Source organism: Ascaphus truei, chromosome 14 (assembly GCF_040206685.1).
Source record: "Ascaphus truei isolate aAscTru1 chromosome 14, aAscTru1.hap1, whole genome shotgun sequence".
NCBI lineage: Eukaryota > Metazoa > Chordata > Amphibia > Anura > Ascaphidae > Ascaphus > Ascaphus truei.
Window position 1 is genome coordinate 31,846,568 of NC_134496.1, and position 72,089 is coordinate 31,918,656.

The window sequence follows — 72,089 nt, forward strand, 5'->3', positions numbered from 1 at the left end:
AAAAAAAAGGAAATGCATTAAAAGTCTGGTCTGTGAATCCGCAGGCCTAAAATCTGGGTATCACGTCAGGAAGATGAACAGAAAGGTTAGACTTGCACAGTTCCCGCTTCTAAAGTTTGGAAACTCGTGTGCATGTGAAGGAAGGTGAGCTTAACACGAAGACGTTTCTCAAAGTACATTTAGTTTAATAGCACAGCACGCTGTTAGGATAATAGGATAGTGTTGCCTCAGTGTGAGGAGAGCAAACACCGGTCTAGACAAACAATCTCTCCTAAAGCACAAGTACAGGACTGCCAACTCACCCCTCAAGGACCACCAACAGGTCAGGCTTTTTGGGATATCTCTGCTCAAGCACAGGTGGCTAAATCAGTGGCTCAGTCAACGACCGAGCCACTGATTGAGCCACCTGTGCTGAAGCAGGGATATTCTTAAAACCTGTCCTGTTGGTGGCTCTTAAAGATTGGAGTTGTTCACTGATATATATACTTGAAGAACACAGCATCCCTATTTCATTCTCTCATCATTCTTAATCATGCATATTCAATTTGTTCAACGTCCTAGCTCAGGGGTGCGCATTTAAATTAAATACCGGGGGGAGGGGGGGGGAGGAGGGGGAGCGACAGGCCTCTGTAACTCCATTACTTGCTCTCTAGCGATGCGTCTCCATGGGAACGTGACGTGACATCACATGACCCGCGGCATCATTTGACGCTGGGTCCTAGGAGAGGGGGGGGGACGCGAGCGCTGGGGCTGCCAAGCAGGGGGGCACAGCTCAGGAACTTTGCGCACTCCTGCCCTGTATCTTCTTGTCATCGTTTTTCTGATATTTCATTTCCGTGGCTTAGTGTAGGGGCTGAGTTAGCAGACTTGGGTCAGTCAAGGTCCTCGTGTTGCAAAAGTCTTATCTTCAGGGAAGGTCAATTGTCCATAGACCTTATGCAATTCTTGGAAGCTGCCTGCAACTCCACTTGCATGTATCTTGATATTTTGCTGACCTACTTCAAAGTAACCCTGTTCTGCATTGAAACCTTGCTGATTCATGCTTGCACAGTTTCATTATTTTACTCTGTCTCTATTTTGGGGGTTTTAAAGTTCAAAGTCCAACTGCATGTATTTATCATTACATAATTAGATTGTAAGCTCTTCTGAACAGTGACACCTCTTTCAAAATGTTACTTCTACAGTATGTCTGAAGCACTTATTCCCATGACCTTTTATTTGTATTATTTGTTATTTATATTATTATGTCACGTGTATTACTGCTGTGAAGCGCTATGTACATTAATGGCGCTATATAAATAAAGACATACATACATACATCATTGGCACAGCAAAAATACCGTGCCAAACCAGCTCAAATCCAGACGTATAACTTTGCATTTCTGCTGTTAACCCTTTCCTATTTATACATTCACCATTAAAGCCCCAGTTTCTCCTGCTTGTTCCTTTTTTAGTAGTTTCTTTATGGCCTCTAGAATCTCCCCCCCGTTTTTAATTGTGGTATTTTCCTGGAAAAAAATGAACCCCAAACTATAGTGTATGAATATCTTTATATAGCGCAAGCAGTGTATTGTCGCATTACAAAAGAGACCATACAATACAGGGAATTATATTACAATAAGTGCAACAAACACAATCCGACAATAGGAAAGGGAATCCCTGACCCGCTGAGCTTGCAATCTATAATGGTTGCTTAACCCCTCACACTTTGTTTAATCAGTGGACTTCAAAGGTCCTTATCGGAGACGCTCAGAATAAGAGATTGAGACATTTGACGGTTAATTTTGTTTGCTATAGGAAGAAGTTGCTATAGCAAGTGAGCATAATACACATAAAATAGAAGTGGTGATATCTTCCCTATAACCCACTGATCATTTGCCAAAGAATTGATCTTCTCGATGCTGTAATTAGCTGGAGGTTCCGTGCTTCCTAGTGTACTAATGCAGTGGCATTTTGGGGGGTAATTGCTGCCCTTTTTAAATCCCCTTTTAAAAGTTATTTTTGTACACACGGTGAGCTGAGACTTGGGGGGGTGGGGGTGGTTGATTTCCTCTGACTGCTCACTTTTGTCTGATTGTAAAAGGGGTTAAGGCTGCACTCCACAAAAAAGAAAATGCATACAATTTACCGGTGCTGCTGGTTCAAGGAAGTACCTGCCATAAACTCCAAAGTACACTGAGGAAAAGAAGGGATCCAGCGCTCCACGGATTTCTGAATAAGAAAGATTTATTGTGCCACACAACGTTTCGACCTTATGGTCTTTATCAAGTGACTATGCATACATAAGTCAGGATCTACCCAGTATATATATCCATGACCATTACCCATATACAGGTGAATAACAAGTGAATAACAAGTGAAAAAAAACAAGTGAACATTACCCCCTTTTGTCTGATGGCACTCTGTGTTCAACAAGAGTTTACGCAGGCAGCCCCCTGCTCCATCCCAATTGCCTTTATTGGCTCTCTGTTAACAACAGGGTGGGCTAAGGGTAAAGAAACACTTGATTGACAAACACTTCCCCGTTCAGAGGCCCATTAAAAATGCAATTGGTATGGAATTTACAGAAGAAATGTTTGCTTTTAACACAGTTCGATTAGTTTAAGGAAGACAATTCAATGTATTACGTTTGTTACAAAAGGTTGCTTTTTTTTGTCAGCACTTGTAACCGATACAGATTTAATGCCGTGTTTCACCAAAGTTCATGGGTAGGTTTCGCTTGTCTGCCTCATTTCCTCTTGGTGTTTCAGTTCTCACCCCGCCAAGTCACAATTCTTAGTAACTGGCCCAATTACTGCACCACAAAGCTAATTAAATAATTCCCCTTCGCTTAGTGCAGGGGCCTGCAATGCATTGATGTGTGTCTATATTTGTATATTCTGTGCCTGCCTAACAGCAAATATATAAGGCCCTTATTCTATATCCACAAAAGCTGCTGTTTTCAGCCAAAAATCTCTATTGACTTTAGTGGATACAGAATTGCACCTTAAGGCTCTGACTGTCTTAACCCTGTATGCAAATGAGTCACTTAATGCACAGTTAGGGTTGCCACATTTAAGTTTTTATAATACGGGAAAACGAAACCCAGTATGATAGTGTGATATCATAATGAGCGATGAATGATTTGCAGATGCTTCCAGCTGAATGGAATCTCCCGCTTGGCCGCTATATTCTTTGATTAAAAGGTTTTTTAATGTATCAACCATATCACTCTCACTAGCCTTTCTGAGTGCATTCAAGGAGGGATCTTTCGCTTGTTTTTTCACTATTATCCTTATTCTCTTTTGCACCAGTATTTGGCTTTACTCATCTACTTATAATTCAGTACTTTTGCTGATGCGGGAGCTCCCCCTTACCTTTTCCCTTCCCCTCTTCCCCATTCCTGGATTTGTCCGCTATATTCTTTGGTATTTACCATCTCTGCCCTTGACCGGACGGGGAAAGACGCACTGAGCTAACAAGTAGCGGTGGGAGAAAATGTAACGCCAGTATGGGCGGGTGTCAGGGTGTTATGAGATGACCAGGCATTGTCCTAACTTTATTATTTTAATAATTTAGTAAGGTGACATCTATCGGAAAAGGTAACTGTTACACTCAAGTAGAAATCTATTAAGTTTTTATGACTGATTTCATTACAGTAATTTAAGTTCAGGAATTTCACGTCAAGGCGCTAATAGACAGGACAATTATGCGTCCAGACAGACATTTCCGGAACAGGACAAGTTAATGAAATAAGGGACAATCCCAAATTTACAGGATGTCTGGCAACCCAATACATAGTGCATGTATTATTACTGGTGAATACTGTGTAAAATCATAAAAATATTCCAGGTTATCTTTTTACTGAAAATCTCCAGCTGACAAGCAGGAAACATCGGAGAACAGCTCTATCTTACCAAGAAATCAGTGCTGGATAACGATCTTGGTTACAAATCTGTTTAATGGAACAGCTGACAAGTGCATTTTGCGCACACCAGCGCTTGGTCAAAGAGTATCCGTTTATATCGAACACAGGATCTGTCTCCGCCAAAATCCGCAGGCGCGATGTCGGGCAACTACCTGCCCCCAGGTAATTTTTTTTTAAGGGGATAGGGTGTCTGGCAATCGGAACAGCGGCCTCTCCGGAGGAGCACTGCAATACAAATACAAAAAATATATATTACATATACATCTATAGCTCCATGGGGAACTGCTGCTTTAAACTGGTCTCCTAATATTTTCCACCACGGAAACTACCGATAGTTTAACCAATGCTTCATATGTCTTCACCATCACCCCTTTAATGCATGCTGCGGTTCTTCTGTATTTTTGAAGCATACAAGTGGTCAGACAGATTTTCACTGAAGGGAAAGTACATTTACAACTACAACCTCCAACTTCTCTTTAAAAATCTGATAAGTAGATGACACCGTCATCTTCAGACTCCCCATCAGCTACTGTATCCTGGGGCCTAGATCTGAAGTCTTGCAGATGGATTGTTGAGTAGGTGGAGGCGGGATTCGGCCTGGCCCAGCTTCCAGGACTGGGCGTCCTCACCGTGCTCTCCCCTCTGGTGGCAGACCCACTTATCCTTCGCTCAATTGCACCCTACTCTCTAAAGATGGGCAAGTTCTGGGTGGGTTAGGCAAACTCCGGATAAAACCGACCCGTGGCCCAGCCAGTTGTGCCTGCATCTGAGGGAAGACCGAAGCAAAATCTTGTTTCTACTTCGACTCAGAGGGAAATTGTTCCCACTGTTTTAACCTCCTTAAGTGTGCACACTCCTGATCGCATCGTCACTTGGTGGTAGGAAGGGAAAAGGGCGGGGTGCTGACTGGGTTAGCCAGAATGGAGGAATGCTGTGTTTTTAATAGTTACATTTAAAGTAATTTTAATAAGTAATTAAAATAATTTATGACATATATTTTATAAAATATATATATGAAAAACATAACAAGCGTGTGCCACATAGCATGAAACTGTATTAACTCTTTGTAACTCCCCCCATAAAGGGTTACTTGCATGGTTAGTGTATGCTAGAGCCCACCCTGGGTTGCTATGGGAATCCAGACGTCACACAGGGGTATTTAAGGAAAAGGGACTGTTCTAGGAGGTCAGGTTCCAGGAGGACAAGAAGAAAGGAGCCTCGGGGAGAGTAGACGCCCATGTTCTTACAGTAATAGTGTAGACTAGGCCCCATACTTTATTATGTTATAGACAGGGATAGTAACTTTGTTAGTTAGTGTCCCTAGAGAAGACTGATGGAGTCCAGTATACGTTTCTAAGTATGAAAGGACATGTGACAGAGGGCCTCAGTAATGAGGATTCCCAGATGCCAGTGGATCGGCTCTACCACGGATCTGCATGGACATTCCTCTCAGACTGAAGTGTAAGTTGCAGTTACCATAAAAGCCAAAGGTATTGGATTTACATATACACGACATGCTAGTATCCCCAATGGGCCTAGTATTACGAGATAATGAGGAGAGATGTCCAAAATCAATGAGAAAAGGGGGGTTCAGAGGGCGGAGGGGAGGCACCGGGTCCTACATCTACGTAGAGCAACTCAATTAATGTACCTCCGTTCAAGTGTTAAGAGTGGGCACTAATGGAAGGACGATATTCATGTATGTCGGATATAAAATACAGTGCAACATTGCCAAATGTGAATGAGTTGTGCTTGGGACACGAATAAATGACAGTTGTACTATAATAAAAGTTCCTGGTGCCCATTATTCTATAACCTTGCTACCTCATCACCCAGCGGCTGAGTCCAGCCCCCTGAGTCAATGTACCCCATGTGGAGTAGCCATACAACACACACTGATGTAATCTCCCTAAAAGCTGGGCAGGGAGGGTTACGTCTTTAATGAAAAAGGTGTAACCTTGAGTTGATATGCACTCACAAGGATAAGTGTCAAAATCATTTTTGAGAAAACATCTCACAGAAACATGAGCCAGCATGCTCCAATCATGGGATAAATAGATCCAGTTTTAAGAAGTACCAGATCGAAGAGTCCCGCTGATATCCTATTCTGCGTTCTCAGCCTTAATATCTAAGTTGGCATCCATGCAAGTCTCCTTACCAGCGTGTGCTGTAGTCTCTCTGCCTACTGATAGACCTCGCTGTCTCCCACTGGTGTAACGACATCAAAGAACATAACTCTTTTTATGATTGCTGTTCACATGTCTGTATGTCTGTATGTCTGTATGTCTGTATGTCTGTATGTCTGTATGTCTGTATGTCTGTATGTCTGTATGTCTGTATGTCTGTATGTCTGTATGTCTCTATGTCTGTATGTCTCTATGTCTGTATGTCTTTATTTATATAGCTCCATCAATGCACATAGCGCTTCACAGTAGTAATACACGTGACAATCATATAAATACCAAGTAATACAAATAACAGATCATGTGAATAAGCGCTTCAGATATAAAAGTAACGTTTAGGAATAGCAGTCCCTGCTCTGAAGAGCTTACTATCTAATTGGTTGGAGGAACATACAGATACAGTAAACAACTGTTTGCTTACACGTCTTTGAAATGAACATCCATCTGGATCAAAGTCTATGCTTGTTGAGACGTATTTGCAGTATTATTATTTGCCACTGTTGCATGGTCCCCTTCTACCCATCACTGATGCGTTTCGCCACTATACAAAGTAGCTTTATTACCTGGAAATAATGGCAGTGTTTGTAAGTCAAATCTTTCTTTTTAACGTAAGAATAAATGGGGTAGATCCATATCAATGGGAACCTCATGCTAGAGGACCTAGTGGATTAAACCATGTGAGATTCATCAGCTATTAACAATCCAGGAAAAAAATATAATATATATACTGTACATAACAAAATATAATTATTATAGGAGCATGCACATCTATAATTTAAATGTTTGCAATACTTTTGTCAGACCAGAGCTAAACCAGCTGCTGCTGGATAGCTTTTAAGCTCTACTGCTCACTGCTCACACCCGTATCCGATCCGCCTTGTGGACAATGAACCTGGTTTCCTTTATAAGCTGATCACTTCCACTTCCTTGTTGAAAGATCAATGTGCTTCTGCCCTTCACCCAACACCTCTGCCCACAATAAACCAGGTAGTCTTGCTTAACCCCTTAATTGCCTTAGTAGTTAGCCGTTAAGGTAGTGAAGCTGCTTTTATTTTATTTTAATAATACAGTGTTGTAGCAGGGGGTCTACGGAGCTGACTCGCATTGATTTCAGGTCCGGGGACCCCCTGCTTCCCTAGTTACAGGCCCCGTTATGGGGTGCCGGTATCCCTCTGGTTTGTTTAAATCCCCAGGTCACATGGGCCGTGACGTGGGCGAATTTAAACATGGCCGCCGGGATACCGGCACCCCATAACGAGGCCTGTAACTCGGGAAGCAGGGGGTCCCCGGACCTGAAATCAATGCGGTTCAGCTCCGGAGACCCTTTGCTACAATACTGTAATATTAAAATAAAAACTGATTCAGTCTCTCTCTTACTGCGTGTCTCTCTTACAGACAGGTGAAGCCCGGTAGGATTCACACAGCAGGGACCCCCGCTGTGTTAATCCGATGGGCCATTAGTCTGGCCGCTGGAATCTCGCAGCATTCTAGAGGTTGACGTGCAAAACACGCACGGCAAGCGGTAGAGAACAGGTATCTACATCTGTATTTGTCTGACATGCTTGCTGCCTGATCTTCTGCCTGACTACGATGTGACCTCTTCCTGCCCTGACCCCGGCCTGTCCGACTACATTGTTGCCTTCAGTCTGCCCTGATCCTGGCCTGCCTGACCCCTTCTGCCTTGTCCATCGCACTTCATTTGTTTGTTCCTCCTTCCCTGCAACAACCCTGGTGCGTAGCTGGTCTCTATGACCAAGCTCCATCGCGTTCCGCTCCCCGCCGCTGAGCCAACCTTCATCTGGGCCTTACAACTTTGACATCTTTGGACTTTATTAAAAATAAAACTCCAAACAACACATTTGATAGCATTTGACCTGGTGAGAGTGGATAATTGGTATACTAGGATGGAGATTGAAGTAAATGTGCAGGATCTCTTGACTGGACACTAGATTTATTTGTGTAGGGTGCATGTTTTTTGATGAATTTATTTATTTTTGTATGTCACTGGTAGTCTGGTACCAGGTTCTTTACGACATTGTTGTAATGGTTTTTCTTATATATAAGATGAAATAAAATATTGTGAGTCCTGTAGTAAAGAGCTTATGGTTTATTAACAAAACTGTAAGTGCTCCTCCGGGGTGATTCTATGTTTGTGTTTCATCTTTTGTGTATGTGTATGTGTATATATATATATCCACACAGGAAAAAGGTACTGTGCTACTCTACAGCACCTCTATATTACAGTCCCAATAACCAGTATGACACAGTGTGGTGAGTGGTGTTACTGGCGGTGATCAGGGGTTAAGTATGGATGAGAAAAAAAACAGGTTTTCTTATATATATATACAGTAGCGACATCTTTTATTGAACTAAATGCCGGCGGCATGCCGGGATCTATCCCAGCTGCCGCCAGTAATAACCGCGCGCCGCCGCGTTTCCCCCACGCACCCCCCCTCCACTTCGCGCGCAATTTACTCCCCTTCCCGACCCCGAACCCGGCTCCTGCTCTGCCCCTCTGCTTCCCCGCACCCCCGCTTACCTTAATTTGATCTCCAGGGGTGTCGGGGAAGCCTGGGGAAGCCGGGGAAGACGGGGAAGCCGGGCGCGCATGTGACTGTGACGTCACAGTGCGCCGCCACGCGCCGCGGCTACCCGCTTCCCAGACGCATGCAGCCGGCGTCTTTTACTCGAATAAAAGCTACCGCTGCTGTATATATCTATATACAGTGTTCGACAAACCTATACATTTGCTCGCCCCGGGCGAGTGGATTTAACATCGTGGCGAGCTCCTATTGGCCCAAGCAGCACACGTTTGGTACTAGGTGGCGAGTAGATTTTTTGGTGATTTGTCGACCACTGTCTATATATATATATAGATATATATATATATATCTGTAGCAAGGGAACCATCTCATTAACCCGCAGAGAGTCTAGTTCAACCTATTAAATATATGTATATATTTTTTTTTTATGTGCGCACAAAAATAAATGTTGAGGTTTAAATCCAGTTTGGTCCAATCTTGGTTATTAACTTCTAGACACAACACAAAAATATACTCACTCAACCCCAGATGAGGTTGCAGATAAGGTGCACAATTATTTATTTATTTATTTATTTATAAAATATTTTACCAGGAAGTAATACATTGAGAGTTACCTCTCGTTTTCAAGTATGTCCTGGGCACAGAGTAAAACAAAATAATACATGGTTACAAATACAGTTACATAAATGAACAAGGTATACATTATATACAAGACATTGCATGCACAGTTAAAGAAAATATATATTATGAGCGTATGAAACAGTTACAGACCTGATTAAAGTGTGAGACAGCCTTAGATTTGAAAGAACTTAAGCTGGTGGTGGATATGAGAGTCTCTGGTAGGTTGTTCCAGTTTTGGGGTGCACGGAAGGAGAAGGAGGAACGTCCGGATACTTTGTTGAGTCTTGGGACCATGAATAGTCTTTTGGAGTCTGATCTCAGGTGATAGGTACTGCATGTGGTAGGGGTGAGGAGCTTGTTCAGGTAGCTGGGTAGCTTGCCCAGAAAGTATTTGAGGGTGAGACAGGAAAGGTGAACTTTGCGCCTAGACTCTAGTGATGACCAATCTAGTTCTTTGAGCATTTCGCAGTGATGTGTGTTGTAGTTGCATTGGAGAACAAAACGACAAATTGAATTGTAGAGGGTGTCAAGTTTGCTAAGGTGGGTTTGAGGAGCCGAGCCATATACTATGTCTCCATAGTCAATAATTGGCATTAGCATCTGCTGTGCAATACGCTTTCTGACCAGGAGACTTAGGGAGGATTTGTTCCTGTAAAGTACCCCTAGTTTGGCATAGGTCTTGGTTGTCAGGGTATCAATGTGCATCCCGAATGATAAGTGGGAGTCAAACCATAAGCCCAGGTATTTAAAACTAGTGACAGGTGTTAGGGTGGTGGTAGCGTTGGTTCTAATCAGGAGCTCAGTCACTGGAAGCTTTACAAATTTAGTCTTGGTCCCAAATACCATTGTTACAGTCTTGTCAGTGTTTAAAAACAGTTTGTTTTGGGAAATCCAGTTTTCGAGTCTCAAAAAGTCAGACTGAAGTATGTGTTGAAGGTCAGAGAGGCTATGGCTGTGTGCATACAGGATTGTGTCATCTGCATACATGTGTATTGAGGCTTCCTTACAATCTGTGGGAAGATCATTAATGAACACTGAGAAGAGCAGGGGCCCCAGAACAGAGCCTTGCGGTACACCACAGGTGATATCCATTGGGTTGGAGTTAGAGCCTGAGATGGACACATGTTGGGATCTTCCTGATAGGTAGGACTGAAACCAGTTTAAAGCATGTTTCCCTATTCCAAAGCTCTGGAGTTTGTTAAGCAGGATAACATGATCAACTGTGTCAAAAGCCTTTGCAAAATCTAGGAATACTGCACCAGTGAGTTGTCCCCGTTCCATTCCACACTGGATTTCATTGCAAACTTTTAGCAGGGCAGTTACGGTAGAATGTTTGGGGCGAAAGCCAGATTGGAATTGGCTAGGGAAATTTGTCTTGGTGTAGAAATCGCTTAATTGGGAGTGAACACATTTTCCCATGACTTTGGATACTATTGGGAGAAGAGAGATTGGCCTGTAGTTTGAGACAGTGTTTTTGTCCCCACTTTTGAAGACTGGGACAACTCTGGCAGTTTTCCAGGTCTTAGGGATATGGCCTGCAGACAGGATAGAGTTGACTATGGACGCAATTGGTTTGGCAATGGCTGGGGCACCAAGTCGTAGGAACCTAGATTGTAGTAAGTCGGGTCCACATTGGCTGCTTAGTTTTAGTTTGAGGAGCGCTTGTGTAATCTCCTCTTCAGATACTGGGCTAAATTGAAAATTGTGGGCAGTGTTGGGAGGGGGTGGGACTGTAGGGATACTCCCAGGATGAGATTCATGTTTGGGGTTTGTGCTGCGTTTCGCTAATAAGTTAGTGGCACACCCCACAAAGTAATCATTGAATGCATTTGCAATTACAATTACAATGGAAGAACTCGTGTATACAGGTACATAAACGTATTGGGAGAGAGAGAAAAGCCCCTAATTACATACACTCTGAATCTGTAATATCATAATAGGATATAATATAAAACTCAACGTTACTTCATATATAATAAAAACCAAACACAAAGTTAAAAAGAAACTCCTGAAGGTAATAATAGAAACCGTTCTATATTGGGAGTATATCGGGATTGGGATTGGGGTGGGATAGAGGGGGAGAAAGAGATGTCCCTACTGTATGTCAGCATTATCCAAACTCATTGTGAGGACCACTTAAAGGTGCTCAATGTAACCCTTACAGTATCAGCGATACAGAGGTGTAGGTGTAACAAAAGTATAGATCTGTTTAATAAGTCAGATTCTGGACTCAGTAGCATTTTTGTTACTTAACTTCTATCTTATTTTGTTAAATAATATATGAAGTAAAGGTTACTTTTAATATTATGTCCTATTATAACATTACAGATTGCATGATTAGGAGCATTTCTGGCTCTCCCATTACATTTATTAACTTCTACCCTCAAGGATTCTGGAATGTCTGGTGCTGCTTTTTCTAATTAGGAAGAATACTACAACTCTCCCAAAAATCTTAGATTTTTCTGACAACATGAAGAAGAGGTATGTGAAGCTTGTGACTCTCTGTGTATGTGAAGAAGTGACCTGTGAAGGTTTCTTAAGCTTGCTACACATGACGAGAACTTTGAAGGTTTGCTAAGCTCTGTGCACTATAATTTAATGTATGAAAAACGCTCATGTTGGCGGGGGTCTAGGAGGCTAAAGCATCCCCCTGGGAACTAAATGGATCTATGGACAAGTGGTAGCCAGTTAGAAGGACAGACCGATTATGAAGAGGTCAGTAGTTCTGTTAGATGGTCCCTTACTAGGACAGGATCTGATTTCCCTGGTGGGCCGGTAGTAAACTATGTGACTTGGAAGTGGGCTCAATGAATTATGCTTTTAATCTGTTACTGTATATCACCGCTGCCAATCACTGCAAGAAGTGGCATATTAGAGACTCCAAACCATAGCACACACATTCTTGTAGGGAAAAAGTAAGATAAACGTGACCTTCCCCATCAGCAGACGCCCTGACTTTAATTTCGTTTATCTTTTAGCTGACCCCTTTCCTGCTGGAGGCGTTAGATGGTGTATTTTTATTTAGAGCAGTTATGGCCGCATTCAATATTAGAAAGACTTTAGCTGCTTCAGCATTTCATGAACTGTTAAAAATGATCAGTGTTTCCCACTCTTTCGTTTCTGCCTCTTCCTTTTCATTTCCATCTCTCTCTCTCTCTCTCTCTCTTCTCTCTCTCTCCCACCTCTCTCTCTCTCTCCCTCTCCCTCTCCCTTCTCTCCCTTCGCCGCTCCCTCTCCCTCTCCCTCTCTCCCTCTCCTCTCCTCTCTCTCTCCTCTCTCTCTCCTCTCTCCTCTCTCTCTCTCTCTCTCTCTCTCTCTCTCTCTCTCTCTCTCTCTCTCTCTCTCTCTCTCTCTCTCTCTCTCTCTCTCTCCCCCCTCTAACTTCTTGTTCTTTCTCTTCTGTCTCTCATTCCCTTCTCTCTCTCTCGTCTAACTTCTTACTTTCTCTCCCTTCTCTCCTCTAGCTTCTCTTCCTTTCTCTCCCTTCTCTTTCCCTCCTCTTCCTTTTGCGCTCTCTCTCCCGTCTCTCTTTTCCTTCGAACTTCTCTTTCGTTCTCTCCCCTTCTCTCCGTTCTCTCCTCTCCCTTTCTATCTCATCTATCGCCCCAAACACTAAAAATACTAACCCACTACGATCTAGAGAATATGCAAAATCTACACACTGGGGAGTAAACGAGTGTAAAAATGAGCAAAAACATGCACACATCTTAAACAATTTACAAATATTGTTGTGAGTTGAGTTGCAAAAAAAATCTATTCTATAAAATTCTATTCTATTTAATATGCTGTGAGTGAGTATTATCTACCGGTCACCTTTTATACTTCAGTTATTATACACTTTACTGTACAATTCTGTGTTATTGAACAACAAACACTGCTCTCTAGTGCATGTTTAAAGATGCAACAAGTTCTAGTTTATTTATTTATTTTATTTATAAAATAATTTTACCAGGAAGTAATACATTGAGAGTTACCTCTCGTTTTCAAGTATGTCCTGGGCACAGAGTAAAACAAAATAATACATTGTTACAAATACAGTTACATAAATGAACAAGGTATACATTATATACAAGACATTGCATGCACAGTTAAAGAAAATATATATATGAGCGTATGAAACAGTATCAGACCTGATTAAAGTGTGAGACAGCCTAGATTTGAAAGAACTTAAGCTGGTCGGTGGATATGAGAGTCTCTGGTAGGTTGTTCCAGTTTTGGGGTGCACGGAAGGAGAAGGAGGAACGTCCGGATACTTTGTTGTTGAGTCTTGGGACCATGAATAGTCTTTTGGAGTCTGATCTCAGGTGATAGGTACTGCATGTGGTAGGGGTGAGGAGCTTGTTCAGGTAGCTGGGTAGCTTGCCCAGAAAGTATTTGAGGGTGAGACAGGAAAGGTGAACTTTGCGCCTAGACTCTAGTGATGACAAATCTAGTTCTTTGAGCATTTCGCAGTGATGTGTGTTGTAGTTGCATTGGAGAACAAAAACGACAAATTGAATTGTAGAGGGTGTCAAGTTTGCTAAGGTGGGTTTGAGGAGCCGAGCCATATACTATGTCTCCATAGTCAATAATTGGCATAGTAGCTACCCGTCGTCTTGGGGAATCGAGTTGTGTGACATTTTCACAAACACAGTGGACATTATCCAGGGTTTTTTTTTCAAACTATTTGGGGGGGGGGGGGGGGGGGAATGGCAAGGTTAGACCCCCCCCAAAAATGTGTTAGGTCACATGATGTACAGGTGACCCGCAATCTTACTGCACAATTAGGACAAAATTGGCAAGATGTTAGTCGTTTTCTGAGAATTTCATAGACATGATGGGGAAAAATGTTTACAAACATCTGCCAAACCAAAACAGGACAAGTTTGCAAATCTCTACTGAGTAAATGTCATAGGTTGTGATCCGTTTTAGGGTATTAATAGAGTCAATTAAATGAAATTATTGGGTACCCTGCTTCTTCAAGTATTTGAAAGCACAAAAAAGAATCTGTGTTCATAACTCGTAATACATAGTATCAATATGTGTAGAATGGATGCTTTCACAATGGACTTTTCCAAACTAGATGTCTTCCTCGTTTCAAGTATAAGTAAAGGAAGCTTTGACTGTGACTTTTACTACAGTAGAGTCACATTTATTGCAAACATTATCCAATGATGTTCAGATGGCTGAAAGTTCTCAGTTTAGGCATAAGATAATGTAAGGCCTCGTTCAGGGTGCCAGAGGCAGGAGTTGGAGGGAGGGCGTTCGGGAGGGAGGGCGGCAGAGTCTGCTGGGGCGATGTGTGTTCATCCTCCCAACGAGAACGAGGCCTAATGCTATGTGTTAAGCTTAACTAAATTTAGTGGATATGCGCTTTTCACGGGAATGTCCATTTGCATCTCATCAGGGCCGGCCTTACTTTTGGCGGGGCCCAAGGCGGCATTCTGGTAGCAGGGCCCATCCTCCTGCAGCATCATGAGGTCAAGGCGAAACGTGATGTCGCCCATGACAATGCGACGCTGCAGAAGGAAGACCGCTCCGCAGAGGGTAAGGCCTCGTCCAGGGTGGGTAGAGGCGTGCTGATGCTCCAGTGCTCGCGCCCTGCTTGGCCGTGCTTTTCCTGGTCGGCTAGGTGTGCGCGGCGTCTGGGGGCGCAGCCAGCCTCTACGTCACGGAGCTGGTTCGCCCCTCATTGGACGAAAGCCGCTCGTGATGCGCTTGCGAGCGGCAAATTCAAATTGCTCGCTCTCGGCAAGTGGCGTGAGCGCCGAGCAGGTGTGCCCCGCCCACTCACGCAGGACACGTGGATTGTCAAAACGTGTTCTGCGTGAGCGTGCACGCCCCGCTCAGTGCCACCCTGGAAAAGCCCCTAAGGCCTCGTTCAGGGTGCTGGCTTCGGAGGGAGGGCGTGCTGCCGTGCGAGCTGCCATGGGAACACAATGTATTCAAATTGAATACTGGTTGTCAGGGTAGCAGCTGCTCTGTCTCCGAAGTCCGGAGTTGACGCTAGCTACAGTTTCAATAAACAAACCAAGTCGTTTTTTGAAGCTGCAGCAGCATCACTGGGACCTCGGCAGCCAATGAAAATCATTCTTGAGAATGATTTCAAGACTGCAACCTCGATACCTAAACCGCACGTCTGTAGCCCTGCCCCCTCCCCGCCTCCTCAACTCCTGAAAAAGTCTGCTGGGGAGGATGAACACACATCGCCCAGCAGACTGCCGCCCGCCGGCCCTCGCGAACGCCCCGCCCTCCAACTCCTGCCTCTGGCACCCTGGCGTTAACTCAGGTTATCGTTCGTAACTTAATGGAGCTTTATGAATCTGCCATGTGAGTCTCACTGATAATAATCTTAATCAGTCTCATAGACATAGATCAGTCTCATAGACATAGACAGTCTCATAGACATCAGTGGAGTCTCACTGACGGAAGGGAGCACTTTTCCATTATATTGCTTGTTTTTGGGAGACCAAATCCCCAAATGTCACTGATTTTGATCCCTGGAGGTTGACTTTTCTATAGTTTTGAAAATGTTGAATCTGATCTACAAGCTTTAGTACTGGGAGTATATTTACTTAAGACACAATGATGTTAATATGTCTGGATTTCAAAACAAATTAAAAGCATAATGCAATTTACTATCCTTCAATGTGTAATGCGTTATTATTTATTAGATGCAAAAAAATAGGTTTCATATTTATTTCATAGAGCACATGTCCCTCTAGTGGCTATTTCAGAGAATGTAGCTTAATTATGGATTCTACAGAAGTCAACAGTGATTGTTGTGAATCTGACTAATCCTAATACATTTTAAGGTTGGATCTACAATCTACTCATGTAATCATATATTTTCCATTGATTTAAGGCTGTGTTTTTTTAACTTTTTTAACCCTCTGGACCCCTAGATTCTTAAGTATTTATCTACTATCTACCCACACTATTAAATAATATATTCATACAAATCCATTAAAAATGAGCGAAAGAAAAATGAACTCAGGAGTGACAGAAATATGAATCCTTTTGTGGTTCCCTAATAGTGGTTTGCAGAACTTAAATATCGTTGGAGTTTTTATTTTGTTAATTTTTTTAGGCAGTTCTAAAATTTATTATTTTTTTCCCACACAGACTCCCCTTGACCAGTTCCATGGACCCCAGGGGGTCATGGACCAAGTGTAAGAACCCCTGATTTAAGGAGTTAAGTAATTTCTTGGCAATAATTTACACGAACATGGAAAGAAGATGTCACCATTGTTTGGCTGATAAGAAAGGACCTCTTATTAACTCAGAGATGCCATCCTGCAAGAACCAAAGCACAAAAATGTGGGGGTTCTGGGTCAAATAAGTGGTATTTTATAACTTATTTTTTATAGATGGAAAAAGATGAAGTCAGAGTTACATAGTTACACATAGGAGTAAACTTCACATAATAGTATAGAATACATTAATACAACAGGGAACAAGGTTCAGTTCCGCAAATACATTGTGTGGATGCTCAGTATGACTGGGCAGTTATGTATAACCTTTCCATCATTGCGGATATTTCAGCTCCCAGAGTTTCCCATAGTTTTGGATAGGTAGGGGAGGAGAAGAAGACACGGGGGGGAGGGATAGGACCAGAACAGAACACTGGTTACCAGTCACGATGAGCATTTATACCACCTTTATCACATAAATTACATCTTTCAGTATACGCTGAAGCAATTTCGATACAAAATGGTGATTGATTGGCCATTTGGATAGAACCTGAGTATTGAAGGCAGGGGCCCCAAGTTCTCTAATATTTAGGGAGTGAGCCCCACAGAATAGGCCGTCATTTTTTTTTAATCAAAGCTATGTGCCAAATCGTATTGATAATATTAGAGAGAGATGGGGCTGCAATTTTCTATTGTGCAATGGCGCACTTGGTTGCAATGTGGAAAAGACAGAATGGCATCAGTCTTTATGGACAAATTAAGAAATGTATTACAGAGTCAACCTTCCTGATGAAGGTGTAAGTTTGCACCAAAATGTCCTATAAAGTACACCCAGTTTGGCATAGGTTTTGATTGTAAGGGAATCAACATACCACTCAGAAATGTATTTGACACAGCACAGATGTTTAATAATAATAACTTTATTTATTTTTGCACGTTTCCTCCCAAAGTCACAAAGTACTTCACACAACTAAAGCTAACAGTTCCAAAAATATAAAGGGAACTTATTTACAGCTATAAAAGAAACACAATATACAAATATAGGCTGCACAGAATATACATATATGTGTAGAATGGAATTATACTGTTAGTATTGGGTTTGTGGTTCATTCCCTTAAATGCCTGGGTAAAGAGGTAAGTCTTGGGTCTGTTTTAAAAAGATTTCCAGGGAAGATATATATGTTTCATTGTATAGGCTAACAAAATAAATTATTTGTACAATATGGCATACAACAAAATGGCACTAATAGTTATATTTACGATCACTAGTTATAAATGAAAAAAAAAATACACCTAATGCTGTTTTAATTTAAATTGTATCAATCAGGTATAAAACATGATGCAATGTATCAAACAATAAATGATGCGTCATTTGTATGAAGTCTTTACACTTAGGATGCATATTTTATGAAGGTTTGAATGCACACAATAATATTAAATATGATCTTATTACACAGTCCCCAAACTAAGTCCACTGAGTGCAACTTTGTTAAATGAAATAATTAAGCATCTGCTAACTATCTTTATTATGTTGGCATTTAGAACAGCAACACTACAAATTCCAGAATGGGTAAAAGTTAAAGGGTCAGATCCACTCAGGAGACAAAAACTATATGAAGTTAACAATTTACTAATGTAATTGGTCACAAAATAGGATCTAGAGCACTGAATTCCAGGAGTTCTCAATTCAAGTCCTCAAAACTCCCCCGATAGGTCAGATTATCAGTATCCTGATATCCTGACCTGTTGGGAGGGTCTTGAAGACTGGAGTTGAGAACCCCTGCTGTATTCTGAACGCTGGCACACAGAACGTTATAGGCATTCAGTATTTTTCCATCAGAAATGTCTCTGCAACGCTGCCGAAGCTGCAGTATGGGTCACGTCCTCACGTACTGTGGCTGTGTGAGCAGTCCCTGTTTGTGATGACGGAAACCACGAGATAGTCACAACCTAGAGAGAGAAAAAAAGTGTCAAACCATAACAGATGCATTTCCTCCTGACATGAGCAGACTGTAGGGTCTTACGGTTGCAAAACCCAGGCCTTCAAAAAACAACCCTTGATTTATCAGAGAGAAGTAATACTGTAGGATTTTTTCCATTGATAAACCGGCTGCAGTTCTGCGCTACTTTTACCGCGGTGTGGCATCCTGGTCACTTAAATCAGGGGCGCGCAAACTGTCTGCCTTACCTCCTCTGTTGGCCACCCCCTTCCTTACCTCGCGACGGCATCAAATGACGCCGCAGGGTTGTGTGACGACACGTTATCAGGGCATCTGTGATGTCACATGACCCAGTGTCTGAATCCCGGCAAGTAGAGGTTGCTGTTGTTTCAACAGTATGTATGGGTGAACAACAGTTAACCCCTCAGGCGCTCAGAAGCAATGAACACTGTTGAGCCTTCTCGCAGTATGACTGGGGATGGGGGTCAGGCAAACTACACACTAGTGATAAATCTTTTCCAGCAGTTGGCTCAGAGTGAGCTCCAGATAGACTAAAGATAAAAAGAAACTCACGTAGACATGTGTAGTGCCACGTACTCCACGATCCTCTCGCCGCTCCTTCCTCCAGTACTCCTCCGGTCACAGCTCGGCTGATATCAGCTGGGATCTCCGTTTGAAGGCGGCCCTTTGATCCACTCTTCTGCCGCCTACCCTGCTGTGTACGATCCTTCACAGCGGGTGGTCACGTGACCGGCGGGGGTTACGTCACGTGACCACCCGCTGTGAAGGATCGTACACAGCAGGGTAGGCGGCAGAAGAGTGGATCAAAGGGCCGCCTTCAAACGGAGATCCCAGCTGATATCAGCCGAGCTGTGACCGGAGGAGTACTGGAGGAAGGAGCGGCGAGAGGATCGTGGAGTACACGGCACTACACATGTCTACGTGAGTTTCTTTTTATCTTTAGTCTATCTGGAGCTCACTCTGAGCCAACTGCTGGAAAAGATTTATCACTAGTGTGTAGTTTGCCTGACCCCCATCCCCAGTCATACTGCGAGAAGGCTCAACAGTGTTCATTGCTTCTGAGCGCCTGAGGGGTTAACTGTTGTTCACCCATACATACTGTGGTATGATTATACAGGCTGCTTGAAGTTTTCTGATTGAAGGATACTTTGAAGAAAATATTGACATTCAAATATTATGGAATGATCCTCCTTCTATTAGGGGACTGATGATAATTACTATTTTAAATCATTGACACTATACCCATTTTTATATTGACTACATATATACATTTTCCAATTAAAATTATTTTTATTAAAAAATCATCATGGATGGTGAACAGGAACCTGAGACCGAGATTGAACAATCTACTACTTTTGTCCAGAAATGTGGTAACAATACAGAGCGAGCTAAAAGAGCATTGCATATTTTTGATGAAACTCCTGACAATGTGACTTGTGACAATCCTACAGATCTTATTGATCATTTTGTCAAATTGGAACGACTACTTACCCATGACATACGCATATTCTGGGACATTATAACTCTTGAAAATTACCAAAGAGTAAAGCGAATTCCAAGGGGGTTGAGATTAAAAAAGATGCCATCATTTGGTTTCCCCAACAAAGAATTTCAATCTAACTGGAGGAAAATACTTGATGAATGCTCAATGCATCTTATGGAACTTATTGTTCAGGCGAAAGTGAATGAGAAAAAGACTTTGTCTGTGGAGATTGAAGCACTGAAAAAGGGACTGTTTAAATATAAAGATATGGAGCGGTTTCCTCATAATGATAAAATCTTGTTGCAAAACATTGAGAAAATGGAGAAAGGGGTGGTTGCAAAAAAACAGGACAAGTTTTCAAGAGATAAGATAGATTATGATAAAAACCAGGTCTATTTCTGGGAAAGGCCTGGGCACTCTCGAGATTACAGTAGAGCAAGACCCCTGTCTCATTCAACACCCCGCCGATGGTCTTCAGAGGAAGACAATACAACCCAAAGGGTTAATACTAGGTCTATCTTAAAGTCGCCACACTCAGATCGCAGATCCAGTTTTGACACTGATTCCTCAGATAACAATGAGAGACCATCAGTGTCATTTTATGCACATGATAAACAAACTAACAAAGATTCTGAGGGTGGCTACTTTGATAGAACCTATTTGAACAGTTCTAAAGATGATCGATCCAGATCAACTTCTAACCTAGACAACACTCATGCAAAAAACCCAAAAGGTGCAGAAGGGGGAAGAAAAGTAGAAAATCCTCATGGCTCAGGGAACAAGAGGAAAAAGTACTCTTAGACCCCACAATTAATAATGTGATCAACATTTCTGATATTGTCTTGACATCTCAACAAATGTTATTACTCAACAAGGGACTGAATTTTGCTCCTCATGAGAATTTTGACTTATTTAACACAATAATAGACCTCCAAAAATACACGAGGAAATTAGCATTAAAGAAAATGTTTACTAGAAGAGATAACACTATACAGGGGTTAAACAATATTTCAGGTGCTTCTGATGTTTCTGCTACAAAGATTGTTACAAATGTATGTTCATTCAAAGAGGATGGTTTCAACTTAGATATGGAATCACTATACCTTGAGGGTTGTACTGATGCCATCACTGACCCCCCTTTCTTTGGTCAGATTGACTCAGGTTTAAAGAAACGTTCTCTGTTCGTCCCTAACAATTCCAAGGGACCTTGCGTCTCAACTTTTGAAAAATTAGTGGACAGAGACTTGAGACTACTGGCCAAGGGTTACTCATTTAATGATTCATATTACATTTCTGATAATCTTGATAGACAAGAAAGGATAGATCTGGAATCATTGAAAAAGGACAAATCCATAACAATTAAAAATGCGGACAAAGGGGGCGCAATCGTAGTACAGTCATCAATCAGGTATAGAGAGGAAGCTTTAAGATTACTTAGTGACACTGAGTTCTACATCAGGTTGAAAAGTGACCCCACTAAAAGGTTCTTGAGAGAGCTGAATGAATTGCTCGAATTGGGTGATGTTCTTTACGTTTTGAACAAAAATGAGAGACGGTTCCTGGCGTGTGAGTTCCCAGTCATACCAGTGTTTCACCATCTCCCAAAGATCCACAAATCACTGGAGAACCCTCCGGGGCGTCCCATCGTCTCCAGCATTGGGTCTTTGGGAGATGGTGTATCAAGATATGTTGATAAATTTCTTCAGCCGATTGTGCGTGCACTGCCCTCATTTATTGAAGACACAACGGCTTTACTAATGGCCTTGGAAAATGTAACATGGAAAGATGGATATAGATGGGTCACCATGGATGTAACCTCTCTTTACACCATTATTCAACACCATCACGGCCTTCGGGCCATTTATCACTACTTACAATTATCTTCACTGTCCACAGCACAAATCACTTTTATTAATGATTCTATTTTATTTTTATTAACACACAATTATTTTCTTTTTGATTCACAGTTTTTTCTTCAACAACAGGGCACAGCTATGGGGACCTCCTTTGCGCCCTCATATGCCAATCTCTTCATGGGTCTTTGGGAATTTGAGCACATTTATGATAGCACTAATCATTATCGTTCAAATATTGTGTTTATCGATGATTTGATTTTCATTTGGGATGGTGATTTAGAGAGTTTGCACGATTTTGTTCACACTAGTAACACTAATGACATTAATCTTAAATTTACTTTTCAAACCAACACTATGAAAATTGATTACCTTGATGTGACTATCCATGGTGATCCAACAAAGGGCATTCAAACTGATATTGTCATGAAGGCGCATGCCAGGAACTCATATCTACATGCAAGTAGTAGCCACCCTAAATCTTTGATCCGTGGGATCCCCAAGGGGCAATTTTTAAGATAAAAACGTTTATGTTCAAACCAAGATACATTTCTAAAACATTCCGAGACTTTAAGTTCAAAGTTTCTAGCTAGAGGGTATTCCAAAACAGATATAGACTCAGCTTTCATGAATGCGGATTCCAAAAACAGAGCCAGTTCATTAAACATAAAGACAAGCAAAATAAAAAACAGAAACAGTTTTCAGAAAGTCCTTTGTTTATTACAAGGTATAGCAAACAGGCACTACAAATAAGACGGATCATATCCAAACATTGGAACGTACTTGGATTAGATCCTGATTTGGAATCTGTTTTGAAGTCCGGACCTAGATTTTCATTTAGAAAAGCAAAAACGTTAGCAGCCTCAGTTTCTAAAAGTCTTTTTTCATCGACACGTGAATCCTCCATTAAAAACATACCAAAGGGATTCCACAAATGTGGTTTCTGTAAGTATTGCAAATATGCACTCCCAAAGAAACGGGTGCACACATTTTGTCCAAATACCAAGCATAGGATTAATACATTTATCAATTGCAAAACTAGCCACGTGGTCTATGTTATAGTTTGTGGCTGCAACCAGAAATATGTAGGCAGAACAATCAGACCTTTGTATATAAGAATCTCTGAACATATCAGGCTAATTAATAAACAGGACCTGTTTCACCCAGTGTCCAAGCACTTTATGCGTTGTCCACATGGAGGACTGAATAATTTCAAATTCTTTGCTGTTGAGCATATTCCTATATCTATTAGAAGAGGAGATAGACTAAATCGATTAAATCAAAAAGAGATGTCATGGATATTCTCCCTCAACACCTTGCAGCCCCATGGTCTAAATGTTGAATGGGAGCTGCAGCATTTTCTTCATGATTAATATTGTTTTCTCATTTCTTTCTTTCCAGTTCCCTTCTTCCCCATTCCACCCTCTTTCCTTCCATCCCCCCTCCTTTCCTTCCCCCACCTTCCCCATCCCCCTCCCCCTTCCCCTTTCCCCCCCCCCTCCGCCTCCCCTCCTCCCCCCCCTCTTTCCTCCCCACCCCCCTTCCCTCTTCCCTCCGGTTTATATTGACATTCACTTTTGACATTATATACTTTTCATATATTTTTCTTCATTTTTATTTCTTTATCATGGTTAAACAATATTATATTAGTAAGTGATTAATGCTATTACATATGTATGATAAGGTTTCATTTCCTGGTACATCCAATTTTGTATATGGGTATAGTCAGTGTTTATATTTATTTATATATTCATTATTATTTTTGAGCATAGTGTATATATTAGCATATGCTGTATAGTTGTTTTTAATCATGGACCACTCATATGTACTGAAATCTACTGTTATATCTACTTTGTACCCATGCCTTCATGAAAGGAATTTCTGACATTCATTACCTGTCTGGTTCATGTTTTAATCTTGTCAATTATGTGATTGTGTAATCACACACACTTGTTGTCCATCATTGATTGGCAAATTGTTCAGGTGTTGTGTGTTACCACATACTATTTTATGTGTGTTTTTCTACTGACGGATCACTCTTTGATAAAGGCCAGTAGGCTGAAACGCGTTAGAGGATCCGTCAGTATACTGTGCCAATAAAGATGTTCTAGCTTACATCAGTCCCCCGGCATTTCTTTCTCCGGCTGTGCTTTGCCTTGCCTCCCACCGGAGGAGTTTCTACATTGCTGTTGTTTCAACACAGCTAATTATTATATTTTGAAGCTGTAGCTAAGTGGTAAGAACACTGCCTTTCAGTAGTAAATGTGTTCGTGTTCTCTCTCTCCCCCCTGCAGAGAAGTGACCGCGGAGGCCCAGCACCGGAGGATTACCGCGGAAGACACTGTATCTGCTCTGGAGACAGTCCGTCTTACTACATCATTATATATACATTATATAAATTGCTGTCACTTTCCGTTAGAGCTGCTCATATCTACAGTGCTGATAAACTAATATGTCCATAATCAGCTGTAAAGGGTTCGTTACAAAACTGTCTGTTAAGACCTGGAGCATCATGTGCTCCTTTTATTAATAGACAAGATACTTCTGAATGTAGAAATCCCACGTGATCAATAAGGGACTTTCCAGTCGCCCAGTACAGAAAATTTCTACTTTACATTTGGTCAGCATGGGGATTTCCCACTTGACATTCAAATAATGGGCTGCACTTGTCAACCACGAGTTTTCTCACCCTCTTTCCCATTCCCACCCTGTCCCTATTAGAGTCAATACAAATAAGGAGAAAGGGTTTTTTGCCTGTACAAACTCATGTCCAGCACACAGTGATATCACACACAAGGGAGCAGCCGGAGGAAATCTAACCCCTCCCAAATCTCAGATCACCGTGTTTGCAAATGTAAAAGATTATTTAAAATACCTATAGGTGTCACATTTGGGTTAAAATGCATCACTTGTACATCAATGTGATCCTTAAATATGTCCCTGTCTTTTGTTCATTTTGGTCCCTTCAAGGGATTGTCATTTTAAGTGTGGTATGTCTTAGCACTTTTTAGAAAATCTAACACAGAATGTGCATTTAGGCTGCGACCCCGCTGGCGCTGACCGCGCTCATGCTTGAGAGCGGTGACGTCACTAGCTCTCCAAGCATGAGTGCCGGGTGTCCTGTCTATTTTGCAAGCAGCGTGGTATTAACGGATCATTGAGCGTGCTCGAGTTGAGGCAGCAGCTAAGTGAATACCGCCGACTGCAGCTGGACGCCTCAGTATTCAGGCGTACGTCCCAGCACCTTGGTAGTGACGGTTCGTGGAGGAGTGAATTAACAGGAGTAGCAATGCAGCGGGTACTGCTGCAGCAGTCAACACCGCAGTGTGTAGGCGTGCGTCCCCTGCACACTGAAGCGTTCAGTGGGCTAAGGGTAAAGAAAACACTTGCTTTACACACTTTCCCATTCAGAAGCCGCATAGAAATAATTTTGTATTAATTTCCAAAGAAACAAAAGAAGCCAGATCTTTGCTTTTAGCAGTTTTTTTTAGTTTAAGGAAGGCAATGCAACTATTAAATGATTTGAAAACTGTATGGATTGGATCTTTAAAAGCAACTGCAACCTGGGGACTTTGATAACTAATAGTCACTCTATCCGTGTCATCGACTGGCTTTCATTATGATGTCACATGAACTCATCAGCAGAATTCCACTATGCAATACAGTTATATGTGTGTGATACTCAGCGACCCCTCTCTCTAGAGCATGAACATGCACATTTCTGTTCAGAACGTTGGCTGCCAATGAATTGGGCGATTGGAAAAGGTACAGTGAGTACTCTTGCTTTGGTTTGTGGTCAAGAAACCCTATTTAACTTGGCATGAAGCCTTCTTCTCCTTGTTAGGGGAACTTTTACACCCATATGGATTCCGGAGCAATATTAGAGCAAACGGGTATTTCCATTCCGTGCCTCTTAGCGTCAATGTATCAAATGGATTTTCTATTCTGCTTGGAATTTGAGGAGTGTCAATAAGGGACATTACATATCAGAATTATTTATTTATTTATTTATAAAATATTTTACCAGGAAGTAATACATTGAGTTACCTCTCGTTTTCAAGTATGTCCTGGGCACAGAGTAAAACAAATAATACATGGTTACAAGTACAGTTACATAAATGAACAGGATGTACATTATATACAAGACATTGCATGCACAGTTAAAGAAAATATATATTATGAGCGTATGAAACAGTTACAGACCAGGTTAAAATGTGAGACAGCCTTAGATTTGAAAGAACTTAAACTGGTGGTGGATGTGAGAGTCTCTGGTAGGTTGTTCCAGTTTTGGGGTGCACGGAAGGAGAAGGAGGAACGTCCGGATGCAATGTACGTATTAAACTTTCTATTTATAGAATATTTTTACCAGGAAAAAAGTACATCGAGAGTTACCTCTCATTACCAAATATGTCCTGGGTACAAAATTAAAAGTTAACAGACGGTCTTGAAATAACTTACACAGGTGGCGGTTTTGAGAGACCCCGGTAAATTGTCCCAGTCATGGGGTGATCGGTACGAGAAGGAGCGACCGGATTCTTTATTGAATCTTGGAACCATAAGCAGGTTGCTGGAGGTGGATCTAAGGAGATAAGTACTCTGTACGGTGGGTGTGAGAAGCCGGCTCAGATAATTGGGTAACTTGTCCAGAAAGTATTTGAAGGTGAGGCAGGAAAGATTTACATTGCATCTGGACCCAATGGATAGCTATAACACTGCTCATGTCTAGTAGGATGCCGACCCGCAGAGCTAAGGTAGGGGGTATATGATCACAGACCAGAGCCAGGAGACAGAGTCCTGTTAGAATTAAATCATAGTCAGGATGCAGGTAGAGGAGCAAGGTCAGGATCACAGGCTGGGGTCGACAACAGGGAACCGGGCACAGGAAATCACGGGGTCCAGGAACACATGGGATAGAATACCATGCTCAGGGCGGGGCTAGGAGTATTTAGCTGCTATTTAAAGTCCTGGAACAGGTGCAACCAATTACCAAGTCCAGGAAGAGGTTTGCCAGGAACCAAGATGACAGCAACAACCTCGTAAGGGCACGTTCCAGCAAAACACGGGAGTGGGACCCTTACAGTGCACTTCAAGAGAGACCTCCGGACGATCCGATCCTGGCTTGATTGGAGATCTTGGCAACCTAGATTAATTCCCGAAACGTCTCTGATGCTTGGATTTGGAATGAGAGCGCTTAGGACGGGTAGCAGACTTGAGGCAAGACCCTTTCTTTGCGAGTACCACCTCTGAGACAGAAAGAACAGATACTGCAAGTCTTGATATGCACAGTGCTTCATAGGAAGACTCAGGTAACATCACAGGCATCGGCAACCCAAAGGTCAAGACTTGGTGCGTAGCCGATTGCGCATACATAGATACCAGTTCACGATGAGAGTCTGAATACTTGGACATGTAGAGTGGTAGCAAAGCTGGGGGCTCAATGAAAGGCTCAGATACAATCCTCTTGTCAAGGTCTTGTCCAGTTACACAGCCACTTATCTGTGACAGTTGAAGTGATTAAGTAGTTCTCTGCCATTGGATTGGCCATCAGTAGGATACCAGCTCCCTTGGGCATCAGTATAGATGCCAGGGAAACCATGGGTAGTACACTTCTCTTTGACGTGGGAGCCTTAGAATCTGCCATGGATACATCAGGCTCTGCAAGAGAATCAGCGTGCAGAAAACTGGTCTTTGCAATGGGGGTCATAGAATCAGTAGAGAATGCATGAGATACTGCTGGGAATCAGAAAGAAATGCACTTGTCTTCAAACTGGGAGCATAGGAATCGGCAATGAATCAGGGAGCGGTAAATCAGTCTTTAAAGCGGGAGCCTTAAAGTCAGTAATGGGCACCTCGAACACTGCAGAAGAATCAGCGAGACAAACATGTCGGTGGAGTGGAAGTCCCAGAATCCTCAAGGGTTAAATAAGGTACTGTAGGGAAATCAATGAGAGGAACACTTGTCTTTGAAGAGAGAGACTGAAAAGCAGCATTGATTATACTAGGTACTGTAGAGAAGTCAAAGAAAGGAAAGTATGTCTCTACATACAGGAGCCTTTAAATCAACACAGGTTAACAGGTGCTGCAGAGTAAACAGATAAAGGGGAACTTGACTTTGAAACTGGATCCTTAGATTCAGTAATAGGGACATCAGAGACTGCAGGGGATCGTAGAAATGGAAATTAGACATTAAAGCAAGAGTTTCACAATTGGTAAATGGGTATATCAAACACCTTAGAGGAGTCAAAGAAAGGGGAACTTGCCTTTAGATCCCAAGCTTTAGAACAAGCAACGGTTACAGCACTTACTGCCGAGGAAACAGTGAGAGGTGTACTTGACTTTCAAACCGGAGCCATGAAAAATTAATCTTTTGGTTCTTGGAAAGCAATGTTAGCTTGGGGGCTCCAAGTAAAAGAAAGGAGTGCCCCAAGGGGGTTAGGAGCAGGACTTTATGCACAGAATTCACGCAGAAGGTCTGAAGGGTAGTGGTGATGGAGTCCAGCATCCATTGAAATGTAGCTAGGTGGTTGGAGTGAGTCACAAGGATTTGGCCCGGAGGGGCACAACCCTCTCTACCTCAATGGGGTCCACACATTATATAACGATGCTCGTCTCCGGCAGGCAGCAGACCCGCAGAACTAAGGTAGGGGTATATGATAACTGATCAGTGCCGGGGGACAGAGTCCTGCTGGAGTAAATCGTAGTCGGGATGCAGGCAGCGTTCACAGGCTGGGGTTGGCAACAGGGAACTGGAAATCACAGGGTCCAGAAACACATGGGATATAATACCATGTCTGTGCCGAGGCTAGAAGTAGCTGGCTGCTGTTTAAAGCCCTACAACAGGTGCAGCTAATTACCGCCCAGGAAGAGGTTTGCCAGGAACCAAGATGGCCGCAACAGCCACGTAATGGCAAATTTCAGCAAAACCCAGGACTGGAACAGTTACAAAAGGCAAACTAGCTCAGTTAACATATTACAATTGTGGGTGTTATAGTTCATAATAGGACAAAACAGCATATTCAGTTGTACAAAATGCCAGGTTTGATGAGATTAATTAGGGCTGCTGTACCATACACTATAGTCCATACTTTTTGGGGTACGTAATAAAATCTCCCAGATGAAAAAGCTGGGGCAAAACCGTAGCAAAAACATTGCACCAGAATAAGGTCCCCTAAGGATACAATATGATATTTGGCAATGCCCCATTTGTGCAGCCTTGAGACCTCGACACATATTGGTTATTTCACCCCGCCCCCTGTCACATTGCTTAAACAAACTCCATCTGGTCCGCATGCTGTCAACCTCTCGTGTTAAAGATCTTCATCAAATACAAGAAACCTCATTCATATTTGAGGAAGTGGTAGAGATAAGGCAGTAACCGCAAAGCAAACTTTTCTAGATTAGAAAAAATGTAGGAGTAAAAGGGCACAAGTTTATTATAATGTCATTTTAGAAACATTAAAAGGCTTTAAAAATGATATGTAAACATTTTACAAGTATATATATATATATATATATATATATGTATTATATATGTTTATATTACCTTAAGTTACCCGCGCGTTTCATAGAGCCCTTGGAGGTCTTCCCTTTTCATTTCAAGTGGCAGTTCCCTCTGCATGTTTGTTTTTGAATGATTTATTCACAATACTGTACATTGGGGTGTCTGTTTTCACCTCTCTGTTTGTAACTCTGCGCACTGATTTTATCAACAGTGTATTTTATTCCTAAACAATGAGCCCAAGACCTAAATTATTATGGCTGCTAATCCCCTCTCATTTAGTGACAAATTGTTGGCCTCCAAGAGCCTAATCTGAGATTAAGATAAGACATTTTCTTTCTTAAAATTCTTTGTAGTCTGCATGCAGGGCCAGCCTTTGATATTCTCAGGCCCCAAACTATGTCAAGTTTAAGAGGCCCCAAAAATTAGAAAGAGATGTACAGTATTATTCTGACTGAAGGGACCATTGAAAATATAGGCATGAAACGAAAATGAATTAAAGCATTGTTATTATACAAAGAGGACGGTGTAAAGCTAAAATGAACAGCGTTCCCACTAGAGTTGCCAGGTGGCTTCTCCGAAAATACTGGACTCAATAGTGAAAGGTGCGTCAGGTCACTATGTCCAGGTAGGAAAATACCGGACACATACTGTACATGCCCAGTATTACAGTACCTCTCATGTATTACTGGACAGAGTATCCAAATACAGGACAGTCCAGTTCAATACCAGACACCTGGCAACCCTAGTCCCACATCACATTAATTTTAATATTAAAACATTTTCTTTCGTGATTTTTGGAGAGCAAAGTCATTGATGATGTCTTCAAATGATAAACTTCGAAGTTTGTCACTTTCGATGCAAATGATGCTTAGGGTCATATTTAAAAGAAAAGGACTATATTTATATAAGCTACTTTTTCGCATATTTTTTTTATTTATCATCCGATTTTAAAACTTGAAATGCATGATTTTTTTTCTATGTTTGAGGCCCCTCATATTGTGAGGCCCTAAACTGTAGCTTAGTCAGTTTATGCGTAAGTCCGGTATTGTCTGCATGTAAACCAGCTCTGTGCTGCCTGGTGAAGCGGAGAACGTGAGAATAAACAGCAGCAGTTGCCATGTGGACACTACCGCAGGCTCTGGGCCTTTTAATAGAATAATTGAATGAAACTAGAAACAGTATTCTCGCTGCTTGCTATTTTTGAATTTTTTATTTTTACATTAAGAAATCTATTTTTTGCCCTTTCTAACACAGTTTCAATTTTTTTTATTTTATTTGATGCTCTGTTCTTGAGATATAAGCATTAGAATATTAAATGCCCGGGAGGATAAAATGAAGTTCTCCCCAGAGCCCAGTGCAAGGCTAAAGGTTACCATGGTAACTCCAGATACTAAAGATTAAGAAAATCATGCTTTGTAACATGAATGTTTTTGTTTGTTTTTGTTTTAAAGCACCGGACATACTCAGGCTTACATTATATTAGTTACACTATATAGGATTCTGGGAGGGAATTGCTGCTTTAGGGTTAAGTAGATATGTCCCCAGTAAAAATGTTCTGACCACATTCATTTTGAATGTAACACCTTAAACATAGCAAACTGTTGCTATGAGCAAACATGCCGAACTTGTTTCCTGTAAGTTATAAGAAATGAAGACGTGTGAATAACATGTTTAGCCACAGTGACTGCTGCTTCTCATCCTTCGTCCCACTACAGTATACTGTATACTGTATACAATATAAAGCCAGAATGCTGTCGGGATATGTGTCTTGATTATGCTGTTTGTTCTTTGACGCAGTGCAAAAAGTTTGTACATTAAAAAAAATGCCTGGAACGTGTTATTTGAGTATTTTCCATCAGCAGTGGAAGTCATGAGCTCAGACGTTAATACCACCTTAGAACTAGCAAGGCGGTTTATTTGAATCAAAGGAAATGGAAAAGTGTGGCTATTACTGGCACACATATGCATCCTTCCAATATAATAATGCTCTCAAGCAACTGCTATGATAAACTACCATGTAACTTCCCCTATACCTACTCCCTATCTCCTCCCCTAACTGCTCCTATAACTGTTCCCTATAACTCCTCTCTTAACAGCTCCTATAACCTGCCTATAACTCTTCCCCCTAACGGCTCCTTTGTTTCAAACAACAAAATATGCGTCATATCGTTACATATTACATATTGCTACATTTCCCTACCAGGAAAAGCCTGAAAAGTAGACCAACTTGAAGGTGTTGCCAAAGTGGGCCTGCTGGAAGGTGTCCTTGGTGGTGCCTGTCGAGGCAGCATGCTGTTTGCCAGCGGTGCGCAAACTAGGGGACGCAGGATTTTTCTGGGGGGGGGAGGGGGTGCGGGCGGTTGCAAAGGCCCTGTGCTCTTCCCCGAGACATTTAAATGAAATGCCGGGGGGCCGCGTGAGGTCTCTGCAACCTCAACTTACCTGATTCAGTCGGCTTCTGGTCACGTCGTCATGACAACGCCACGGGTCATGTGACGTGACGCGGCGGTATGGAGATGCGCGTCAAATGACACAACGGGGTCACGTGACATCCCGTCCCGTGACCCTCTGCGTCATTTGACAGCAGGTCACTGGGGAGGGAGGGGGGCGCGAACTACTGAGCCGGCACACAGGGTATGCGCAATAGAAAAACTTTGCACACCCCTGCTGTAGGCCAATGATAGGGAGTCTCCCCTGACAGGCATCTCTGTGGGCACCCTTCAACAGGCAGCTCTGCAGGCCCCCTCCACATGCCTCTAACAGGCCCCCTCCATCCTCCAGCGCAGCAGGTAGGCAGTGAGTACACTCGCCTCCTCTCTTTCTATCTCCTTTTCTCCCTCCTCCCCCTCTCTCCCCCATCTCCCACTCTCTTCTCTGTCCCACCCCTTTCTCCCCCCGCCTCTCTCTCCCCTCCCCCCTCTCTTCTTCCACCACTCTCTCCTTTCCCCCTCTCTCCTCTCCAAAGCCATAACCACCCATCCCCAGGCCCTTATCACCTATCCTCCTAGCCCATATCTCATTCAGGTTGTCCTGGGCCCCAAGATTTCTGTTGCCAGCCCTATCTATGAAGTCACATAACGATCTTCATACATACGACAAACTACTTTTTACCACTAAAATTTTGCTGCACAATATAAAAATCTAATATGATCTTAGTAGATTCTCCCCTTTGAGTTTGTACATTTGTTGAACTATTTCCTTCAGGGAGATGGAAACTCCGGAGAACTTATTGTTGCAGCTGGAATATAGTAACAAACACCTGAAAGAGCGTTATTCCAGTCTGCAGAGAGAGGTGGAGAACGTGGAAGGAGATAATGGCGCTTTATTGAAGGATATAAGCAACCTCAGAAGGGAAACCAAGAGGTAAAGAAGGAATGATACTGTGATACTTTAATGTGTCATTCCGACCCAAGAGCAAATGACAATGATACGTTTAATGGGTTAAAAGACCCATATTTACTAAGCAGTGCAATTCCATTCCAGCTTCCTTCCTCTTTTCTAATGTGTCCCTTTCTCAATTTCCCCAGCAAAAAGGGAAGACATGACTTGTCTAAAGTTCCTTTTTCACTGATAGATACATGCTATGTTTGGCTTATTGATGCCTATTTGTCATATCCCTCCCCCAAAGTCATGCTTTGTAGGCCTCTGTGACAGGGATATATGAGTGAAAAGTGAAGGAGATTGGGTCTTATCTCCTGCTCATTCCTTTGTCTCTATGTACCGGGGCAGGGAATTCCAGACACATTCGAAACAGATTATGCAGATTTAGCCAATCTGGGGTTTCTTGGTGATAACACAACATAGCCTGTTATAAAATATTGATGGTAAAAATGGTGATAAATCTAAGACTGGTGCCGCAATCTGAAAATTCCCAGTTTGGAAGGAGGTCTAATCTCTAGAAAGAAGAAGTTCATCCTTCCATCTCTGCATGGATATTAGTTGCAACCTGAAGCTCATCTGATAGTCCTGGGGCAGGGATGAAGCTGCCAGCAACATGTCTAACCACCCAACAACTAAAAACCCCAACTAAATGGTCCCAGCTCAGCCTCTCTATTTATACAGTATCCTCTTCAAAAGATGCCAGCAACCAGCAGCTCTTTCTGGGAAACTCCAAGTTCACCAAGACAATAAACAATTGTTACAGTGTTACAGAAACTTCAGTTCTGGACCACGTTCCCATAACCACCTGAAAAAGCAACTTAACAATAAACCCCAAGAGTTAACAATATTACATACTTTATCTAATAATAATGGAGCAATATTTCCATTACCATACATTGAAATGAGGTGAAATCTCCGGTGGGCCCTGGTTTCTGGTGGTCCAGACCGGCTAAGTCTTCCAGAATGACTGGAAGGCTCTTGAAATCTTGGGGGTCTAGCCAGATCTCCCATGTTAGAGTGCAGCTGCAGGGCTGAATGGGATGTTTGGCCGTGGCCAATTGGCCATGGCCAAACCGGCACCGCCACACATGTCGCCACTGAGACAACTCACTGGCAGGACATCTGGCCACAGGGCACATTGCACAAGATCGCGTCGGAGTGGGTCAGCGAAAAGCATGCTTGGCGAGGTGCCTGTGGCCAGGTGTAGCGCTGTTGAGTTGTCTCGGCTGCAGGTGTGGCGGCGCAGCACCGGAAGAGTTTTGGTCGCAGCCAATTATCATAGAGTGCTGCAGTGAGAGTCAGTCTGCTTTGCGTATTGGTGTGTGTATCAGTGTTTGTGTGTGAGTGAGTCTGCTCTGTGTATCGGTGTGTGCGTTTGTGTGTGAGTGAGTTAGTCTGCTCTGTCTGTATCACTGTGCGTGTGTGTGAGTAAGTCTGCTCTGTGTGTATCGGTATTTGTGTGTGTGTACATCAGTATGTGTGTGAGAGTGAGACTGCTCTGCATATCGGTGTGTGTGTGTGAGTGAGTCTGCTCTGTGTATCTGTGTGTGTGAGTGTGAGTCAGTCTGCCCTGTCTGTACCACTGGGAGTGTGAGTCAGTCTGCTGTGTGTATCAGTATGTGTGTGAGAGTGAGTTAGTCTGCTCTGTGTGTACCGGTGTGTGTGTGTTTGTGCAGTGTCTGATTAAAAAAAAAAAAAAACGCCCATAGGTACTTACCTGATGCCGCTCTCCTCTTACAGCGCTGTGCCGTCCTGTGGCCATGGCAAGGTGACAGCGTGTAATGGCGCGTTGCTGGCTGCGCATGCGCAATTGGCGCTTGCTGGCTGCGCGCACACGATCAGCGCTTCACGGCCACACATGCGTGAGCAACAAGCACCGGTCCTGCATGCTGCCTTCAAATTCTGCCGCCCAAAAATGTTGGCGCCTTTGGCTCTGGCCTATCGGACCTAATGGGAAAATCCGCTACTGTGTGTGTGTCTGTGTGTGTGTGTGTGTATGTGTATGTATCAGTGTCTGTGTGTGTGTGTGTGTGTATGTATCAGTGTCTGTGTGTGTGTGTATGTATCAGTGTCTGTGTGTGTGTGTAAAAGAGTGTCAGTCTGCTGTGTGTGTGTGTGTGTGTCAGTCTGCTCTGTCTCAGTGTATGTGTTTGTGTGAGTCAGTCTCTGTGTGTGTCAGTGTATGTATTTATACACAAGTGATTGCAGGTTTGTATAATAATAACTTTATAATGTGTATGTATAATAATAACAACTTTACTTTATACAGTATAGCACTTGAGCAATACCCCATTACAACCCTAAAACATAACCTCTGCAGAGATCACAGTTGCTAACGTTTGGAGTACAATTGGAGTACGTTGTTCAACTACATGGAAACAGAATTGCCTGACTACCCTCTCCCTGCCAGCCTGCCCTTAATCAGATATTTGGCCCCCATGGGATCTCACACTGGTCCCTGTAATTCATTAAGACCACCAAAGGTGTAACACCCAGCTAGCTAAATTAGATTTATTTACATTAGAAAAGAGGCGTCTAAGAGGGGATATGATAACTCTATACATATATTCAGGGACAATACAAGGAGCTTTCAAAAGAACTATTCATCCCACGGGCAGTACAAAGGACTCGGGGCCATCACTTAAGGTTGAAGGAAAGGAAATTTCACCAGCAACAAAGGAAAGGGTTCTTTACAGTAAGGGTAGTTAAAATGTGGAATTCACTACCCATGGAGACTGTGATGGCAGATACAATAGATTTGTTCAAAAAAAGGTTGGACATCTTTTTAGTTGGGAAAGGTATACAGGGATATACCAAATAAGTATACATGGGAATGATGTTGATCCAGGGATTAATCCGATTGCCAATTCTTGGAGTTAGGAAGGAATTAATTTTTCCCCTTAATGGGGTTTTTTGTTTGCCTTCCTCTGGATCAATAAGTATAGATATAGGATAAAGTATCTGTTGTCTAAATTTAGCATAGGTTGAACTTGATGGACGGAAGTCTTTTTTCAACCTCATCTACTATGTAACTACTATGTAACTATGTAACTATGTAACCCAGTAGACATGCCGTCATTCACTCTCAGACCAAGTCCCAGGTCAAACAGTAACATCACCCAGCTGGCAGGAATCTACACCCGAACATTCTCCAAAGTAAATAAAACATAACCAAATACCAAAGGCCTCCACTTCTTTATTAAATCTTTTATTTCCATGTTGTTATTATTAAACATATAAAATAATTAACAGGAGATATTAATAATTCTGTCTGCTTGAAGGTTTATAATGCTGCCTTAAACCCAACAAGGAGCTAATCTTCAATGCTCCTTTCCCCAGACGGATGGAGGCTGAATCAAAAAGAAGAATCCTACTAGAGGAGATGGCGGAAGTGAGGGAGAACTTGGCGAGCGAGAACTTAGTTGCTCTGAATTTGAAAGAGTCCGTCAAGGAACTGGTGAGTTTTTCAATATTATCATATTACTGTATATTGTTTACATTTAAATGACAATAAATAATTCAGATTTAAATTGGGCAATGTGGTAGTAAAACCATTTGTCTTCATTTGTGGCGCTGCGCTGCGCTGCGCTGGGTCCTCTCTGCAGTGTGCTACTGGTAATGATAAGTGTGTATGTACAGTATGATGCAAGATATGTATTTATATGATACATAGATGATGTATGTGTATATATGATGCATACTGCACCGACACACTTTATTCGAGCAAATGCCCAGTTTGTACCTGGCAGATACCTGGAATGCGCCGCTCCTCACCTCTGACAAGCCCCGTTGCGTTTGCCTTCCCAGCCTGGGTTCATGCCTGGCTGATGGGCAGCTGATCTGTTAAATGATAATGATTAGGATTTAATAGGCTGCAATGCTTCGCGTGTCTACCAGATGGCATAAATTCATGAATTGTAATGCAGTATATATATATATACTGTGCAGTATTGCAGCCAGCGGGAATAAAATGCTTCAATCCCTGCCTGGAAAATAACCCAATGCACTTGGGCAGAAAACAGTCACAAACCTCAATACACCCGGGTATACCCGAATTCGTGGGACTAGCCGAGCTCGAATAAAGTGTGTCGCCAGTGTATATAGTATGTGTGTCTGTATATATATTATTGATGCAAAAATTGTGTGTGTGTGTAATGTAATGACGGGTTTGACTTTTTCTTTCCCCACCTTGTCTCTCGCCTCCCTCCTTCTCTATCTCCCCCACTCCTCTCTCTCCCTCCCCTCTCTCCACTGCATCTCTTTCATTTAATACTTTATGATGTCATTAATTCTTTTCACCTCTCCTTCTCCAGCATTCTTGCGTTCTCCTCACGTCAACTGACTTCCTCTCATTCTTCGTCTTCTTTCTGTCTAAACTTTATTCTGTAGTTATCTGACTCTCCGTATTGCATTTCCATGTTACCGATGAGCTATATATCACGGAGGGGCAGACAAATCTTTTTCTTAATATAGTAAGATATTACTGTGGGACTGGAATTTTAGTAGAGATGGGCGAACCTACCAAATCTGTTTCCCGGATTTTCACGCATTTTCCCCGTAAACTCTGTTTGGTTGTGTATATATACAGTGTATATATATATATATATATATATATATATATATATATATATATTTATTTATTTATTTATTTATATTTATGATACTTCACCAAAATTTAAAAAAAAAACAGAGAAGGCGACACAGCACTATAGGTAGACGGGGGAAAAAAGGTATTTAGTCCATATCCACAGGTATCAACATTTTAGAGCCATCTCAGGGCCCCTTCATCAGGCGTGCCTGAAGAAGGGGCCCTGAGATGGCTCTGAAACATTGGTTACCTGAGGATATGGATTAGATGCCCTTTGTTTCATCTACCTCTAGTGCTGTGTCGCCTTCCTTGGTCTTTTGATTTTGGTGAAGTATCTTTTTTATACTATTTATGACGCACGCACTTGCTAATTGGGAGCTAATTGTTTTGTATATATGGTGTTTGTGCTCTTTCTCTCTAATTAGTATTATTGTCATTGCCTCTTGCAGGAAAACCAAAATGAAGAACTTAAACTTGAGGCTTCTCATCTCTCGGAGGAGGTGCGTGTGACATTATTGCATCTTTACCCGTTTCACAAGTCTAGATGCATACATTTGTATGATATGGGGAACATAACACTATTCTGGTCTTAAATATGTCCGCTTGAGTACGTGACACTGTATATAATAGAATCCTAATGGGGGTTACTCATGAAAGTCTGTTGAAAAAGCTCTTTGAGGGAGTGAAACGCGCGTTGGGGCACATGACTGTGTGACGTCAAGGGGGGTGGAGCTTAGAGAGCAAGCCATGGTGGTAATACAGCATTAGAGATCTGGAAGCACTATATACTTAACGGAAGCATACTAAGAGGCTTCCAAGTACTACTCCAGCAGTTTCAGATATATAGATGTAAAGCATATTAACTGCCTAGTCGCTGGGCTCAAGACTAAATACTTTAGAATTAACCTTTAACTGATAGTAGTTATATATATACACACCTTATTCACAACTCTCTCTCCCACCTCCATCTTTTTGTGTGTGTGTTTTTTTTTAAGTGATCCTTGTTACTATATACCACAACTATTTTAAACAAATATTATTTAAGGTTATATTTTAAGGGGTCTTCCTGTTACACAAGCATTACACACTCCTTACAACTACCCATACATGGATTTTCAGTGTGCACACAGTTAAATAGGTATCCTTTCCTTTCTTCATTTGATATTCATTAATGTGCATTACTGCAAGTGCATTAAGTGCATTAAGTGATATAGAAGGGGTGGGGTGGTGGTAAAGTCACTGCCTTTGAGGTGGGTGAACAGATTGGAAAGTACCAGCTACTTGTGACCTTGGAAAAAGAGAACAAAGCGCAATACCACCAGAGCATGTGTATTGGACACACAAACAAATACAGAAAACAGCGTTACAAAGGGAAAAAATGTCAAGTGGAAAATTAAATAGAGGGAATATTTCACTATATTCATTTTTTGTTGTCTTTTCTTTTTTCCATATATCCATTGCTTTGCATCAATCTATTGAATCAAGGACTGCCATCACCTGGCGTTTACTGTCTATTGATCTACATTGCTCCTTTAATATGTGAGTGGGATATTCCCTCTATATAATGTGTCACTTCACATTTTGTCACTTTTTAACACTATTTGTGTGTTTTTTGTGTGTCTCCATTACACATGCTCTGGTGATCTTGCACTCTGTTTTCTTGCTGAATTTCTTTGTGTTGTTAGAAAAGAACATTCCCTTAGAGCTGCTGTTCCACCAGGGATTTAATACAAATGACATATTCCCGTATCTTTAGTCACCTTACAAATGATGTGTGCATATTAATTAGCACCTCTTATCATTTGATCCTTCTATATTGGTTATACAAGTAATTAATTGCGCTTGTCACAAACTGCACTTGTGACCTTGGGAAAGGCTGTCAGCTGCAAAAGCCAAAAGTTATATTATAGGTGGTAGGGGATAACGCTTGGCATGTGATACATTGTGTGTACATCGCTATATACTGTATATCCACTACTAGCACTACAAGCAAAATAACATTGTTGTATTGCCTTGACCAAAGGATCAAGGACTGCCTGGCAAAACCAGTGCCCTTTTCGTAACTGCACTGCCTTTGAAGTGGGATTTCCAATGCCAATTTGATCAAGTTTATTTATACCAATGTGATTGAGAAGCCATCAGAGTCAGATTTCCCATTAGGCCCGTTAGGTGACAACATTTTGGGGTGGAAAAACTTTCTGCCCCCATATAATTTTACAACGCTCTCGGGCCTCTCGGACCTAATGGGAAGGTAGTTGCCTGTGTCCGCACCTCCTTCCTGCCGCATTCCTACTCCTGTTCCTGGTGACGTCCGCGGCGTCATTTGACGCTGGGATTCCAAAGAAGCAGGAGGGTGGCACACAAGCAAGTGCTGAGGGGTAGCAAAATTTGAAATCCACCACTGGAAGCCATACAAATTTGATTGCTAGCCCTTTGGGGCGGAGAATCGCAGCTCCTGTATAATATAGTGATGATCAGGATAATGCAGGAACTCCTCCCGCCCCCCCCCCCCCCTCCCAAATACTTTTGTTTTAGGCCAAGTCTCAGGAACTGGAGGGTCCCCAACGGTAAAAATTGCACAATTTAGCTCAGGAAGACCCCCCCACCTCCACCAGTTCAGATTCTGGAAATAATTACATTGAAAAATAGAGTAGGGGTGATTGCTGCTTGAATTAGATTGATCATACATCTGCTATATTAAAATGTGACATATTGTCCTCAGAATTCAGCATTATCCACATCACATAGTAACAGGGAGCAACGTTTAAGAAAAATGAGGAGCAGCCTGAGAAAACTAGAGGTAAGAAACTGTATTAGTGCCCTGTACCAGTGTCCTCAGATCAGGCCCGAGGCGGGACTGACCCGTACATCTGTGTGACCAGAAAACGGAACAAATGAAAAAACATGCCCAGAGAGGTAATACCGGTATATACATACACGCCCAGAGAGGTAATACCGGTATATACATACACGCCCAGAGAGGTAATACCGGTATACACATACACACCCAGAGAGGTAATACCGGTATATACATACACGCCCAGAGAGGTAATACCGGTATACACATACACACCCAGAGAGGTAATACCGGTATACACATACACCCCCAGAGAGGTGATACCGGTATACACATACACACCCAGAGAGGTGATACCGGTATACACATACACACCCAGAGAGGTGATACCGGTATACACATACACGCCCAGAGAGGTAATACCGGTATACACATACACACCCAGAGAGGTAATACCGGTATACACATACACGCCCAGAGAGGTGATACCGGTATACTGTACACATACACGCCCAGAGAGGTAATACCGGTATACACATACACACCCAGAGAGGTAATACCGGTATACACATACACGCCCAGAGAGGTATTTATGAAATAAATGACATCACTTAAAAATAAATATTAGAATGGTACAGTATTTGTTCCCATTTATGATGTATTATTGATTTATTTCAGTTTCCTAACATAACACAAACTTTGATATCGTAGATCACATAAAAAACACGCAATGTCTATTTTCACGGTTTTAAGAGATTTAAGTGAGTCAAAACAGGGAAAAATTAAAAACCTTGCCATTTTAACCGTTTTGAGAAAATTGTCGGGAAACCGGGGCGTTTGATGAAAATCCGGGACTGTCCTGGCTAATTTTAAAAATTTTAAAGACATTTTTAATTTGTAATATGGTTAATTTTTATAAAAAAAACAGAGCAGGTAGCGCTAGCTAGATATATATACAAAAACACAATGTAAAACCTTATATGGGGATATTGTCCACAAAAAGGGGCTGCCTGAATTACAACAACTGACCCCCTGGTCAGGATGATAGCAAAAGAAACCAGGAATGTGTATTTATAAGGCGCCTGATGGTAAAAGGATATATATCTCAAATCAGTTGGATTTGCCAGGGATAGGCTCCAGACGAGAGGTTGTGCTTAAAGAGAAATAAAAACACAATACATAGCGTAATACTGTAGGGTATAGAGACAAACCACATGTAACACACACAACATATATAACTAGTAACTAACAGCTGAGATAAAGGTGAATGAGATAATTAAAAAACATTTAATAAAACATATAATAAATCAATGGACATATGAAAAATAAAAAATGGGGGTTAAAGGACAATGGAATTGCCGGATAGACACACTGCTGCAACGGGCGAACTGCCCACTCACCGGACGGATGATATATAAAAGCGGTGGATAAGTTAGAGAGTATCCCCTCTCTGCTGCTCAAACAGCTACTGCACGCGGTCAGGTCTGCGGATGGAGAGTTGCACACGCCCGCCGGCGTGTGTGCGTGTATCCCTTCGCGGCACTCAGTGGAAGATGTGCGGATAGGATCGAAATGACCGCAGCAGATTCCCTGAGGAAGAAAGCAGCACGCTTTCGAAACGCGTAGGGTGGCTTTGTAGACGTTCACTGCGGCATCAGGCCTCTTCCCACGGTCCGGTGACGAATCAGCTGTTTCAAGCCGACGCGCATTGATCTACATCCAGCGAATCTGCTGCGGTCATTTCGATCCTATCCGCCCGTATGTTGTGTGTGTTACATGTGTTTTGTCTCTATACCCTACAGTATTACGCTATATATTGTGTTTTTATTTCTCTTTAAGCACAACCTCTCGTCTGGAGCCTATCCCTGGCAAATCCAACTGATTTGAGATATATATCCTTTTACCATCAGGCGCCTTATAAATACACATTCCTGGTTTCTTGTGGTTAATTTTTAACCACATACAAAGTCACCATCCCCTTCCCCTTCTGAAACAGCATCACCTTTTTGAGCCCTGCTCTCTCTAGCTTTGAACCAATTGAATCTAGTGCCTGCCTGGTCACACGATCTTCCTCACAGAACTTTGGCTGTCAGTGCAGCAGAAGATTACCAAAGATGCATTTAGTGAACCCCCGGCTGAATTTCAACGATCGGTCACAGGAGAACGGATCGATCAGCAACTTAGCTTATCACTTGTCAATGTGCAGATTGTATTGATTCTCATATCGATTTTTTTTTTTAAAGACAGCTTGGACTGCAGCTTTAATGGCTTCAAGATAGGGTTCAGAAATCCCACGTGCCAGCAGGTGGTGCTATTTTCTTTTATAACTACTCTACTGTTCATTGTATGCTTCATAACTTTTTTTATTAAGGATTAATGGTGCAGTGGCAAAGGAGTGGTCTTTTATCAAAAATGAGCCTTGTGTTTGTTAACACTGAGTTTTTCACTATAACATTGAGTATACCGTAAAAGAAGATATTTGAGGGCAAAATAATAATAGAATTAGTATTACGATGATAAAGGCGTAGTGTTTATTTATATCTGGGCCCCTGAAATGGGGGTAAGGAGGGTGGGGCTTCAAGTGTTTACTCTAGCCCACCCTGTCCTCGTTAGAGGTGAATAAAGATAAGGAGGGTGTTCATTGGCATGCCATTACCCAGAATCCTTGTGTGCAGCTTGACCACTGTAGGACGATGGTGGTAATGAAGCTCCAGCATTATACTGTAGTATCTTCCATATTTTTTCACAGATTGAACTTCAAAATTATAGACTGTCCTCCATTGAACAGAATGAAGAGTTAAGAAAGGTTAGTGCCATTTGCCACAATTCTACACAATGATAACAAAGGGCCTTACTCTAGATACACTGAAGCAGTCGTTTGTGTTGTTTTGGGCCGGAGACCCCCCTAGACTTCAAGGGGAAATTTCGGTGGAAAGTGGCCCAAACAGCCGTGTAAAGAATTATCTCCAAAAAGAGGGGGATCCCAGCATCCTGATGGCAGAAATCAATCAGGGACACGGCCGGATTGCGATCTTCCTACGGGTGTTCCCAGTCAGATTAGGTTTTTTTAATGAACATAACTGAGTACATTGCTAATGTGTTTACTTAATATAACAAAAAGGTTCTGCACTATTGGAAGCAGGTTTTTTTTAATGCTCTTATCTTTGCATTGTAATTAGAGTTTGTGACATTCGAATATTAAAAAATCTGAGAATTTATTTATAAAATATTTTACCAGGAAGTAATACATTGAGAGTTACCTCTCGTTTTCAAGTATGTCCTGGGCACAGAGTTAAGACAAATAATACATGGTCACAAATACAGTTACATAAATGAGCAGGGCATACATTATATACAAGACATTTGATGCACAGTTAAAGATAATATATATTATGGGTGTATGAAACAGTTACAGACCAGATTAAAATGTGTGACAGCCTTAGATTTTAAAGAACTTAAACTGGTGGTGGATGTGAGAGTCTCTGGTAGGTTGTTCCAGTTTTGGGGTGCACGGTAAGAGAAGGAGGAACGTCCGGATACTTTGTTGAGCCTTGTGACCATGAACAGTCTTTTGGAGTCTGATCTCAGATGTTAGGTGCTGCATGTGGTAGGGGTGAGGAGCTTGTTCAGGTAGCTGGGTAGCTTGCCCATAAAAAATTTGAAGGCAAGACAGGAAAGGTGAATTTTGCACCTAGACTCGAGTGATGACCAATCTAGTTCTTTGAGCATTTCGCAGTGATGTGTGTTATAGTTTCATTGGAGAACAAAACGACAAATTGAATTGTAGAGGGTGTCAAGTTTGCTAAGGGGGGTTTGAGGTGCTGAGCCATATACTATGTCTCTATAGTCAATAATTGGCATTAGCATCTGCTGTGCGATGCGCTTTCTGACCAGCAGACTTAGGGAGGATTTGTTCCTGTAAAGTACCCCTAGTTTGGCATAGGTCTTGGTTGTCAGGGTATCAATGTGCATCCCGAATGTTAAGTGGGAGTCAAACCATATGCCCAGGTATTTAAAACTAGTGACGGGGGTTAGGGTGGTGTTAGTGTTGGTTCTAATCTGGAGCTCAGTCGCTGGAAGCTTTAAAAATGTAGTCTTGGTCCCAAATACCATTGTTACAGTCTTGTCAGTGTTTAAAAACAGTTTGTTTTGGGAAATCCATTTTTCGAGTCTCAAAAAGTCAAACTGAAGTATGTGTTGAAGGTCGGAGAGGCTATGACTGTGTGCATATAGGATTGTGTCATCTGCATACATGTGTATTGAGGCTTCCTGACAAGCTGTGGGAAGATCATTGATGAACACTGAGAAGAGTAGGGGCCCCAGAACAGAGCCTTGCGGGACACCACAGGTGATATCCAGGGGGTTAGAGTTAGAGCCTGAGATGGACACATGTTGGGTTCTACCTGATAGGTAGGACTGAAACCAGTTTAAAGCATGCTTCCCTATTCCAGAGCTCTGGAGTTTGTTAAGCAGGATAACATGATCAACCGTATCAGAATCCTTTGCAAAATCTAGGAATACTGCACCAGCGAGTTGACCCCGTTCCATTCCACACTGGATTTCATTGAATGTGGTTTTTTTTAAATTCAACATTCGGCCAAACTTGTCAAACATCCAGCAACTCATTATGTGTCGGAAATTTCTCCTGAAAAATGTCTGCCTTCTAAAAATGCACCTGAATTTCTCTTCAGGACACTATTCCTAAAAATGGCACCTAGACACGTCCTTCTGTACACTGTTATATTTGTGATAACTGGTTAACATTTGGGGTCATTGGTGGCTTTCTATACACCAGAGCACTGACAATTTTTTTTACAGGAACATTAACGGAAACACAAATAAATGCTTAAAGTTTTGCAAACTGAACTTAATGAGATCACACATCTCTACGTACAAGTACGCATGAAAAAGAAACAAATGGCAAGGCTCGCCATGAACAATTTGCAAGGTCACATTGGGGATGTGGCCTTGGTATTTTTAATGACACAACTGGGAAATATTTGTTCATTTTGAATGAAAAGAATACAGCTCAACCCCGTTATAACGCGATCCGTTACAATGCGAATCCGCTTATAACGCCATGCAAGTGTGGCTCCCAATTTTCGTTAATTTATGAATACTTTACAACACGATTATTGGTGTCTTAAATACTTTATTGTACAATGCATACAATTGTACATTATTTCTAATGCGATCCACTAGCTCGACATGATTCTTTGGACCCCAAGCACAGCGTTATAAGGGGGTTGAGCTGTACTAGCTAAAATTTGATGACATTGCAAGTTTTTTTTAAAACGTGCACGAAAATTGCCGAACCACAGCGAGTGAGACATTCCTTATTGGTGGAAGGGTAAGAGGATTGGTCTGGTTTGATGGTTGAGAAGGTCTAGGGTGTAACATACAGTACATACATACATGAATATTGACCAGGGTTAGATGTGAATGAAGAGATAAAGCAATGCACAAGCAAGTTCATGGAGTTAATAATACTTTATATTATATTTTGTAGCTAAAATATCAGATTGAGGATATGAAAGAGATCAGAAGAGAGAAGCAACTTACAATTGAGGTAAACAAAAGTGGTTAGGAAAGAGAGCTAATGAGTGTGTCTGCATTTCTCCCACATGTACTCTATAGTGGGTTTATGTATATATATATAAAAAAATAAAGAACAATAGGCACTCCGTCGGGGAAATTAATAAGGTGGTGCAAATCCTGTATAGTACAAATAGGCAATACGATACCATGTAGAGACGAATATCAGAGGCAGCACACCAAATGGTTGTCAAAAGAATTTTGTATTAACAAGACATTAATTTCCAACGTTTCGGTCCTTCGTGCGGGACATCACCTTGAGAAAGGTCCCGCACGAAGGACCGAAACGTTGGAAATTATGTCTTTGTTAATACAAAATTCTTTTGACAACCATTTGGAGTGCTGCCTCTGATATTCGTCTCTACACGGTATCGTATTGCCTATGTGTGTGTGTGTGTGTGTGTGTGTGTGTGTGTGTGTGTGTGTGTGCGCGCGTGTGTATATATATATATATATATATATATATATATATATATATATATATATAATGTATGTAGTGACCAGCGGCGGATTTCAATATTTGCCGCCCCATGGCACTTGCCTGTGCCGGCCGCCCTCCTGCTTCTTTGGAATCCCAGTGTCAAATGACTTCGCGGATGTCACCAACGTGACGTCGCAGGGCGATGCATTGCCATGGAAAGGCGACGTCTTGACGTTGCGCCGTCACATTGCCATGGCAACGAGACGCTGTGTGACGTCACATTGGGTTCATCTGTGGCGTTATGTGATGCTGGGATTCCAAAGGAGCAGGAGGATGGCAGAGTGGAGGCTGCCGACACAGGCAAGTGCCTTCCCATTAGGTCCGACAGGCCCGAGCGGGCTGCAAAATTATATGGGAGCGGAAATTACGTTTTGCTGTCCCAAAATGTTGCCGCCTTAGGCCCGGGCCCAATGGGAAATCTGACACTGATTGTGACAACTCCGTCACTTGCAGGATCTTTACTCTCACATTAAAGGCAGGAAGCATAAAGATCTGTTAGCAGGTTTATTCCTACAGGCCTAAAACAAAACAACAATCCAACAAAATGCTTAGCTCCTCTCCGGAACACTCACACCATTGTTAGTCTCTAACTACTGTTGGAGCGCAAAGCCCCTTACCAACCATATCTAAATATTTGGGGGGGGGGGGTTGGTTCTTATTATCTTAAAAGAGCAACCCGTGGGTACATTTTGTTTGCATTTTTTATTTCTTAACATGAGATTGAGCAGATGGTCTACGGAGCTGACCCCATTAATCTCAGCTCTGGGGACACCCTGCACCCAGAGATAGTTACCTCTTAGGGGGTGCTGGTATCTCTCTGCTTTTTAGAGCTCCTGCATCATGTGGACCAATAGAAAGCCGCATCGGATGTCATCATGGCTTCCTATTGGCCCGCAGGGCGCGGAAGCTTTGAAAAGCGGCTACTTCGTGATCTCTGCTAGCGAGCCAGAGCGAGTACAGGTGCCCCCTACGGGGTAAGTATCTCCGGAAGCAGGGTGTCCCTGGAGCTGAAGTTCTGAAGTTAATGGGGTTCAGCTCCAGAGACCCCTGCTTTAATCCTATGTTAAAAAATATATAAGAATTCCCCCGTTTTGGCTCCACACATTCGGTTTTGCCCAGCTCTGCTACCAAATGAATGGTTTTAAAGCCATGATAAATTTTTGGCAGGTTTATATGACAAATGTATCTCTGTCTGAAAGGTCTTCACAAGAAAAGAGCTGAACCTTGCAGATCATCTAAAGAAAACCAAACAGGAAACGATGTGGTGTGTCTTCTACTTAGATCTATATTTTTGTATGGCAGCGACAAATTATACAGAGACTATGACACAGTCATAGTAAAATGAATATATCTTAAAGGTGCAATCCCACATGGAGAGGCAGGAAAGAGAGAGGGGGTAGAGAGGGAGGATTGAGGGGGGGGGGGGAGGAGAGAAGAAGGGATTGATGGGGGGAGGGGTGGAAAGAGAGAGGGACTGAGGGGGGAGGAAAGAGGGAGGGATTGAAGGGGAAATGAGGGAGGGTTTGAAAGGGGGGTTTGAGGGAGGCCTCTGAGAGGCCTGTGGAGGGGGCATGCCAAGGGGCCAGCTGGTGGGTACCCATAGAGGTGCCTGTCAGGGTGTCATCACTTCCACCAAACTACAGCATGCTGCCTCTGACAGGCAACTCTGATAACACCCTACAGTAGGCCCCCTCTGAGGATCTACTCTGAGATATGGCCTGATCTGGATCTGTGATTAGGCAGGGGGCTCAGGCCCTTTACTCACAGGGCCCAGGACAGGAGTCCCAGCTGTCTCCCCATGTACGCTGCCCTGCAAAAGGTAGCCGCTGAAATCCAAGGCCCAGCGGAGGAAGGGCACCCTTCGTCTTCTTGGCTTAACATCCCGGACCAGCTCCAGGTGGTAAAAGGGGGATTTGGTGGATAAGAGTCCTCCCGACGCTTGAAGACACCTTATAGCTCATTCAAGTATATGGGATATAAGGTGTCTTCCAGCGCTTGAAGATGCTTAAAGCTGCAGTTCAGTCAATATCCTGCATGTGTTTTTTTTTTAATAAATCAGTTCTGTAGTAAGAAAAAATACTTTTAGCATTTTCTGTTTTAAAAAAAACAACTTTGAAAGACCAATTTTCTTGTATTCTATTTTAACAGCCATTTGCTAAGGCACTGCCCCTTCATGTCCTGTCACAAGCTCTGGCACACCCCTTTGTCAGCACTGCCCTCCCACTAGCACTTGTCAGTGCAGGAATGCTCATGAATATTCATGAGCTTCCACTGCCAGTCAAGCAGATTATAAACAAATGCCAGCTTTTAATATGTCACCAAATTTCGCCTATCAATACATGGAGAACGAATTGACTGGCAGCTATACAGTTCTTTAGGTAATTAGAGATTGCACACATGAAACTATTGAAGTAAAAAAATAAATGTAAAAAAAAAAAAAAAAAGACTGAACTGCAGCTTTAATGGCCGATGACTTCTTAGTAAAAATGGGCCACTATTTCGTATGTTTTACAGGTATGGAAAGGTGGTTTCAAACACTGATTTTGACTGCAATTTGCATTCCGAACTCACACATGCTCTTATGGTAAGAATTCCCTTCCTTTTTTCTCCTTAGATGATACGCCTGGGATATTCAGTTTCCTCAATAAATATGCATATGAATGCATTTAGCATACAATCTATTTGAACATATTAAAAACAGGAAAAATCTTTCTAAAATAGGGTTAAAATAACGTTTACTTCCCACCTAGGACTAAAGTGCACTAATGGCAGTGACATGTTTAAGGGGTCAGTCCCTCCTACGATCAAGGTGTGTAAATGGCAGGAACATGTTTAGGGGTCACATCTGGGTGATTGATTATTATTATTATTATTATTATTGATACCTTGTTGTAACCAAAATCTAACACCTAGAAGGATTTGAAATCATTTTTTAAGTGAGTTTGTAACACGGGGAGCTGAGACTTGGGAGGGGGTTTGATTGTGATTCTGGCTGTTCCACTGTGTGTTCAACAAGAATGTTCACAGGCAAAGCCCTCCCCTATCTTTATTGGCTCTCTGATAAGGACAGGGTTGGATAAAGGCAACAGAAAACCCTTGATTGACAAACACCCCTAAGAAATGCAATTTGTGATTCATTCCAGAGAAACAATAGCAACTCTTTGCTTTTAGCACAGTTAGATATATTTAAGGAAAACAATTAGACTGTTCAATTCTTCATCCTGTTTTCTTGCCGGCTATATGGGACTGCACCTTTAAATACATTGAGAATATTTTGAGGTCAGAAACACAGAACCACTACTTTTTTCCCAAGCCACTTCCACCACTGCCCATATCAACCGAAAACATTTTCAACAAGAAGCTTAGCAAGGCAATTGACGTCTTTATACTCATTTATCTAACAATGGATGAATGGACGGCGGCTTCAGTGTTACTAAGCAAGGGGGGAAGATGGTCTGTGTGTCATCTTAGCAACCATGCTCCCCGCCCCTAAATTGTTCCTCTATGGGGGATGTTACCAAGTTGTTTCCACTAAAGCCGCGTTGACCATTACATGCCGATGAAATAACCCATGAGATGGGAAATCCCCACCGTGGTATCTCACCGGTTATCGCTGGGCGTCACCATTCAGCGTGTTACTTTCCTATTTCATCCTATTAACCCTGGAAGTGCCGGGCCGCGGTACCAGAGTACTCTGACCACTTCGGCACAGTGCGGTCATGTGAGGAGTCCCCCTCTGCCGTTTCCCTAAAGGGCCGATCGCGTTTCGCACTCCATGGGAACTCAGGATGCGATCCAAGCTGATAAACAAACCCTTACTGAGCATGGCGTAGTCACTCCCCTTGGAATGCCAGACCCCACGATGTTGTGACTACATCTTGGGCTACTCAAATTGTTAATATAGTCCACATAATGGCATTGACCCGTGGGCTACGCCGGACGCTAACACCACTACAAGTTATGTTCAGGTTTGTGTTGCGTCAAACATTTCAATGCTAAAAAATAATACAAAGCTTCATAAAATGTGCGTGGTATGTAAGAAGACTTTCTACACGTGACGCATAATTTGCTGTTTACAAAAAAAAATTACGCATTGAGTCATGTTTAATACCTCATTGATAACATTTAAATTAGAACAGAATTATGCATATATATTTTTTTTATTTAGAACAAGTGTTAGTAAATATAAATGATTAATGGAATATTATTGAAAATAGCCATACTGGGAAAATAAATGTTGTAACCTATAATGAAACATCCGCTCTGCGTCAATTACAGTTTTGGTTGACTCATAGCATCCTAATTCTGCGCTAACACTACTAATAGTCTGTGAACTTGGGGGATGAATTTGACGCACTTTCTCTTCTTTTTGACACACAGAAATATAATGTTTTAGTACATAGTGAAATTCCCATTTCTGTGCGCCACAAAAATGGGGAAAAAAATATTTTGGACACTAATGGAGAAATTTCAGGTTAGAGATTTTCCTCCGCTAATTTTGCGCCAAAAAGCCATTCGCAACACCGTGAATAAGCCCCTGTGTGTCATCAATAAAGGTATCATATTCCCAAATATATTTTCGTACATTTTCAAATAGCTTATATATGACACAGAATAAAATTGAAGTGATTTGTTGCATCCTCTCTTTATCCCACAGGAGGAACAATTACTAACTTACACGGATATCGAAAAGACGGCTGGCTCACCCTCCCACCGTTTTGAAAAAAGGTTTGTTACTGGTTTTTGCGCAGCGTTTAACTCAAATGGGTAACTTTAAAGCAGCAATCTGCTCTGCCCACCATAAAAATGTCTCTGTTCCAAAGTCCTTTCACAGGTGTTTCCAGCAATCCTCCGTGGGAGGTTAAAATGGTCGCTGTCATTCAAATGCGTTAAAGTTGCCATGGTAACAGCTGTTGCCAGGGAAATAATAAATAGGTGCAACACTCAGAAAAAAATTAAATTTTTTGTAAAAAGGAAGTTAGAAATAGTGTTTAGTAGGTTAAAGCAGCTGTCTCTGAACCAGACCCCCATTTTATAATGCAGCACGGGAACATGGAGGGTCCCGGAGCTGAACCGAGCTGTTTCAACTTTGTTGACCCCCCAGTTCCCTGATATTATTACCAGGAATGGTACCAACAGTACTTATTGTTATTGAAATCCTTTAACGCAGGAGATGTGGACAGCCATTTTGTTTCCCCACCACAGAGTGTGGTAACTTCACTGGTAAATATCTCAGTAACCGACGCATCGCCCAAACTGAAAATCGTGGGATTCAGCTCCGGAGACCCTTCGGCTTCCCGGTAAAGATATACTAGGAGTTGGAACCGCTGCTTTAACTGGTGCTGGCTGTATAATAGGACCTGTTTTATGGTTTCTCTCTCCCCCTATCTTCCCTCACATAACTATCAGGATAATTAAATAACAGAACCTCAATTATCAGTATAGATTCATATAGTAGTTTTATGCAGCAGAGACTTAAGTTATCAGTATCGTGATTCATTTAGCAGCAGAAACCCTATACAGTACATCCTTTAGAAAGCCTAGGTGAAATAAATATGGATTTTCTTATCCGTTTTTCTTCTCTCCCTGTTTTGCAGGCTGATACCAGGAGACGAGTCACACCACGTGTTGGAAAATAAGTCAATAAGTCAGTTGCTCTGTGTGTGTCACTGGATTATGTGGCTGCTCTATCTCTTTTTAGGAACCCTACTCATTTTCATGCCTGTAATGCTAGCTTGCCACTCTGATCATATGGTTACAGAAGCGTATCACAGATCCAACATACTGGAACAGATCTTTTGGACTTACAGTTGGTATTCTGAGGACATGTCCCAGGAATACTGAGTACGCGGGAGGAAAAGATAGTGGGATGGGAATAGTTTGATCATATTATCTTGGAACCCTTAAATAAAGTACTACTTTTAGATGTCAGCATAGCTGTATATCACTTGAAACATTGTTCTCCTTGGTTCAGATACTCAGTATAGGATATTCATGAGATAAGGAAAAAGAGAGAACAAACATGACATTACTACTAATAATTCTCGGTTTCTAGGGATGGCTGTATTAGTAAAACTCAGGGGTGCTTAACACCAGTCCTCAAGCCTCCCCATCCCCCTTGCAACAAGTCAGGTTTTAAGGATATCCCAGCTTCAGTACAGGTGACTCAAAGGGCCTCTGATTAAGCCACCTGTGCTGAAGCAGGGACTGATTGAGCCACTTGTGCTGAAGCAAGAACTGATTAAGCCGCCTGTGCTGAAGCTGGAATATCCTTAAAACCTGACATGTTGGGAGGGGGCCTTGAGAACTGGAGTTGAGCACAAGTGGAATAACTCACAGATGTGTGATCAAATGGTTAGTAGATATTTGCAGCTAACGGAGCATGTGTTCCTGCTGATTTCTTGATCAGTCCAACCTCAAAAAAAAAGAGACAAAATAGAGCATAGGGCAGACATAGCGTGTGTCTGCCTATCAACAAGGGACAGTGTGACAGATCTACTGATTCAGCAATTACCATTTTTCTATCTTTAAAATCAGCCTCTAGAGATTTTTGTTGCATTGTCTTTGTCCACTCTTTGAAGGTTACATCTACTCTAGGATTGCCAGACACCCTGTATATACGGGATTCTCCCTTATTTCATTGACTTGTTCTGGAAATGTCTGTCGGGACGCATAGTTGTCCCATATTTTAGCACCTTGATGGGAAATTCATGAACTTAAAATTACTTCAATGAAATCAGTCATAAAAATGTGATAGATTTCTACTTGAGTATAAGTTACCTTTTCCGATAGATGTCACCTTACTAAATAATGAAAATAATCAAGTTAAGACACTGCCTGGTCATCTCATAACACCCTGACAGGCGTTACGTTTTCTCTGTGCTACTTGTTAGCTCAGTGCGTCTTTCCCCGTCCGACCAAGGGCAGAGATGATAAATACCAAAGAATATAGCAGCCAAGCGGGAGATAATGCAACGCTTGCATTTTCCTTATTGCAAGCTCACATGAGCGCAGGTCGCATCGGTCATGTGACCTCTGCGGTTTTTTTTATTTTTTTTTATATAACTTGTATTTTATTGTTTTTCAAAGCTCAGAGAAAGTACAGCAGCTATCCATTACAGGATCGTGACTTTCTTACATTCCATACATATGATAACAGAGTACAGTGTAGGAACAATAACCTAACTGGGTCAGTGGGTGCGTTTTTTTTTTTACATCTTTCGGAAAAACATTCCTTGAAAATTGTGACTTTTTTGATATTAACAAATTCCGAATGCATTATGAACAAAATATTGTCAAAAATGTCGAAAATGCTGTTCATTTTCTTAAACAAATTGCAATTTTTTGGGCAAAGGAAAACGGCAAACATTAGGCGGAAATTAGTTTAAAAAAAAAAGGCGAACTCCAACGGGATCAATTCACGCACCGCTATCTGTGAACGTGACTTCCCCGGGTTGGAGAAGATTTTAGTCTCATTCATGGAGCTAACCGCTTCTTCAGCCAGAGGAAGACCACTTTTAATTCTTAGAAATCGCTTCTATTTCTACTGACTGTGACATGCCTCTTCTAGAGTTTATAGCTCGCCTTCATCGATGCTCTGCACAAAGCTGCATGTTCAAGGAGAAAACGGAAGAGCGAGTTTAGTTCAGTTATCAGGAAGTGGTAACATGGTTAGTTATTTAAAATTCGAAGAACACAAGAACATACCTTCCCTATTTCAATAGAAAATAAGCAGCGCAAAGTATTGCACGAAATAGTATATTGTGCAAAATGCCATATTGCACGGTAGAGACCGGCGAAACTTTGAGGTCGCTAAATATTTGTCTGTTTTGAGTCGCGATAAAAGCCACAGCTGAGTCAGAGTTCGCATGTGATTGGTCGAGCATCAAGTTAAGTTCAATATGCTGAATTGCGAAGTTCTCTAGATTCGCTTAATGCTGAGACTATAAATTGGGCACTCACCCCGTGCTTCTGCCGCTGTGCCGATACCTCGCTGAAAGTTTACTAATTTGGCAACATTTTTCCCGAGGAATTGGATTTAGGGAAACAAGCTTAAAAATTTGCGAATGTATTTTGGACACTGAGTACACGGTATTGACATCAATATCCATGGATAAACTGGGAGTAGTGTGTGGTATCTCTGAGTACTAAGAAATAACATCGCTAATACACAGAAATACGATTACAGTATACACATATATCTGGCGGTGACAGTACGCGGGTTTATGAACAACCAGTTATGTTATTTGCAAACTCAGGACCAGATCCACAAAGCTCCTTTAACCCATTCAGCGCCAGAGTGCCCTTCCACCGCCCTTGTCAGGGACCCATCGGCCCTGATGGATCACATGACCGATATTCCCAGCAATCACATGATCACTTCCCGGGTTCCGGCGGCCGGACCGGAAGTGAAGGGGAAAGGGAGGATGGGGAGTGTAGTTCGCAAAAGGTCGTAATCTACAGTTTATGTTATGGGATAACAGCATCTACAGTATGGAGGCACTTTTTATGAAGTACACCAGGGGGCGGCCAAGACCAATCTGTACTATTGCATGTTTTCTTGCCTCTTATCTTTGAGATACTTTGAATCAGCCATTTGAAGACATCATTAACCCATTCCCTGCCGCGATGGCTTTATGCTCGATTGATTTTTTCCCCCTCAAAATGTGAGTGCTATTCCTATAACTGCTACACTCTATCTACCTGCATTGAAGAGACAATATTGCATCGTTGTGTCTTCTGTTCTTTACCCTTTCGGTACCGGGTTTTGAGCTGTATGTTTCTTTGAATTGGATATCATTTATTGTGCCCTGATTTAGATTTTGCATATATGGTATCAGAACTTATTTACTTATTATTCACAGAATATAGATCACTTGTATTTTCATCTAATATCAGTTATCACTTTGACTAGAAGCGCCGGTATACACTTTTTTGTTTTGTTGGCTATAAAATAGCACCTATCAGAAGAAAGGGGACCTTCAGTTGTGGGAGAAGGGTGGCACTTGTCCTGTTCTTATAGGGTGGCCCCTACCACAGCCAGACCACTATTGCTGTCTCAGGATTGCCAATACTGCGCCTGTATTCACATACAACCGGACCATCCAGTGAGCTCTCATCAGCTCATGGCCTTCCTACAAGCAGTCCCACTACACACTCCATAACTGATCACTATTATTATTATTATCGTTTATTTGTGAAGCGCCAACATATTAATCAATTTGGGACAGGGAGGGGGAGAGGTGGGAGATGTGGGGGTGTGGGAGAGGGAGGGGGCAAGGTTGGAGTTTGTGAGAGGGAGGGGTAGAGGAAGGTGTGTGGGAGAAATGAGAATAAGGGGAGAGGTGAAGGTGCAAGAGATGAAGAGGGAGAGGCGAGGGTTGAGAGAGGGAGGGTGATAGGTTGGATAGGGAAGTCGTGGGGGCGTAAAAGAGGGAAGTGGGGAGGTGGGGGTGTCAGAGAGGCTGAGGGATGAGCTGGGGATGTAAGAGAGGGGAGGGGAGAGGTGGTCATGTGGGAGATGGAAGGGGGAGAGCTGGGAGTCTAAAGCCTCGTCCAGGCTGAGTGCTTGCTCGTGCACGATCACAACAATGAAAGCAAATGGTGGTGTCTAAGCTGTGCGTGTCCACTTGAGTGTGCAGAGGCGTGATGCTTGGCGCAGCAAATATTTTTGGATTTGTCGCTCTTGCCCTGGTCACTTGCGCGGTTCAGCCAATGAAGGCAAACCGCTCGCATGACGTCACGGGCACGCCCCCTGCATGCCCCCCACGCGCACAACTAGTTGGCCAGGAATCGCCCAGCCCCTGATGTCATGGCGCTCGAGCGCTCCCACCCTGGGAGAGTTGGGGGTATAAGAGAGGAAGGGGGTGTGAGAGAGGGGGAGGGGGAGACAGAAGGGGAGAAATACATGGAAGAGAGAGAAGGACGGGAGGGAGGGAGTGTGAGCAGCAGGAGAGAAATAGATTGGGGAGTTTGAGAAGGGAAGAGAAATAGAGAAGGTGAGAGAGTGAGGGTGTGTGTGAGGGGGATTGTAAGAGAAAGTGAAGGGGGGGCTCGCAAGGCCACTTACACGGAGGGGAGGGGGGCCCTTGAAAGCTGTCTGTGGCCCTATCCGTATGGGCGCTAAAATTGACAATCTCAAGGCGCTCATTTACATATTTCAACCCATAATTCCCGCAAAGTAAATTAAGATAAGAAAAAAATCGTTAATAAGAAAACGCAGGATTTTTGACAATATATATTTTTAATTACTTATCAACATAACACAAATAAAAGTCAATGCATACAGTAATTAAATATCAAGGCTAATAATGTAGCAAACATTTTGGTAATACTACTTGCTTTCCATGTTTTCTATTTTTTTTAAATAAAATACCAAGTTAGGAATAAATAATATCAAAATAATGTTTTCATTATGGCAAAATTAAATACCAAAAACATAACCCTGGATGTGTTCAATAAATACAAAGAAATCTTCTATTATAATACTTAATGGTCAGCCATAGTTTAAAAACATATTGTAGAAATAAATTAATAATATTTTAAATATGCAGTGCCTGATTTAATGTGTGTATATATATGTATATATATGTATATATATATATGTATATATATATATATATATATATATATATATATATATATATATATATATATATATATATATATATATGTATGTATGTATATATATATATATATATATATATATATATATATATTCACTTTTTGGTGATATACACTCAGTATATAGCATCTTTCATGATTTCCACAGTGATTCCCACCTTTCCTTTCATGCAAGATGCCTTTAAATGTGTTTGTTCGAACACTTTTAACATGATCTCTATAATACTGGTCTGTATTATGCAGATCAACTGGTTACCTATCATGAACCATTTGGGACATTATTAACCTGTATTCATGTATTCTCATTATATTTAATAGGTGCTTTAGTACATTACGGACATCAATCGAATTCCAATTTTGCACCAATATATTTTGCCTCTATGTATAGAGAAAGTGTAAAAATTCAGTTAGCGTTACCCCCCATTCCCCCCAAAAAATTTTTTAGAAAAAGATGGCAGAATTTGCAAATGTTTTTTGAGAAAAGAAATTCAATTTTTTTTCAATTTTCTAATATTTTATAAAAAAAACATTTTTTTTGTGTCAAATCTACGCAAATTTTCAATATATTTTTTTTTTAAATCAATAAATATTCTCTTATTTTTCATTCCCCCTTCCCGGCTATTCCGTAAATTTCACATGTTTTGCAGATTAGAATAAAAAAACAACAACTCCTGCCATCTTTTTTCATACTCAAAATGGGAGGAAGATAGTTTTTCCAGCAAATTCGAATTTCGGTACAAATTCTCCCCTCTCTCTTCATGGGTCAAATAGACACGAGTAGATCTTGTATGTACATCTCATTGCATTACAAATCCTTGGTATTTTCTTTAAACTGTGCTGTATTCCCCCGAATCGAGTCCTTAATTAGAGTAACTCTTTCTTCTGTCTAAAGCAAAACAGAAAAGGCAATGTTGTTAATAATATTACAGACATGACGTGAGTTGTGACTTTGTTACAGATAACACAACGGGTCCCATGTGGTTAATGTCGCAAACCGGTTTATTGGCTCAAAATTTGTGCCAAGAAATCTCATTTTAAGTTACACTTTGCGCGCCTAAAATGTCGGCAAAACATTGACGCGCACAATTTTTTAAATTCTAATTTTAGTAAATAGACTCCGACATATCCCGTCGTAATGCAGAATATCACACAGTTCCCAGAGGATCAATGGCAGTGTGGGTGCAACACAACCACTTTTTGGGCATATTGGTGAATGTAAAAAATGATGCACAGATTGTGATAACGTTTCAAATGATGTCTCCATCAAAAAAATAGCGCAGTGCAACAACAGTTCCTCTGCATGTTTATTTCTTATTTTGTTAAGATTTCTTCCCCATACTGTATAATACATCTGTCTGCCTGGGTATTTTATTTCACTCAGTGATACTGTATTAGTAAACTGCAAAGAGCTGTATTTGAGAAAATTAGAACAATTGATTGGCATTTTATTCTGATAAGATCCTCTGTAGCCTGCATGGAAAACAGATATTTGCTGCCTGATGGGGGAGAGGGGGTGTGGGAGGAAGAGAAAGTGAGAATTGACAGCAGGAGTTACCATGTGGAGACTCTACTGCAGGCACTGGGCTTTTGCAATTAAAAAGTAAAATCATATAATAATTATTCAAAGTTGGTGACAAGGGGGGAAGGAGGGAGGGGTGGGTGACATGGTGAAGGAGTTGGTGACATGTGGGGGAGGCGGTGACATGGTGAAGAGATGGGTGACATGGGTGGGGGTGGGTGACATAGTGAAGCAGTTGGTGACATGGTAAAGGACTTGGTGACGTGGTGATGGACATGGTAAAGGAGTTGGTGACATGGGGGGTGGGGTGAGATAGTGAAGCTGATGGTGACATGGTGAAGGAGTTGGTGACATGGTGAAGTAGTTGGTGACATGGTAAAGGGGTAGGTAACATGGTGAAGGGGTGGGTGACATGGGTGAGGGCGGATGACATGGTGAAGGAGGAGTTGGTGACATGGTGAAGGGGTGGGTGACAGATGGGGGTGGGTGACATGGTGAAGGAGTTGGTGACAGACATGGGGGGTGGGTGACATAGTGAAGGAGTTAGTGACATAGTGAAAGTGTGGGTGACATGGTGAAGGAGTGGGTGACATGGTGAAGGAGTTGGTGACATGGGGCTGTGTGAAACAGTGAAGGAGTGGGTGAGATACAGACAAATGCAGATTGAGAGGGAGGCGTTGTAGGGTTGAGAGACTGGTTTCTGTTATAATAATGGTTGTTCTCACAGTGTTTCCCAGAGCCCACGTCAGAAGCAGAAAATAGGTAATTGCCTAATTTCTGCCTTGGACCCGTTCCATTGATTTCGACTGCGGGAGTTCATGGAGACTAAGATTTTATCCCTGTGAACTCGCCTATTTTTTTTACCTATCTCAACCTCAAGAATGGAATGGAGGACAGATAAAGATGGACAGAAAGATGTCAAAGGGATGTTTAGGAGCACTGTACATCAGGGTGAAATAGCAGAGCTTCTGAAAAAATCTTCTGTTACCCTCAACTGAGAAGAAGACATTGTCCTAAAGCTTTATGTCGAATGTCACTAGAAGTTTTGATTTCTCCAAGCTCTTGCATTTTGTATTTTGAGTAACACTGCCATGATGTGTAATGGGTCGAAAATGTGTTATTATGGACTCCTTTTCTGGAAGACTTGTACTTAAATATGGATGTCTTTTAATAAAGGTGTGCAGTGAAATCCCACCTGTTGTGGTTGAGTGTGCGTCTTCATTTTCTACAAAGATGTCAACCCGGAGATACTTTTGTATTAATATTTTACAACCCAGCCCTTCATCATCTCCAAGGACCTTGCAGATGTGAAAGAAGAATGCTGACCACGTCCTTCCCCTTTAGCTCGCCTAGAAGAGGATCCAGGCTACATGTGCTCAGATGCATATCAGATGAATCCTGGGATATTTACAGTCTTTCATATTGTATACTCAGTTTCACTTACTTGATTTCTTTGATCTTCTGAACCACCCAGGGGAGATTTGGCTTGGAGCACATAAGCTTCCCGTCCTTTGTGATAAAGCTGAAAAAGTACAAAGTGATAAAAGATTAAATATATTAAGATTCAGGATGAGTGTACAGTACAATACCCTAAGAGATACAAAAAGGGTCTTTACATGAGGTCTATAGTGTTATGGGACGAGTTATATGGACTAGTTGTAGGAGCAGTTGTAAGAGCAGGTAGAAAAGTTATAGGGGGCAGCTATAGCAGCAGTTAGGGGTGGAATTATAGGGTGCGGTTATAGGAGAAGTTAGGGGAGGACTGATAGGGAGCGGTTATAGGAGTAGTTAGGGGAGGACTGATAGGGAGCGGTTATAGGAGTAGTTGTGTGAGGAGTTTTAGGGAGCAGTTGTAGGAGTGGTTAGGGAAGGCGTTTTAGGGAGCAGTTATAGGAGAAAATAGAGGAGGAGTTTTAGGAAGCAGGGGAGGCGTTTTAGGGAGCAGTTATTGGCATAGGTAGAGGAGGAGTTAGGGGAGGAGTGATAGAAAGCGGTTATAGGAGCAGTTATAGGAGTAGTTAGGGGTAGCAGTTAGGGGAGGAGTGATAGAAAGCGGTTATAGGAGCAGTTATAGGAGTAGTTAGGGGTAGCAGTTAGGGGAGGAGTGATAGAAAGCGGTTATAGGAGCAGTTATAGGAGCAGTTAGGGGAGGAGTGATAGAAAGCGGTTATAGGAGCAGTTAGGGGAGTGTTTCCTGTATTTTCCAATAGAAAAGAAACCATATTCAGTGATCCAGGGGCAAGATTCACTAAGCATCATTATCAGCCTATTTATTTAATGTAACTTTAACCTAAGTCCGAACCAGACTGATATACAGGCATACCCCGCTTTAAGGACACTCACTTTAAGTACACTCGCGAGTAAGTACATTTCGCTCAATAGGCAAACGGCAGCTCAAGCATGCGCTTGTCAGCACGTCCTGAACAGCAATACTGGCTCCCTACCTGTACCAAAGCTGTGCTCAAGCGGGGAGGCTATAGAGCCTGTTACACATGCGTTATTTACATCAGTTATGCACGTATATGACAATTGCAGTACAGTACGTGCATCAAAAGTGGGCAAAAAGGTAGTGCTTCACTTTAAGTACATTTTCACTTTACATACATGCTCCGGTCCCATTGTGTACGTTAATGCGGGGTATGCCTGTACAGTAGTACTTTTAGAAGAATATCATTGCTAGACTGCGGAAGTTATTTTTGCAAATAATTAGCTAAGTAAATTAGATGTTAACTCAGGGAAAAAAAACATCCGTTCCTCCTTTAGGTAACACCATTATATTTATTATTTGTAAATGGCGTATCTGGCCCTAAGTCTGACAGCCCTAGGGGGTACGAAATAGCGGTACTTTTTTCTCTATCATGAGAACCCGCGTGGTATTACAGTAAGAAAGACCTTCCATTATTCTGCTTCATTTTAATTATTCAGCTTCTGCTTTTCGAAGTTCTATTATCCCTATTATTATTAGTAGTAGTATTATTACTATGACTATAATTATTATCTTTTATTTGTATGTCGCCAACATATGCCACAGCCCCGTTTATTATTGGATGGAGGACATTGCATAACATTGCATGACAAAAGAGTACATGTATGCCAAGACAACCTGAGACTACAGAAAGGACCTCCCTGACCCGAAGAGCTAACAATTCAGAAAGCTGCACTGGTTTATGCCAGTACTCACATCACGGCTTCCACACAAGGAAGATCCAGCTTCTGTATTATGAAGTCGGTAATCGCAACCTTGGTCTTTGCTGAAGAAACCCTGGTGCAGCAACTGGAAAATTTCCCACTATCTGTGGCCATGTGGGGAAAGAAAAAGCAGAAGAAAGGAGACAATGAAGCAAATTAACCTACAAACATTATTCGGACAATGCCATGTAGTGGGTTCAAATAGGTTTTTTTTGTACAACTTTTGAGTGTAATTAGCTTTCTTACGATTATTTAATCACCCTTGAAGGTGCAATCCTATGTAGCCGGCAAAAAAACCCCATCCTTTAGTAAATAATTTTGCAGCCTAATCACTTTCCTTATACTGATCTAACAGTGCTAAAATCAAAGATGTGTCTGCTTTCATTTCTAGGAAATTAATTACAAGTTGAATTTCTTAGGAGCCTCTGAATGGGGGGAAGGTTTGTCAGTCAATTGTTTTCATTACCTTCAGCCCACCCTGTCCTTATCAGAGAACCAGTAAAGATAAGGCAACATGGATTGAGGGGGCTTTGTCTGTGCAAACTCTTGCTGAACACACAGTGACATGTCTCAGCTCACCGTGTTTACAAAGTGACTCTAAATATTATTTACAAATAGGTGACAGATTTAGGTGACAGATTTAGGTTAAAAAGGCATAAACACCCCCTCCCCCACCACCCAGATGTGACCCCTTAAACATGTCACTGCCATTAGCACACTTTGGTCCTAGGAGGGACTGACCCTTTAAACAAGTCACTGCAATTAGTATACTTTGACCATAGGAGGGCATCATGGGTTTTCTAAATTAATGTTTAACAGATAACTAATCTGTTTGACTAAAGACTACATCAATATTACTGTACAAACAAAGACCAAAACAAACAACTTGCCTATGGCTTTGAGGACTGGCAAACAGTCTTATCGTCAAAAGATTTCTTATACATTTATTTAACATGAAAATGTAAAAGCTCTTACAAATGATTTAAAAATATTGACTTGTTTTTTTAAAAAGTGTAAATTAGCTCAATTTAACCTATTAAACATATCACGGTTCTCCTAAGAGGAACATCAACTGACACATTAAATAATTGAAGTGCTGTAATCTGAGGTTGGCAAATAAGTGGTTATTATGGTAAATAGCTACGTTAATGACTTTTTTTACCGTAGTCACTCAAAATGTACAACTCAAGATTCCTCTTTTATGAATGAATAATAATGTTGAATACATGGATGGTATGAATTAATTATGCACATATAACATGTATATTCCTAGTTACGATCACTGTACTGCACATCAGTTCCTTCTGGAAATGTTGACACTCACAACACTTAACACTTAATATAATGTTTAATATCACATCGATATATGTTATAAAGGTATTTGAATTTATATTAACATAGCAGACTAGCACGAGTACAAAATTAGGTTATGTTAAGCTTCCTGATTTACTCAGGGGTGCAAGAAAAAAATATATATATACAGCTCAACCCCCTTATAACGCTGTGCTTGGGGTCAAAAAAATCACATCGCGCTATAAGCGGATCGCGTTAGAAATAATGTACAATTGTATGCATTGTACAATAAAGTATATAAGATACCAATAATCGTGTTGTAAAGTATTCATAAATACAAAAATTGGGAGCTACGCTTGCATGGCGTTATAAGCGGATTTGTGTTGTAACGGACCGCGTTATAATGGGGTTGAGCTGTATATATAAAACAGTATAGCACGTACATTCTCTTAAAATTTTCAAACAAAGACCTATCGTGTGAGAAGTTTTCATACACACAATGAACATTTTAAGAAAGTTTGTGCTACGTTTTACCATTAACATGTTGACTCACTGTGAAAATGTAACTGATCTTAGTACAAGAGTTACAGTATGGGGGCATATTAAGGGAGTTGCCAATTTTGAGAAAAGGTGTATAACAGTTATACCTAAACAAGACAAGAATTTTAACAAAATACCTGGATACAAACTGTGTTGTAAGAGTTAGGATGGGTGAAATAATGGGGTGTCTGCCTAGAGCAGGGGAGACCAACTCCAGTCCTCAAGGGCCACCAACAGGTCCGGTTTAAAGGAAATCCCTGCTTCAGCATAGGTGGTTCAATCAGTGGCTCAGCCATTATGAATGAGCCACCTGTGCTGAAGCAGGGATATCCAGAAACCCTGACCTGTTTGTGGCCCATGAGGACTGGCATTGGCCACCCCTTACCTAGGGAATCCCACAGAGTAGACCACCACTGTATGTCATTATGAATGATATCACTAGAGAATTGCAGTAGAAATCAATGGCATTGTTGGTTATATAGTGTAGAGAGGTGACATGGGATATATCTGTACACACAATGCTCTAGTGTCCTGTCTCTTGATCTTCACTTACCACAAGTTACTGTAACAATTGCAGAGGCAACGAGGAGAGCCACACACAACATGGTCTTCACCGAGCACATGGTTCTGAGTTCCTCTTTGTCTGTGTGGTGGACGTCTTCTTCTTCAGCTGTGCAGATGTGCAATGGGAAACCCAGATGGAAGGTTCGCCTTATGAAGATCTAGAAAAGAGGAACTCGATGTGCCTGGAGGGAAATGATCAATTTCCGCCGTGTCATGTTCACGCCTCAGAACATCTGCATTTCCAGGTGGTGAAAAAAAGTAATTTCAATGACTTTGCAAGCTTTGTTCATTCAGCAGATAAGCACAAGTAACAATTACTTGGATGCTTAGTTCATAAGAAAGAATCGTTAAGAAGTCATCATTAAAAGTGATGATAACTGGTACCCATATACTGTAAGCAAAACAACCCAGGGTATAAATGTTATAAATAACAATATTTAAGCATGTGCAGGTCTAGGTGTAAGTATGTTTGGACACATCTGTGCATGTCATTATATCAGCGTATCTCTGTTTAAATATTTGGGTGTTTTTATTATTATTTATTTGTGCAAGAAACAAATTGTACCGGATTTATCAAAGTAAAAAAAAATCCTATTGATTTCAGTGGGATTCTTTTAATCAGATTTGATTTTGTGGTGAGGTTTTTTTGCATAAGTTTTGCAGCTCAGGAGACTTAGATAAATAGACATCTATCCGGCCGCTCCGCCGTCTCTTACCGTGCATCCCACAACTGGAACAGTCTACCGGAGACTCTCACCGCTGCCACCAGTCTAAGTTCTTTTAAAAGTAAAGCTGTCTCACATTTTAATCTGGTCTGTAACTGTTATACTGTACATGCCTACTGTATAATATATCATATTTAACTGTGCATGCAATGTTTTGTGTATAATGCACTGTATAACCCTTTTCACTTAATGTAACTATGTATTTGTAACCATGTATCACCTGGAGGGGTTCTACCTCTGCTTTGGAAATGAGGTTATAATGTTTAAAACTTGAAACCTTCCTTGTTAAAAGGGCAGTCCCTCCAAGGACTAAAGTGCACTAATAGCAGCAACACATTTATGGGATCTTTTCCTCCCAAGACCAAAGTGTGCTAATGGCAGTGACATGTTTAAGGGGTCAGTCCCATATAGGACCAAAATGTGCTAATCGCAGTGACATGTTTAAGGGAACACATCTGAGTGATTGATGCCTTTTTTCTAAAGTATTTTTAAATCCTTTTTTATAGTTAGTTTGTAAACACGATGAGACTTGCGAGGGGTTTTGATTTCCTCTGGCTGCTCCCTTTTGTCTGACGTCCCTGTGTGTTAAACCCCCTGTGTGGGAGGATTTCCCATTAGGCCGGATAACCCCAGGCCTAGGGCAGCAACATTTTCAATCCCTGTGCACAGTGGCCGCTCTCTCGAGCCTGATGGGAAGTTCTTTACCTGCTTCCGCCTCCGCCTTCCTGCTGCCTCTGCTTTACTTCTGCGGTGTCACATGGCATCCCATTGCCATGGCAACGCGACGTCATATCGTCAAACGACGTCGCGTTGGTGACGCTGTGATTCCGAAGAAGACGGAGGAGGCGGCACCAGGTAAGTGCCTAGGGGCGGCGGATCTGGAAATATGCTGCTGGTTCAACAAGAGTTTACACAAGGAAAGCAAAGCCTGCCAGCATTCACACTGTCATCATATCTTACATTTTGTATTGTATTGTATGTGAGAAGATGAGAAAGTCAAACCGCGCTCTTGCTTCCTAACAGGATCTCGTAGTGGATCAACTCTACCCTCTTGCAGCTGATGTGATGTGAAGGCACCCCTCCTCCACAGGTCCCGTCGCAGGATGGCTCCAAACGCGGGCAACAGCAGGGAATAAAACACAAAAGCGCACCGAGGGTCAAGATTTAATTAAAACATGTTAGTAGTAGTAACAATAAAAACTTACATATAAGGGTAAGTACATCCAGTAGAAAGGTGCAGAGTTGACAGTCCTGGTGGTGTCCTGGGCATAAAGAAATGGTGCAGAGGCTTACTAGGTAGACCCGCGCGCTGGGGCTGCCTGGCTCGGCACCATGTTGTTCTTACTTCCGGGTTGCGGCTTCTCGCAGGACCCGTGAATAGTAGCCCGCCTCAAACGCTGGTTCCCCAGAGAAACTCACTCCGGCGTGCCGAAGAGTCTCTGGTTGTTGATGGGAAAGCTGGGGCTAGGTACACCAGTGGGCTGACTTCTAGCTGCACCGTAGGGCTTTCGCAACGCGTTTCACACAGTGTTGTGCTTCATCAGGCTTTATTTTGGACACCTACGTGGGGGCCTTTTAAACAGTAATACTGGATTCCCAATAGGGTAGTGAATTGGCCAATGGGAGTACATGCATAATAAATGCAATGTACTGACGAGGCTTAAAAAGGTATTATAAATGAATGTATTGTATGTCTTTATTTATATAGCGCCATTAATGTACATAGCGCATTTCCTCATATTCGTTGTAACTAGGCACCTTGTGTCTACAATACTGTATAGATACACACCTATTTCTATAATTCTGCCATATAGTACCTGATGAGGAACCCTCAAAGGTTTGAAAGCTTGCAACATATCAACTGTGTTGGTTCAATAAAATTAATCATTCCCCTTACTCCTTCACCATCCTTAACTACATGGAAAAAAGGATGAACACAGTTACCCACCCTTCTTTCTGTCACTATGGGTCAGAATGTCATCACTCTGCATTTCCAAACTGTTACCAGACTTGGGAAATACCTACAGTGATCCTTCTCTAAACTGAGTTATACAATATATATAGTGCACAGTAAACTAAAGACCTTTCTGAGCCGTGATTCAAAGGACAGTGGTTTCAGGAATCAAGCATGAGACATATTTGATATGTTTCTTGCACAAGCATCCAGCTGCCCACAACAATAGCGCACACTGTGGATTAGGAAGTAGCTGACCATGTTGCAAGATACTGCACAGTAAAGGAAGCCGGATCATGTGCTTCTGCCCTGCGGTCGGATGGGGACTTCTTTTAAATAAACTGTTTTCTTGGAAAGAGCTCACAAATAGGAGAAGGGGAAAGTTGAGATGAGATGATTGTACTGTATTCAGCATTTAGAAAATGACACGTTGACTAACATGGGGCTACAGTTCCTACGATGTTCCCCTGGGTTGTCCAAATTATAGACAAATGGATCAACGTAAAGCAAGTTTAAGGAGATGTTTGTCATGTTTCACTGCTCTATTTTCTGCTTGTGTTTTCATAAAATGGGAGTTTCAGTACAGTAATTCCCCGATCGGCACTATCACAGTTTAATAATGTAACCCCCTTTGTGTCAATTTTTGGCCCAAACTGTTTTGATACATCACCTCCTATTTTTATTACTGCTGTTGGTCAATTTATCAAATTGGTCCTGGGCTCGACAAATGAACTCGCCCGTACGCGACGGGCGAGTGCATGTTGGCCGCTGTCGACTGCTTACCTGCGGCGGGGTCCAGTGGTGTCTGGCGGCGAGATGCGACAATCTCCATCCTTGCCGGCAAATTGTACTCTTTCCCCTGCAGGTCCTGAAAAAATGGCCGCGCAGCGGCTAATGACGCCGTATTGCCATAGCAATGAGACGCTACGTGATGTCACGTGGGGCCACGTAGAGTGACGTCGTGACATCCCGGCGTCCCGTTGCCATTTGCCATGGTGTCATTTGACGCGGCACGGACATTTTTTCAGGACCTGCAGGGGAAAGAGTACAATTTTCAGGGGAGAAGATGGAGATCGCTGCACCACGCCGCCGGACCCCGCCGCAGGATCCCACCGTAGGTAAGAGTCATGAGGGGGGTGTGTTTTTTTGGGGGACGAGTTACTTTTCGAGGGGAGTGGGTTTTTCCCCTAGTTTGTCAAGCCCTGAATGGGTCTATATATCAATGTAAAGAAAAGTGTGATTAGACGCGCTGCTCCGTTTATTGTAGCAAAGCTGCATCAGACGTCCCAACCATTTCTTACATCTGATGTTTAGGCTTACACCACTTCAGATGTGGAGGATTTGGGGGGAAAATAAAAAGGAGAAAAGAATGGTCCAAATAGACCCCGAATGTGATAAATCTCATTATAATCTGTGTAGGGGTTGGGACTCCCCGGAACTCCTCCTACTGACACTACCCATGGAGCAAGCAGGGGCAGACGGGATAATATTTAAGCAAAATACTTTCATATATAGGAGCAGAAAAATTGTCTTGATACGAAGACCCCAAAGATGGAGCAAGAAAATTGCAGAAAATAGCATCCGATTTAACTAGCAGAATCTCCCTCACAAAGCTTTCACTGGGATTATTCTGCGGTGCTATTAGTTCTGCAGGTGGGAGACTTTGATAAATACTCTTCTATGCGTCAAGAGACGCAGGTGCCCTTTCTGCTGTAGAATGGGTGCTTTAGTATACAGTACTGTATATTCAGTGTGCTGTGAGGTCATCTTCTCTAGAGGAGATCTCAATCCTGTTTATTTGAACGTAGCTTTTGGAACGAGGCTGTATTGAGTAGGGGTTGTAGAGAGGCATTTTCTTTATGTTCCTCTAAATATAAATTAATGATGATATTTTTTCCCATGTTTTGCTCCTTGTGTGACGTCTTGCAATGTTAGTGTCAGTAGGAGGAGTTATATGGCACTCAGATTATAATGAGATGGATCAGATTCTGCATCTGGGCTCATCTTTTTCACCCAAGCCTGACTTCATGTCAACTCCTCTAACTAAACATTAGCATGAACTATGAGACACTTCATTCATCTTTTCAGCTCTGGAGGTCTGGCAGCACCAGAGAGCCACCGGACCTCCGGCATTTACCGTCATGCAAATCACATCACCGCCATAGTCAGACGGTTGACGGACGTGGACAGGGGAGCCGCTGCCGTTTCAATAGATCACAAGAAAAAGCCCCTAGAAAAAGTGCATTTCCCCACGCTGGCACCCAGCCTTTTACCAGCGTTGATTGGGCATAGGCCAGCCCTAAAGCCGGTGCCTCCAGCCTGCCGAGCTGTTCTAGGGGCTCCAGCTGACAGGCGGACCCTAAAGTCCTCGCCCGTTTTCTGTCTCCTGAGCTTGGCTGGCGCGGCAGCTCCGCTGTGACGAGGAGACAAACTGCTCCTGTGTGATACAAATCATGTTTATATAACATTCCAACAGTTTAATACAATAGAAAAACATTGGGGATGGGTGGGTGGGAATTCCGTTAGCTCCGCATTTTCCCCCTAGGGACACTCTCTTTATATCCTCTCAGCCCTCTCCCCCTACACGGGAGGGGACAAGCAGCCTTCCCCACTCCATGGGGGAAGGGGGGTTAGCCGACCCCCCAGCTCACGCCAATCAAGACTTCACAGCCCTTAAGGAGCCTACGACCCCATTCTGGGGCCTCTGTCTCATCATTTCCCCCTCTATTTTGAAAAAAAATTCTTACACAGTATTTAGGTCTCCGGAGCTGAACCGCATTCATTTCAGCTCCGGGGACCCCCTGTTTCCAGAGATATATACATCCGTAGGGGGTGCCGGTAGCCTTGGCTAGCAGGGTTCATGTAATGGCGGCGTTTTACTGCTCCCTTGTCCTGCGGGCCAATAGGAAGCCGTGACATTACCCGGTTCGGCTTCCTATTGGCCCATGTGAAGCAGGAGCTTTAAACTTTGCTGAGATACCGGCACCCCATACGAAGCAGGGGGTTCCTGGAGCTGAAATTATTGGGGTTCTGCTATGGAGACCCCCTGCTTCAATATTGTGTAAAAAAAATAAACAAAAATTAATGTAACGGGTATTTCCCCACCCAATCGCAGATATAGTGTGGGTGCGGAGAACATACGGTGTTACCAGGTGTGGTGCTTTACCTGTTAGGCTCACAGGAGGGCTGAGCTTCCGCCACGGGGAACCTGGGGTAATTATAGTATGAGTAACCCTGTACTCGGTGCAGCGCCTCCACCTGCAATGGTTCCTAGCAGAGCAGGAATTGTTCCTCGCAGGACACATACAAATACTTACACACCATAGAAATGTGCAAAACAGAAAGTGAATCCCTGCGCTTCTCCCATAGGGATAGCAATCAATGGGGAATATATATATATATATGTATGGTGTAAATACCTATAAGAAAAAAGGAGACTTTTGGTATACATCCTTTGATCAAATAATGCCAAGCCTGCTAACCACGTCAAGGTAAGTCTCTTTAGCAGGTCCCTACGCTAAATGCATACTAGTGTTATGTGAAATAAGCCCAGAAGGGGTTAAAATATCAAAGCATATGCTTGTATAACCTAGTGCAATTAAAAACTGGTATATACCAGTACAGATACTCACATGTAAGTGAAGTGGAATAAGGGGACCTTGCTAGGAGATTATATACCTAGAAGAGGAGGGGCTGGCCTGCCACAAACTGCTCAATAAGCAGTTGCAGGTGATTGGCTAAATATATTCAATTACACCATAGTAGTGTTGCCCTCTAGGAGCGTGCTGCAAAGGATTAAAATCGACCCAACAAATAATGTAAAACAAATATAATCACTGCGCTTCTCCCTGTAAAGAGCATGCAGCTAGTGAAGGAAATGGCCATACAAATGTGCAAAACAGAAAGTGAATCCCTGCGCTTCTCCCATAGGGATAGCAATCAATGGGGAATATATATATATATATGTATGGTGTAAATACCTATAAGAAAAAAGGAGACTTTTGGTATACATCCTTTGATCAAATAATGCCAAGCCTGCTAACCACGTCAAGGTAAGTCTCTTTAGCAGGTCCCTACGCTAAATGCATACTAGTGTTATGTGAAATAAGCCCAGAAGGGGTTAAAATATCAAAGCATATGCTTGTATAACCTAGTGCAATTAAAAACTGGTATATACCAGTACAGATACTACCATGTAAGTGAAGTGGAATAAGGGGACCTTGCTAGGAGATTATATACCTAGAAGAGGAGGGGCTGGCCTGCCACAAACTGCTCAATAAGCAGTTGCAGGTGATTGGCTAAATATATTCAATTACACCATAGTAGTGTTGCCCTCTAGGAGCGTGCTGCAAAGGATTAAAATCGACCCAACAAATAATGTAAAACAAATATAATCACTGCGCTTCTCCCTGTAAAGAGCATGCAGCTAGTGAAGGAAATGGCCATACAAATGTGCAAAACAGAAAGTGAATCCCTGCGCTTCTCCCATAGGGATAGCAATCAATGGGGAATATATATATATATATATATGTATGGTGTAAATACCTATAAGAAAAAAGGAGACTTTTGGTATACATCCTTTGATCAAATAATGCCAAGCCTGCTAACCACGTCAAGGTAAGTCTCTTTAGCAGGTCCCTACGCTAAATGCATACTAGTGTTATGTGAAATAAGCCCAGAAGGGGTTAAAATATCAAAGCATATGCTTGTATAACCTAGTGCAATTAAAAACTGGTATATACCAGTACAGATACTACCATGTAAGTGAAGTGGAATAAGGGGACCTTGCTAGGAGATTATATACCTAGAAGAGGAGGGGCTGGCCTGCCACAAACTGCTCAATAAGCAGTTGCAGGTGATTGGCTAAATATATTCAATTACACCATAGTAGTGTTGCCCTCTAGGAGCGTGCTGCAAAGGATTAAAATCGACCCAACAAATAATGTAAAACAAATATAATCACTGCGCTTCTCCCTGTAAAGAGCATGCAGCTAGTGAAGGAAATGGCCATACAAATGTGCAAAACAGAAAGTGAATCCCTGCGCTTCTCCCATAGGGATAGCAATCAATGGGGAATATATATATATATATGTATGGTGTAAATACCTATAAGAAAAAAGGAGACTTTTGGTATACATCCTTTGATCAAATAATGCCAAGCCTGCTAACCACGTCAAGGTAAGTCTCTTTAGCAGGTCCCTACGCTAAATGCATACTAGTGTTATGTGAAATAAGCCCAGAAGGGGTTAAAATATCAAAGCATATGCTTGTATAACCTAGTGCAATTAAAAACTGGTATATACCAGTACAGATACTCACATGTAAGTGAAGTGGAATAAGGGGACCTTGCTAGGAGATTATATACCTAGAAGAGGAGGGGCTGGCCTGCCACAAACTGCTCAATAAGCAGTTGCACCATAGGTATGATAACTAACACCTTTACTTGGAAACATAACACACCATTAACATGCACAGAATGACGGGTGTCCCTCTCTGGAGGAGACACTAACTAATGCGCCTCACAGGACGCTTCCCCAACACCAGGTGATCCCACCCCGTGTCCATAGGATCCCCACCCAATGTCCCGCACTCTTGCAGAGAAAGGATATGGGTGAC

The 72,089-nt window shown here is 42.1% G+C and overlaps 1 protein-coding gene across 1 annotated transcript; it reads left to right on the forward strand.

The window, feature by feature from the left end:
* The first annotated feature begins 27,441 nt into the window (after positions 1–27,441).
* LOC142465457 (uncharacterized) lies at positions 27,442–42,829 on the forward strand. The gene is made up of 6 exons (XM_075569413.1): positions 27,442–27,557; positions 32,429–32,587; positions 35,945–36,062; positions 37,643–37,693; positions 39,916–39,993; positions 42,740–42,829. Exons 1-6 carry the CDS (start codon positions 27,442–27,444, stop codon positions 42,827–42,829), a joined length of 612 nt encoding a protein of 203 aa, XP_075425528.1.
* The last annotated feature ends 29,260 nt before the right edge of the window (positions 42,830–72,089 follow it).

Bases quoted from the DNA above. Each gene is read 5' to 3' on its own strand.
- LOC142465457 (XM_075569413.1), top strand. From the start codon at position 27,442: ATGCATGAGATACTGCTGGGAATCAGAAAGAAATGCACTTGTCTTCAA. The intron at 36,063-37,642 runs GTGAGTTTTTCA...TGCCTCTTGCAG, and splicing joins AAGAGTCCGTCAAGGAACTG to GAAAACCAAAATGAAGAACT. The intron at 37,694-39,915 runs GTGCGTGTGACA...TATTGTCCTCAG, and splicing joins CTTCTCATCTCTCGGAGGAG to AATTCAGCATTATCCACATC.